We start from the raw sequence: 72089 nt of genomic DNA, 5'->3' as shown, positions 1-72089 counted from the left end.
CAAGTGCAGGTTTTTGACCTGCATTTCCTGCCAGCTCCGAAATTCACCAATTTTAACTTCAAATGCCCATAACTTTTGTTCCGTAGGTCCGTTTTAGGTGATTCTTTTTCCTATACGTCTGTAATTTAATTACCGACGTATCTATTACAACTATCATACCGAAAATTTGTTTACGGGCTGAAAGTCTATAAATCCCTAATATATATTTGTTCGACCCGTCTAGTTTTGCACTAAAACTATCATCAATATTTTTATGACCACTGGGCTTATTTTACCCATCTTCCGGGGCTTACGATCATTGGCGTTTCATTACCAATTCCATGGTTTACGCTCTTATGATCTACAATCGCCAAGGGATTTCTCAATAATTTCTTAGTATCGATTAAACGCATATTTATTTGACCCGTTTGGTCGATTTATGGAGTTCACCATTTTAATAATAACCAAACGTTTTCTAATCTAGTTTTGACCGTTCAATTAAGTAGTGATCATCACCACTTTAACTAATACAAATCCTTATTCTAAAACCCAACTTTGAATAACTACAATATCAAATTATCGTAATGTAACGAAACAAGTTACATACTTACATAATTTATCAACATTGGTTTTTAACCATAATTACCCATTCCCGGGCTTGTCAATCTTAGCGTATCACGTCCATTCCATGGTTTACACTTTTATAACTCAACTTTAATGAGTGACGTTTATGTCACTTCGAACACTACCATTTCGACCATTATTTTAACTTGTTTCTTTATCTAGTGAGTTACATCACTTTATTTATTTTCCATACATGACTAATTAAACAATATTATCAACCAACATTTCTAGTTAACTATTTTGACCCGTTTGGTTTGTCGAGTGAACTTCGTCACTTCTATGACATACCAAACTCGCAATTGACACTACAATTTCATTAACATTTCTAAGACTATTGTTTATGCATAACGTAACGAAACCGAAGTTAGGTACCTTTAGTGCACGCCCTTCAACGCGAATCTCCACCGGCTTGTCCACTCGACGCTCCGGTATCTATTCCTATAGAGTTCAATCACGACTTGTTTAGAACTCCTTTTCAACCATATATCGCATAATTTTGTCAAATCATCACAATCATGCGTCTTACTTTAAATTTCAATTTCGAGCCTTCTTTGAGGCATTTCAACAAACACTTTAAGGGCAGAATTTTACATGATTATATAGCAAATCCCTAGCTTATCATCTAACCCAAATTTCACATCAATCAACCCTTTTTACACAGTTGTTAACTTCTAAAATCCTGAAGTCACTTTACCATTGTCAAATTACACTTGAACAACACCCAATTTCCTAGTGTGTATCAAGTTCTACAAAACCCACTTATCACCTACAATGGTGTTCATGGATTTTACTAAAATTTCACATGATTTCAACTTGTATTTGTCTAGGGTTTGTCCCTAGACTCTATGTTGTTCCTAGTTCATCATAAAACAAACATGCAACCATACAATTCAGATTTTCCCAATTTCATGAGAATTTCGAGTTGAGAGTTTTCATCAAATTTTACATACCTTGTAATCCTCTTGTGATGAGGATAAGTAATCTATGCTCAATTTTTGTTTTTGATCAGATTTGGACCTTCAATTTTGTGAATTAAGTGATGAACTAGGGCTTGGTGATGTCTCCTGGTCGCCCCCTGCGTCCCATGCACGACCAGACACACTTTTGTGTGTTTGGTCCTTAATATATATATATATTTTTTTATCTATTTGAGTTTCAGATTTTACAAGATAAGCCCCTCCACTTTTGTTTAACTTAAATTTTGGTTGTTCTTAACCATGTTATAAGTTATTTCTAGACTTGTAGCTAACTAGGTTAAAACTCCTAGTAAGTAAATTCTTGTTTGTTTTTACTTTATAATTTTAATATAAAGTTTCATATTTTCGGGGTGTTACATTTCTCGAGTTTAGCACATTTCTCATTGTAATGATTAATGCCTGACTGCTTTGACATGAACGCTCCTTGTAGTGTCTTCAAAGTCGTTGCTTGTTCACTGCTTGATACGTTGTATTGATTCATTGTTTTGTTCAAGACATCGTATGATTCTTTTAGCCTGTTCATGTTGTGAACCAACTCATTGTTTTGCTTCTTCATACTTTCACAATTTTCACAATTCACAGACACTTTTTCTGCAATAGCTTCCTTATTGATCTCGAAAGCTGGAACTTCTTTGACTTTAATAACTCGGATTTCTTCTTCATCCTTCTTACCTTTCTTTCTGCATCTCTTTCAGCTAGATATCTTAAATGTTTTTTTCATTCTTACTGCATCATAATCATCATCACTATCCTCTTGTAGTTTAGCCTCCTTTTCCTTTTTCATTCGAGCATTTTCAGCTGCTCTCTCAGCATCTCTCTCTGCTAGATACTTTATATGCTTATTCATTTTTTATGCATAATAATCATCTTCATCATCTTCAACCACTTGAGCAACAAATGCTTTGCTTTTAGAATCTCTTTATCCGGACAATAATTATCCCAGCTAAAATTTTCCCAGCTAAAACCTTCTGGTAACTTTTCATCATCTTGATCTATCAGACATGCTTTACTATCAACTGAATTATATTTTTCCCAACTGAATCCTTTTGACGATCTTTTATCATCTTGATTCACCATACAGGCTCTCTTTGATGACTCTTCGATTGCTTTGTTAGCATGTGCAGTTTGTGGTTCTTGTTGTTGATACGGTTGTTGAGCAACTTGATGATAAATTGCTTTCCGATAGTAATCATTGTTGCTGAACGGGTTTTGAGCTCCACTTGCATCACGGTTAGTGCACTCCCTCTTGAAATGCCCTTTTTCCCTGCAACGAAAACAAATAACTTTAGATTTATCAAATCCTAAAGAAGAAACATGTGCATCATGGAAATCATCTCTTCCTGTGATTTGTTTAAACTTCTCAGCTCTTCTCAACACACTAGCCAAACACCATTTTATATCCATCAACTCCATCTCCTCAGCATCAACCTGGTCGTAATCCTCTTTTGTCAACATCGGATTTCCGATCCTTCCTGCAACTAGACTTCCATAAGACTCTAACACGGTCACCAACAGAGACATATGGCTTTTTGCAACTTCTTCTGAGTAATTTTGATCGTTCTCAAGATTTAGTGCAATATTGCATTGTAGAACTTTACCACTCTTTGTTGCAGAAAAATGTGGATCAAATGATGGATATGAAGAAAAACCAATTTTGCTACTTGATCCCTAAGATGAACTTTCCGACGAACTCTTTGCATTGAAAGCAGTTTAAATCTTTGGTGAAACATTGATCTTGTCACTAGCACCACCTTTGTAATACAAACCAATATCTTGTTCTCCATCATAATTCTTCATTCTTGCTATCTTTCTTTGTTCCATTTCTTGAGCTTCGAGTTGTTCGATAAAATCGCTCAGTGATAGATTATCAAAATCAGGTTTGTTTCTCAACATCATAAGATATGTGCCCCAAACATCATGTGGCAATGCATCAGCCAACTTATCAATCAGTTCATCTTTGTCTTTATTGATTTTCAATCTTTTCATATTCTTCACCAAATTGCAGTATCTTTCTATAGTCTGTTTGGTGCTTTCATTTCTCAAACCACGAAATAGATCAAATTCTTTCTTCATAAGCGACTTTTTGTTCTTGATCATCTCTTTACTACCAACAAACTTTGAGTGTAATTCTTTCCATATTGACTGTGCACCTCCATTGTGTTGTAGTAAAATCAAGATTTCATCCTTAATCGCTTGCTGCAAGAGACTAACCATCAACTTCTCATTTTTGTATTTCTGTTTTTCTTCAGCACTTAAATCCTTAATCTCATTTTTTTCTCCATTGTCCTTAACCGGTCTAACATATCGAAATTCAGTATAATCCCATGCATCAATGTAATAAGCTTGAACCCAATTATCAAAATGTTCAGACCATCTACTATACTCCTCAATACTCATTAGCTTGGGCGGTTTTTGTGTTGTGCCTGTTTCATGTTTTAACATTGTACTCTGAGTGATGGTCAACGGAGTAGCAAAGGCGTTGTAAAACTCGTTTTCCATGATATTGTACTAAAAAATTCTCTAACACAGATTTTCAAACAAAATGAGATCTTCAAGCGAAATAAACTGTTCACGCGAAATGAACTTTTGGTGCGAAATGACACTTTCAAGCGAAATCAATCTTCGTGCGAAATGATAGACTGATTTCGTACGAAATAAAAATCATATTTCGTGCGAGATAAAAGCTGATTTCGTACGAAATGAAACAATGATTTCGTGCGAAATGGTAGCAAGCTTTGTGCGAAATGAATACAATGTTCCAACGAAATGATATCAATTTCGTGCGAAATGAAACTTTCGGACAGTTTTGGAACAATTTGATCATGGTTTACTTTGAATTAGAGTCTGAAACTTTCTAGGGTCTGTTAAAACAGTGTTTCACACATTATATATGAAAATCAATCCATTTTAACCGTGAAATTTTGTTTAATTTCAAAAAGAAGGTGTAGAAATCAGAATTTGCAGCTGAAATGGTAAGAAATATTCCTCCTGAGCTCTGATACCACTTGTAAGATCGTTATCTGACCCAAACGAGTCGATCAGAAGAGGTCTCGTTCAATACGAAAGGCGGAAACAATCGTATCGAAGTTATTTCAGCTGAAACGTATAAGAAATCACTTCAAACTGTCTCTATATTGATATCAGATCATACTACAAAGCTGGAGACACTTCGGCAGAGCTTCGCTACCGGAATCAGAACCGTTCCAAATGACTTGTCACAACTAGTATTTATAGGCAGTGTGATTTCGCATGAAACAACAGAAATGAAATGGTCAGCTCATTTCGTGCGAAATGGCTTCCAATTCATTTCGTGCGAAATGCCATAAACACACTTTTCTCATTTTTTGTGCCCTGATCTATCTAATCTAATACAAGGCTCGATACAAGACGAAGTCGACAGACATATGCACCAACACCGACGGTGCAAACGGTTTCCTGAGATGAGCTATGGATAATCTTCTAAACATGAAACAGTGAAAATTTTCTTACGCAAGCCAAGAAAAATTCCACCCTTTGTCCGAAATGGTCCTAAATCCGAAATGGTTATCCGGAATTGTCAGAATTGGTCCGAAATGAACAAATCTGATCCGAAATGAACTACTTTGTTTCGAAATGACCACTTCCTAATCCGAAATGAAACTTTTTGATCCGAAATCGTCCAAAATCCTTCAGTATTATCCGAAATGCAAGTTAATCTGGTCCGAAATGCAAGTTTTTGATCCGAGATGATCCGAAAAGCAAGATTTCTGGTCCGAAATGCAAGCCTGTATATCTGAAATGATCCGAAATGCTTGGTTTCAGGTCCGAAATGGTCCGAAAAGCAAGATTTCTATCCGAAATGGATCCGAAATACTTGCTGTTTATCCAAAATCAGCAACAGAACCTTAACACAGCCTCAAAAACGTCCAAAACTTCGATTTTTCTGCAGAAAACGATTCTGAACCAAGCCAATCAAGAGCCTAATGCTCTGATACCAATTTTAGGTCCCCTAATCCGTATGGATCGTAACAGATTATAATCAATCAAGATCTCCAATTCGTCCAAGCCTTTGTCTTTCACAAATTCTCTCCAAAAGTGATTAAGGTCATTAGATGATTAACCTAAACCCTAATGCTAAGCTTTGTTTATATAGGACAAAGCTTTGCATATGGGCTAGGTCATGGGCAAGGTCATTTCGCCTACCATCCCCCATATGTGGGTTTGGTTTGGCCCAATCACTCTTAATTAACTATTAAAAAGCTAAACCCGCTAACTGTTTATCGTTTTACTAACTACAAGATATCCAAAGACCAAATCTAAGCTGTTGTCACAAATATGCGCCAACAGTATAGGATTCATGGGCATATCAACCCTTTTAGAAATTCCACCTACTTGTTGACATTTAGAACATTGTTTGGTAAACAAGAAAGTATCACGAAAAATAGTAGGCAAATATAAACCACAAGAAAGAACCCGGTGTCCCGTCTTCTTAGCACTAAAATGGCAACCACATGCATATGTATGTGCATGGGCCAAGACTTCTTGAATCTCCTCATCCGGTATGCACCTTCTTATGATTTGATCCGCTCCAACCTTGTAAAGATTTGGTTCATCCCAAATAATTTTTTTTGCTTGGGATTTGAGATGTTTTACTTGCCTTGTGGACCATGACTCCGGTGTCTTACCTGTGGCCAAAAAGTTAGCAACACTAGCAAACCATGGTAATTTAGAAACAACAAATAAATGCTCATCCGGGAATTCTTCATTGATTTTTCTTGCATCTTCCTCCTTAATTTCAGGTATCCTTGATAAATGATCGGCAATCACATTGTCACAACCGTTCTTGTCTTTAATTTCGAAGTCAAACTCTTGTAATAACAACACCCACCTAAACAATCTTGGTTTGGCATCTTTCTTTTCCATTAGATAACGAACCGCACTATGATCAGAAAATATAAAAATGTACGATCTGAACTTGTCCAACGCATAAACAACTGCTAGTAATTCCTTTTCGATGGTTGCATAATTATGTTGGGCATCAGAAAGGGTTTTACTAGCATAGTAGATTGCAACGGGCTTTTTGTTCACCCTTTGCCCTAGGACAACTCCAATTGCATGGTCACTCGCATCACACATTATTTCAAAGGGCAAGGACCAATTGGGCGATTGCAAAATGGGAGCTTCAACTAAGTGTTGTTTTAATGCATTGAAGGACTTAAGACATGCTTCATCAAAAACAAACGGTGCATCTTTGTGCAATAAATTACACAATGGTTTTGAAATTTCACTAAAGTATTTGATAAATCGTCTATAAAAACCCGCATGTCCTAAGAATGATCGTATACCCTTCACAATTGTTGGTGGGGGAAGAGTAGAGATGACTTTTAATTTGGCCCGGTCCACCTCGATTCCTCTTTGAGATATCACATGGCCTAGCACAATTCCTTCTTGAACCATGAAATGGCTCTTCTCCCAACTCAACACAAGGTTTGTCTTGGTGCATCTTTTTAAAACTTTTTCTATTCAACGAGACAAACCTCAAAAGTATGACTAAATATCGAAAAGACATCCATAAAGATCTCTAAAGACTCGCCCACCATGTCGGAGAATATACTCATCATACATTGTTGAAATGTGGCGGGGGCATTGTACAACCCAAACGGCATTCGCCTAAATGCGAATGTGCCATACGGGCATGTGAATGTAGTCTGTTGTTGATCTTCCGGGTGAATCGCTATTTGGTTATACCCAAAATAACCATCTAAAAAGCAATAGAATTTCTGACCTGATAGCTTCTCAACAATTTGATCAATGAATGTAAATAGGAAATGATCTTTAGATGTTGCTGCATTTAATTTTCTATAATCAATGCAAACTCGCCACCTGGTTATGGGTCGAATAGCGATTTACTCACCATCCTCACTCTTAACAACTTGAATACCTGATTTCTTGGGAATGGTTTGAGTTGGACTAACCCATGTGCTATCCGAGATTGGGTAGATTATGCCCGCATCTAGCCATTTAAGAACTTTCTTTTTAACAACTTCACGCATATTTGGGTTGAGTCGCCTTTGAGTGTCTCTGCTTGGTTTGACATCCGGATCAGTGATGATTTTGTGCATGACAATAAAAGGTGAAATCCCTTTCAAATCAGCTATGGTCCATCCAGTAGCCGATTTGTACCTTGACAAAACTTCCACGAAGGTTTGCTCTTGCTTGGGTTTCAACTTTGAAGCAATAATCACCGGTAATGTTTGCCCTTCCCCCAAAAATGCATACTTCAAGTGTTTAGGCAACTCTTTTAACTCTACCTTAGGTGATTCTTCAAGATATGGCTTAAGCTTTGAATCAGTATAAGACGGTGTTTAAGCATTAGACGGTGTTCTTCTGAATTTTATTGAATATTTTATTTAAAAGAGCATAACGTCATATTGGTATTGGTTTTAAGACGATGTTATTACCTTAACACCGTCTAAAACAGAAGGGGTAAGGTCCCAAAAACCTTGCTTCAGGTACTTGGGACCATACCACAACCCCGTCAAAAAGCTCTCTTTAGACCTTGCGCGGTCGCGCACTGGTCCTACAAAGAGAACTTAGAAAGAAAAACAGTGTTCAACATCTGCGCGCCAAAAGGAAACTAACAAATCCTTGCGCCAGTTTCCACAGACAGATAGGATCAAATCCTAGCAATTCTTCCGCATAAATAATAATCCAGACTTGGATAAAAGTAGTTTCTCTGTTACCATACAATTGACATAAAGAAGAGCCACACAGGATTACAGCTGTATTCTTCTAGAAGGCTCCATCGTGCACCACCCTTCAGTTATAACCAAATGGCCACGTGGCATCATCCCAGGTTCCCTCAAAGTCACAATGATGGCACGGAATTGAGGGGGGATCTACACTTGCCCACTTTCCACGTGGCAACACCCTAACCATTGATCGAGAACACGATCCGTGTGCATACACACTCGTTAGCGATTAACAGAGGGAAAAAATAACCGCTCACGGAAAAAGCACTTTCCGTCAACTTTTCATCAACAGGTTTTCCCGCCCAAACTGCGGCTATAAATAGAAGGATAATTCAGGTATAATTCCTCAAGTTACATTCACTTCACTCTCACTTATTCTTCTTCGTCAAAACCTGTACTTATTCTGACGCCGGAGGGTGGTCATGGAGAGAAACTCCATTCTCCCCGTGGCTAGTCTAACGGCTGTTTGTTTTGCAGAGGTTGTCAGAGGAAGAAGATCATTCACCCCCGAATCGAATGAGAATACCTAACCCTTTTATGCAGATTCAAACCCTCTGGTTCAGTTGATTCTGGTCAATTAAACCAGTGTTTCTTCATTGGCGCCCACCGATTTCTCAGTTTCTATTCATACCTTCTCGTGTCATTTCATTTTCTCTTCATTCTCTATTTCATATGGCAGAGAACTCCACAATTCACCCATCAAGTCCTCGATCTGAGATAAAGGGTAGTGTAACCCAAGGAATTCCGATCGACGGAATCCTAGGCAACGTGAACAGCAACAGAAGTTATCCGGAGGGAAAGGGCTCCGTTGTACAAACGGGAGTTCATAATCGCCCAAATTTCCTTTCGGAGGAAACTCCAGAATACTGGTTCACTAGGTTCCAGAATGCCGTGAACCAAATTTTTGCCCAAAACGATAGATCTGAGTTATTATACAACAGATCCGATACTCAAAAAGAAAACAAAGGGAAATCCGGCACTGCAACGTTGGACCCACAGTCAGCCCATCAGTGGGACATCCAATTCAGCAGCCAAGGAGGTCTGGAACAAAATTCAGAAGATACCAGTCACCAGGAAGCCAAAGCAATACAGATAAATATGATACAAAAAGGTCCTTCACGAAGAACACTCGCGCACTGTCACAGTTAATTTCAGCCCATCAGTGGGACATCCTCTCACTGGCTTATGTAACGAAGTTGTCTTTCCACTAGGACAAATCGCTTTTCCGGTAACTCTTTCAGACGGAGAACACTCGCGCACTGTCACAGTTAATTTCATGGTTATGCCAGCAACATTGCGTCATGATGTATTTCTGGGGAGACGATCTCAGAGAGAGTTCAGTATGATTACCTCCATACCACACGCTGCTTGTGGTTTTCCGACGGAAACCGGGGTAGCTATTTTGTATTCCAACAAAGAAGTTATGTATGTGGACGATGAGCCACCAACAAAAGTTGCCAAACCTTCGACATCAAACGAACCAGAAAAATGGGTCCTCAACGAGGAGCATCCAGAACAAACCATCTTGTTAGGGCATGCCATTTTCCCGGCAATCCGAATAAAGTTGAAAGAACTTCTCTCTAACAACATGGACATCTTTGCCTGGTCCCTAGCGGACATGACTGGAGGTCCACGAGACATAGCACAGCACTGTTTAAATGTCCGACCTTCAGCAGAGCCTGTTGCGCAAGGCAGGCGCAGTCTCAGCGCAGAAAAAGCGGAAGCAATGAACGAACAAGTAACAGAGTTACTTAACGCTGGAATCCTGCGTGAAGTACAGTACCAAACTTGGGTAGCCAACCCAGTAATGGTACAAAAACACAACGACGGGTGGCGTATGTGTGTCGAGTTCAAAGACGTCAACCAAGCCTGCCCAAAGGACTGTTACGCACTCCCGGAAATAGACAAGAAAGTTGATTCTCTAGCATCCTTCCGCTAGAAGTGTTTTCTAGATTGCTATAAAGGCTACCATCAAGTACAAATGAAGGAGGAAGATGAAGACAAAACGGCCTTCCGCAAAAATAAAGGTATCTTTTGCTATACGAAAATGCCTTATGGTCTCCGCAACGCAGGGGCTACTTACCAACGCTTGATGGATAGAGTTTTTGGAGAAGACATTGGCGTAACAGTGGAAGTTTACATGGATGACCTCGTCATCATGAGCCAAGAAGAAGAGTCCATGCTTGCAAACATTCAGCGCACCTTTGACTCCTTGCGCAGTGTCAATTTAAAATCGAATCCAACAAAGTGCTCCTTCGGAATGGAAGAAGGCAAATTTCTAGGGTTCATAGTAACCAGAGATGGCTTCAAGGTAAACCCAAAAAGTAGAGGCCATCCAACTAACGCCGTCACCAGCAACAGTTAAAGAAATGCAACGACTCGCGGGTCGATTAACAGCACTAAACAGATTCTTGGCAAATCACGCCGCGAAATCTTATCCGTTCATTAGCACGTTATGCAACTGCGCCAAGAAGAGCCATTTTCAATGGACGCCAGAAGTGGAGAAAGCCTTCAAACAAATGAAAGAGTGCCTAATCCAGTTACTAACTTTAACAACACCACGAAAGGAGGAATCCTATATCTATCCGCAGCAGAAGTAGCAGTTTGTGCGGTCTTAATGGTAGAAAGAGATGGCGTTCAAACTCCGATATACTACATCAGTAAGATGCTAACCGGCCTAGAGACACACTATTCCATGATAGAAAAACTCGTCCTCACACTGGTTCACGCGTCACGAAGACTACGCAGGTATATCTCTGGCCACGTTATCACCGTACTCACAAATTATCATCTAGGATAGATTCTGTCTAAACCTGATGTCGCGGGGCGTTTGGCCAAATGGGCTACTGAGCTAGGAGGATACAACATCCTGTACATATCCGACCAGCAATTAAAGGGCAAGTCTTAGCAGATTTTGCCACTGAAGTTTCGGTTGACAAAATCCAAGAATGCGAGGCAATCCAAAACCCTGTCACAGTCTTCGATGACAGGGTTTGGACTATACACACAGATGACGCCTCAAATGATGATGGAGCAGGCACGGGCCTTCGACTGGTTAGCCCGGACAACCACGAGCTCACATACGCGATACGCCTAGATTTCAAAAGTACCAACAATGAGGCATAATACGAAGCATTTCTTGTGAGCCTCCTTCTGGCACTCAAAATGGGAGCAAAGAATCTCGAGGCACATGTCGATTCCAAGCTAGTGGCTGAACAAGTCAATGGTCATTACGACGCTAAAGGCGAAGCAATGGCTTTATATTTGGAGCAAGCAAGAATCCTTATAAACCAGTTCCAAACTTTCAAGATAGTTCATATCAACAGAAGTGAAAACAAACATGCAGACGCGCTATATAAACTGGCTGCTACCAGCTTCAAACATCTCGCAAAGGAAGTCCGCATTGAGGTACTATCTAACCCATCTGTTCCCCTAAGACAAGTGAACATCATCGAGGTCGGGAATCTATCCTGGATGTCCCCAATCATTACATACTTGTAACATGGGAAACTTCCAGAAGGAAAGGCGGATGCCAGGAAAATTCAACACAAAGCACTGAACTACGAAATGGCGGACGATATCTTATACCGAAAATCATTCATGGGTCCACTTTTGCGTTGCGTTGATAAGACAGATGCGCAATATTTAGTTAGAGAAATTCACGAAGGGTTATGTGGGATTCACGCAGGACCACGCATGGTAGTTGCGAAGATCATGAATGGAGGCTATTATTGGCCAGGAATGCATGTGGATACAGTAGAACTATTGTGCAAATGTGCAGCATGTCAGCGCCACGCGCCAAAGACTCTCCGTCCGAAAAATCCTCTGGTCCCAGTCACCTCAGCCTGGCCTTTCCAACAATGGGGTTTCGATCTCGTCGATCCTTTCCCCGATGCGCCAGGAGCAGTTAAATTCATCATAGTAGCAATGGACTACTTTACCAAATGGGTGGAGGCTAAGGCTTTAGCATCGACTACAGCAATGGTAATCCGCAAGTTCATATGGGAACATATTATCTGTCGATTCGGTTTACCATTATGCATCATTTCTGATAATGGCACAAACTTTGCGTCAAAAGACCTCCAAAAATGGTTTAAAGAAATGAACATCGAGCACAGCTTCGCCTCTCTGGCACACCCACAAGCGAACGGGCAGGTTGAAAGCGTGAATAAATGTAACATCCCGGAAATACAAATTTTTAAAATTTGCGATTAAGTTGTGAATAAATTAAGTAAAGTAATCTAATTAGAAGTGGTACTAACTTAGTTAGTTTAACACTTATGAGTAGTTAAAGACATCAAAACAAAATAAAAGAAACTAGAGGGACTGAAGTGTCAAACTTGGAAACTAGTTTTAATAAACATTTTATTTAAAACACAAACTCAATAGAAATTGAGTGGTGGGATCGACCAGAAGCCAGGGGAGGGCGACCGTAGCTCTCAAAAACCCTAACATTCACAAAACAACCAAATTGAAGGTCCAAATCTGATCAAAAACGAAATCTGAGCTTAGATTATTGATCCTCATAGCAAGGGGGTTACAAGGTATGTAAAATTTGTTGAAAATCTCCTACTTGAAATTCTCATGAAGTTGGAAATTCTAAAATTTGTGAATGCATGTTGGTTATTTGGTTTGATTAGGGATGATACAGTGTCTAGGAGTAAAAACCTAGACAATAACATGTGAAATTATGGCTAATTCCTGAAATTCTCATGAACACCATGATGGTGATTCATGGGTTTTGTGGAAAACTAGTAAACACTAGGGTTTAGAAGGATTATTCTAGTGTGATTTGGTCATAGAAAGCAATTTCAGAAATTATGATGTTTAAAAGTTACATGAAAGCTTTATTGATGAATAAGTTTAGCTAAATAGCAAACTATGAACTTGAAACATGAATGATATAAAATTCTGCCCGATAGGTGTTCGCATAAATGCCTCAAAGAAGACTCAAATCTGAAAATTTGAGTTAAACCGTATGATTGTGATGTCTAGGCAAAATATGCGAATTGTGAATTAAAAGGAGTTCTAAACGTGTTTTCGTGGAACTCAATAGGCAAAGAATCCGGATCGTCAAGCGGACAAGCCGGAGCGGATACGCGTTTGAAGGGTGTGCTCTAAAGGTACGCGACTTGTCGTCTCGTTACATTTATGTTGATAAGCCTAGTCGTAAATACGTTAATGTTGTTATAGCAAAAATAGTTGCGTTTGGTGAGCCTAGGAAGTGATGGAATTCACTCGACAAACCAAACGGGTCAAAATAAATAGTTGGGTAATTATGGTTAGAAAGCAATGTCGACGAATTATGAAGGTATGTAACTTGACCCGTTACATTTATTAGATTTGATGATTTTAATGTGTAACTGAATCTTTGGATAAGAGTTGTTTTGAAATAAGCGATGAAGTCGTATATTGATTGATTGATTAAATTCGGTTGGTACTCGTTGGTAGTCGTCATAGAGGAGGACTCCTTAGACGAGCCAAACGGGTCAAATAATCAAGTAAAACATGATTAAGGCTCCGGAATATGAGGGAATGTTCTTTGATTTTTCTTAAAATATAACATGTTTGAGTCACTAGAATCTGATGTCATGATTTGTTAGAAAAGTAAATTCCAGGAGTTGGGTTTGAGTGAAATGAACAAAACAAACAAGACATGGAATTTCCAGGTACCACCGTAAATTACGGTAGTACCGTAATTTACGGTAAAGATCATATATGTTACGGTGTGGGTCTCCTGGTTTACGGTGACCAGAAACCTCCAGGTCTCACCGTAAATTACGGTGATACCGTAATTTACGTTGGATCCAGAATAACTTATATATTTTGTTATATTTTTTATGTGATGTCAAACCTTGGAATTATGTTATATCATATCGTTAAAACTAATGATTTTAACGGTTTTGATCATAGGTAACAAGATGGATCTTACGGACGGCGATCAAGCACATGATGAAGAACCGAACACTACATTTTGAAGCTTCCGCAATGTTTTAAATCTTTAGTAGTATTACGTATGGGTTGTAAACATTATCAAACTACTTTTGAAATGTTTTAACTTAGTCACTAGTTGACTAAGGTTGATGTACTTATGAATTCCGTTAACGAATACTTTGTCACTTAGTCAATATTTTAGATAAGATGGTGTATTTTACTATTAAAATCAAGTGAAAAAAAAATTTGAGGGTGTTACAAGTTGGTAATCAGAGCTTAAGGTTGTCAACAAAGTGTTCGGTTCAAGCTTGATCGATCGTCCGGTAAGGATTAATTATTCATGTTAGTAGATCTTATCCTATTTAAATGAAAGAGATGGAAATTAATGTGCATGGGAAGAGTGCGTTAATACACTCAAACCCGGAAAGTGCAATAAATGAGAACGGTCAAAGCAAGTTACGGACTTGGCTAGACCGAAGCAAACAAAGTTATGTTATAAATGAGATGTTTAATAATTGATGTAAACATTTCAGTTTCAAGACATCCGGTAAGAGTTACTTATAATTGAGATTAAACAATATGAAATATGCGAAAAGTGTATGGGAGGAGTGTATCAATACGCTCGAACCTGAGAAATACACTAAGTAAGAAAGGTAAGGCAAGATATGTACTTGACCAAACCGAAGGAAAATAACACTTTACTTATGACTAAGTGAGTGTGATATAAATTCCGTATAATAAGATGGAAATGAATTAAATAAGTATTGATTAACCATTATGGATGTTTCAGTTAAAGAAATGTCTACAGTAACCAGAGATGATTCGACATCTCAATTGACTGAACAAATGAAAGCTAAGATTTCCGAGGCAGTCGGAAAAGCTCTAGAAAATAGTCTATCACATTATATTGATAGATTACAAACCACAATCGTACCGGTGGTGGATGATATGATGGCTGAATTGAAAGACATCATATTATAAGAAATAGAAGAGAGGAGGGTATTGGATATGAATCCAAGTTCCGTAAAGAAGTCCAAGTCTAATAAAACTCCCAAGAGAGGAGTTACAAAAACTGTGTTACATCAGTGCAAATTTTGCGGAAAAAATTCACAAGGGCACGTGTGGTAAGCCAAGACACAAGAAGTCTAAACGTCCAGAAAGGCTTGGAACCAAAGACGCAACTGACACAATGTCTGATGCCCAGAAGTCAAGGACAAGGTCGTTTTATATAACAGCCGCAGAGGCTAAAACTGAACCTGATATCATTTCAGGTATGTTTCTTGTGAATTTAATTTAACACAAATTTATCCGATGCGAGTGCAAATGATAGTTGCATAAAGGCATATAGGAGTAATGAATTGGGAAAATTATGTAAAAGAAATACCTATATGAAGGTATATATATATATGTAGATAAGAAAATAAATAATGGAGAGTATGTGAAACCGAGGTAAAAGTAATCTCGGTAAATATTTCAACGGGAAGGAGTGCATGTACACTCGAACCCGGGAATGCAATGAAAGACAAGTGTCATAACGGGAAGGAGTGTGCGTACACTCGAACCCGAGAAATTAACGAAGTGAATAAATGTTGGGTTGGGAAGGAGTGTAATTACACCCGAACCCGGAAATTGTATTTGTAGTGAATGGCAAGGGCAAGGTTGTACACTTGGTTAAACCAAATAAACGATACATATTATTCGCCACTACGAATAAGAAAGTATCGTCAAATGCTAATTTAGAAAATTGGGTATGGGTAACCATCCAAGTAACATATTATTAACCAAACCCGTATGAGGAAGAACAATAATTACATTGATAAGTGTAGTTGAATAAAAGATTAGTAAAATAAACATATTAGAAGTGTTAGAACGAAAATGGGTAAACCCCAAGAGCTATATAACGATAGCAATGGTTTTACCTAACAAGGCCTAAGAAATGAACCCTCGGGACATTAATAAAAGAGACGATGATGCAGATTAAAAGTTAAAAGACTCAGATTAAGAGTTATGACTAAAGGACGATGGAATTCTGCAAAACAGGAATTTCGATAGTTTTGTTCAACTATTCCAATGTTGGACGGGCTTGAATAAAGTATAGTACTTGATATTTCAAGTAAGTGCTAACCGAATAGTGAAGTGCGAAATATTAGTAAATCTATGTGATAGGTCGTAAAAGATTATAGGAAGGAAAATGAGTGTAGCCTCAGACTAAGGTCAAGGTAAAACTAAACATGGCGTAACGTGATCACGGACACAAAAGTAATATAGAATGTAATCACGTTATAGTGTAAATGACTAGATATGGAAGTACAAACACGCAAAGAGGGCCGATGACGGCAATATTGCATACTCGAATGACGAGGTATGAGGTAAAATGGTGACCAATTAGTTTGGGCAATAAAACAAGTTGCAGCCTAATTAACATTGTGACCTAGGTAGAGCGCTTGTTAATATAAAACTAGCGTCAAGTAAGTATGGCTTATACTAGACTTATATTTTAGAATAATTCTCTATCGTATTGGTTACGAATAAGAGGAATACATAGTTGAGGTATGACGTTTCGGCGTGTAGACGTATGGAACAAGATAGTTGAGCATGACAAGAAACCATGTGGAGGGTTTAAAAGAAGTTAAATCGGTAATTCGATCATTTTACGGCGAATGGAAAATGAATTTTTAAATGAGTACCTTATAGGGTAAACCAAAACAAACAATAATGGCAAAACGGTAAATTGGTCACGCGTCGACCATAGCTGTTGGTTTTAAAAAGACACTTATGAAGTATGCCTTAATAGGCCGAAAAGTGTTAAGAAATGAATTAAAAGTAAAACGACCGCACGATGTAAATCGGAGCGAGTCATATAGTCGAGATGAAAATACATGTCATCTCGCTAATAAAATCGGTCATTTAGACCAAACGGGTCAAAGGGTGAAGATACCACCTTTTGATAATGGCGACTAATGATTCTTGTCAAGTTATATGATTTCAGGAATAAATGTAGAAATGATATTTGCATCGCTATTATTTAGCGAATATTATAGCAAGGCATTAAAACAGGTCAATACATTGACCCGAGCCAAGTATGTGTAATGGAGTAATTACTCATTTAGAACGTAAGGTTCAATGAGCATTAAATGAAGTCTTAGATGGACAATGGGTTACTTAAATGGGTAAACCGAATGTTTTAAAAGAGGGTCGGGCACGTCGAAAAGCATAATGACTTTTTCAAACAAGATCATAACTCAAAAGAAGAATTATGGGTCAAACATGCTCTCAAAGGACCTTGTAGTAATTGAAGGACTAAAAAGGACCAAAACGCCCTTGTTAGCTAATTCGAACAAACGACCTTTAAAGGTTGTTTGGAAACGATTTTTATGATAGGTAAATACTTAGAATAAGTATAGAAGCTGAAAGAGGTATTATATTAGTCAAGTGGCACTATTTGAATTTTTGCCGTAAAATAATGGTTCGAGATGTAAAATTTGGTTTATATGGATCACCACATTAAACCCACCGTAAATACAGTTGTGGTGGGAGATTATAGGATAAGAAATATGGTGATAGAATGCTAGAAGCAATTGCGAAACAAACAAATTGATCAAGTCAAGATCAAGTGGGAGCATAGGAAAGGTTCGGACACTACGTGGGAGTCCGAAGAGGAGATACGACGTCTCCACCCTACATTATTTGGTACGTACCTTGGTTTCGGGGATGAAACCCTTTTAAGGGGGGTGGACTTGTAACATCCCGGAAATACAAATTTTAAAAATTTGCGATTAAGTTGTGAATAAATTAAGTAAAGTAATCTAATTAGAAGTGGTACTAACTTAGTTAGTTTAACACTTATGAGTAGTTAAAGACATCAAAACAAAATAAAAGAAACTAGAGGGACTGAAGTGTCAAACTTGGAAACTAGTTTTAATAAACATTTTATTTAAAACACAAACTCAATAGAAATTGAGTGGTGGGATCGACCAGAAGCCAGGGGAGGGCGACCATAGCTCTCCAAAACCCTAACATTCACAAAACAACCAAATTGAAGGTCCAAATCTGATCAAAAACGAAATCTGAGCTTAGATTATTGATCCTCATAGCAAGGGGGTTACAAGGTATGTAAAATTTGTTGAAAATCTCCTACTTGAAATTCTCATGAAGTTGGAAATTCTAAAATTTGTGAATACATGTTGGTTATTTGGTTTGATTAGGGATGATACAGTGTTTAGGAGTAAAAACCTAGACAATAACATGTGAAATTATGGCTAATTCCTGAAATTCTCATGAACACCATGAAGGTGATTCATGGGTTTTGTGGAAAACTAGTAAACACTAGGGTTTAGAAGGATTATTCTAGTGTGATTTGGTCATAGAAAGCAATTTCAGAAATTATGATGTTTAAAAGTTACATGAAAGCTTTATTGATGAATAAGTTTAGCTAAATAGCAAACTATGAACTTGAAACATGAATGATATAAAATTCTGCCCGATAGGTGTTCGCATAAATGCCTCAAAGAAGACTCAAATCTGAAAATTTGAGTTAAACCGTATGATTGTGATGTCTAGGCAAAATATGCGAATTGTGAATTAAAAGGAGTTCTAAACGTGTTTTCTTGGAACTCAATAGGCAAAGAATCCGGATCGTCAAGCGGACAAGCCGGAGCGGATACGCGTTTGAAGGGTGTGCTCTAAAGGTACGCGACTTGTCGTCTCGTTACATTTATGTTGATAAGCCTAGTCGTAAATACGTTAATGTTGTTATAGCAAAAATAGTTGCGTTTGGTGAGCCTAGGAAGTGATGGAATTCACTCGACAAACCAAACGGGTTAAAATAAATAGTTGGGTAATTATGGTTAGAAAGCAATGTCGACGAATTATGAAGGTATGTAACTTGACCCGTTACATTTATTAGATTTGATGATTTTAATGTGTAACTGAATCTTTGGATAAGAGTTGTTTTGAAATAAGCGATGAAGTCGTATATTGATTGATTGATTAAATTCGGTTGGTACTCGTTGGTAGTCGTCATAGAGGAGGACTCCTTAGACGAGCCAAACGGGTCAAATAATCAAGTAAAACATGATTAAGGCTCCGGAATATGAGGGAATGTTCTTTGATTTTGCTTAAAATATAACATGTTTGAGTCACTAGAATCTGATGTAGTGATTTGTTAGAAAAGTAAATTCCAGGAGTTGGGTTTGAGTGAAATGAACAAAACAAACAAGACATGGAATTTCCAGATACCACCGTAAATTACGGTAGTACCGTAATTTACGGTAAAGATCATATATGTTACGGTGTGGGTCTCCTGGTTTACGGTGACCAGAAACCTCCAGGTCTCACCGTAAACTACGGTGATACCGTAATTTACGGTGGATCCAGAATAACTTATATATTTTGTTATTTTTTTTATGTGATGTCAAACCTTGGAATTATGTTATATCATATCGTTAAAACTAATGATTTTAACGGTTTTGATCATAGGTAACAAGATGGATCTTACGGATGGCGATCAAGCACATGATGAAGAACCGAACACTACATTTTGAAGCTTCCGCAATGTTTTAAATCTTTAGTAGTATTACGTATGGGTTGTAAACATTATTAAACTACTTTTGAAATGTTTTAACTTAGTCACTAGTTGACTAAGGTTGATGTACTTATGAATTCCGTTAACGAATACTTTGTCACTTAGTCAATATTTTAGATAAGATGGTGTATTTTACTATTAAAATCAATTGAAAAAAAAAATTTTAGGGTGTTACAATAAACAAATAGTGGATGGCATCAAGGCAAGGCTAGGGACCGCGCGTAGGGGATGGGTAGACGAACTACCTAGCATCTTATGGGCCCATCAAACCATGCCAAAAACCAGTACAGGCGAAACCCCATTCAGCCTTGTATATGGATCAGAAGCAGTAATACCGGCAGAAATCGGCCTCCCATCACCGCGTATGATCGCCATGGAAAAACAAGATAACGAACGCGAACGAAGAATTGATCTGGAACTTCTCGAAGAAAGGCACGAGAACGCCGCCATTGCAGAAGCCAGGTATAAATCAAAATTAGGGAAATACTATAAAGCGCGCGTACGCGTGTGCACCTTCGTTCCACGAGATTTCGTCCTGCGCGACAACGAAGCGTCCAATACGGAAAAGCCAGGGAAACTAGCACCTAAATGAGAAGGACCATACATCATCCACGAAGTCCTAGGAAAAGGCGCATATACCTTAAAAAGGCTTGATGGAACAGATGTGCCCCGCACCTGGAACGCGCAACAACTGCGCAGGTGCTACATGTAACCAATCAGGCCATCTCACGTAAAAAGCCTGACACATGCGCAGGCAACATAATTATTCTAATTATTCACTTTATATCCATTGGCCCCACGCCTTATCAATACAAAGCTTATCCTTATATGTTTTATGGTTTATTACAAAATGCATGTAATTCCTTTTGGTACGCGCGAAAACTGTGACAACTCGAGTTTCCGACTTTCAATTTCGCATTTATTGCACGTTGACTTTGACTGTTTGGTTGTTTGATTGGTTTAACTTGTAACTGTACGATTGGATTATAAGTGAAATGAATGTTGAATCTCTATGTGATGAATATGTGTGAGTAATTGATCGCATGAACTTGTATCTGTTTAAGAGTTTGAACCAACCCGACAAAACAGATTTCTGTTTCGCCATAAGCGTCTCCACGAAACAAGTGTGTGTTTCGTCACACACTTCTTTGACGAAACAAGAGTGTGTTTCGTCGGCCCGGTTCATTGCAAAGCCCAGTATGGGCCCAAACTTTTATGCGTACGTATATATTAGATTAGGGGAACGGTTATGAAAACTCTAAAACCCTAGACTCCTTCCCTATTGACACCAGCCTTGTGACTTCGTGAACCCCAAAGAACGATCAAGATTTCTTCCTTGATTCATCGTGGTTAGTGCAAGTCTTTATCTGATTTTGTGTTTCAAAAACGATTATTTGAATATTATGCTTGCATGTTGTCTGTGATGAGAATTGATATGATAGTTGTTGGCTGCTATGTTTCCTTTTCGGTCCAATAACATCTCTTGCATTAGTATTGTTATTACAATTGTCCTTTACAATATTCCTTGATAATTATTGTTTGTGTATAGTAGTCAACCCACCGAATTGTTTGGCCCAATAACACCAAGCGGTGGTTATTAAGTGTCGGCCATTATGCTTTGAATGGCATGTGATCTTATGGAATATTGGGTAAAAGTGGCCGGCCATAATTGATTTGATTTGTTATAAAGAGATGGTGGGTATCATGATATCTCATAAAATGGCGGCTTAGTAGACTACAAAACAATTAAACAAAGTCAGTAACAACAGTCCTAGGGATATGTGGCGATCAAGAACTCATTTTTGTCAAAGGAGATGCCAATCTCCGATTGGTGGGGATGGGCGGCCCAATGATGGGCATTGGCGGTTGTAGCGGCCCAATAACAAGTGAATTCTAACCGAATTATTTTAATTATTATTATTGTGGCTGTTGTGTTGGGACGAAACTAATATATCGACGGATCACCGGTTGACAAGACCGACTTGGCGAAACAAAGGTGTTTCGCCAAGACCCATTACGACGAAACAAACTTGGCGAAACAGAAGTGTTTCGTCGGAGTGGGGTCACGACGAAACAGGGGGCGTTTCGCCGACTGGGTAATCTGCACAGTAACTTGGTTAATTTCTTTTAAAAATTAACTGGAATTATTAACAACTGTTAGCTGATATGCATGACTTATATGAACTTGAATACGTGTCTTATGTTATTCGTGATAGCTAGACCAACACTACTGTGATTGTATATGCTTACATGGAATTAGTGAATATGAACAGATTATGTATACGTGCGTACTCTAGGACTTGATTGACTAACTGTGAGCACATAACGCACCTGCAGTTTTCATGGATTTAATGAACAGAGTGTGCAAGCCTTACCTAGACAAGTTCGTCATCGTTTTCATCGACGACATTCTGATCTACTCCAAGAGTCAGGAGGAACACGAGCAGCATCTACGACTTATCTTGGAACTTCTTCGAAAGGAACAACTGTACGCCAAGTTTTATCAATGCGACTTCTGGCTTCGTGAAGTCCACTTTCTAGGCCATGTGGTAAACAAGGATAGGATTCATGTTGATCCCTCCAAGGTAGATTCGATCAGAAACTGGCCTGCACCGCGTACACCAACGGAAATACGCCAATTCTTGGGTTTGGCGGGTTATTACAGACGGTTCATCAAAGACTTCTCAAAGATTGCACAGCCGCTTACGCTACTGACACAGAAGGGTGTCACTTATCGTTGGGGTAATACACAAGAAACGGCTTTTCAACACCTAAAGGATAGGCTCTGCAGCGCACCTATTCTCTCATTGCCAGAGGGCACAGACGATTTCGTGGTCTACTGCGACGCGTCGATTCAGGGTCTTGGTTGTGTATTGATGCAAAGGGATAAAGTTATTGCTTACGCTTCACGCCAACTTAAAGTTCACGAGCGGAACTACACTACGCATGATTTAGAACTTGGAGTTGTTGTTTTCGCGCTTAAGATATGGCGACACTACCTGTACGGTACCAAGTGCACTATTTACACCGATCACAGGAGTCTCGAGCATATTTTCAAGCAGAAGGAATTGAACATGCGACAACGCCGATGGGTCGAGCTACTCAATGATTACAAATGCGCTATCAAATACCATCCAGGCAAAGCCAATGTTGTGGCTGACGCTCTCAGTCGAAAAGACACTACGCCCAGACGCGTACGGGCATTGCAACTCACAATCCAGTCCAGTCTTCCTGCACAGATACGGGATGCTAAAGTAGAAGCATTAAAACCAGAAAATGTCAAGGCTGAAGCCTTACGCGGATCAAGGCAGCGATTAGAACAGAAGGAAGACGACACGTACTACGTAACGGGACGTATCTGGGTTCCACTTTATGGCGGTTTACGAGAACTTGTGATGGATGAAGCACACAAGTCTCGCTACTCGGTACATCCTGGTTCAGATAAAATGTACCACGATCTCAGAACAACGTATTGGTGGCCAAGCATGAAGGCCCTCATCGCAACTTACGTCGGCAAGTGTTTGACTTGTGCGAGAGTCAAAGTCGAGTATCAGAAACCATCAGGCCTACTTCAGCAACCAAAGATACCACAATGGAAATGGGAAGAAATTTCCATGGATTTTGTCACTGGCCTACCTAGATCTCAGCGGGGTAACGATACTATTTGGGTGATCGTGGATCGACTCACCAAGTCTGCTCACTTCTTGGCTATCAAAGAAACAGACAAGTTCTCTACCTTAGCAGACATCTACTTGAAAGAAGTCGTTTCGAGACACGGAGTGCCAACTTCTATTATTTTGGATCGTGATGCACGATTCACCTTAGAACTGTGGCAAGCAATGCACAAATCTTTCGGCTCACGGCTAGACATGAGCACAGCATATCACCCTCAGACGGATGGGCAGTCTGAGCGCACGATTTAAACCTTAGAAGACATGCTTCGGGCATGTGTTATCGATTTCGGCAACAGCTGGGAAAAACATCTCCCGTTAGTGGAGTTTTCGTACAACAACAGTTACCACACTAGTATACAAGCCGCTCCATTCGAGGCATTATACGAACGTAAGTGTCGGTCACCTCTCTGTTGGGCAGAGGTGGGGGATAGTCAAATCACAGGTCCAGAAATGGTAGTTGATGCTACTGAACGGATTGCGCAAATACGACAACGCATGGCGGCGGCTCGTGACCGTCAGAAAAGTTACGCTGATAAGCGCAGGAAACCACTCGAGTTCCAAGTTGGGGATCGAGTGCTACTCAAAGTCTCACCCTGGAAGGGTGTGGTTCGTTTTGGCAAACGAGGCAAACTCAATCCGCGGTATGTCGGACCATTCGAAATCATTGAGAAAGTAGGCAAAGTGGCCTACAAATTGAACCTACCTGCAGAACTCGGTGCAGTTCACAACGTTTTCCATGTGTCGAATCTGAAGAAGTGTTTGTCAGATGAGACCCTCATAGTTCCTTTGAAGGAACTCACTATCGACGAACAGTTGCATTTCGTCGAGGAACCTGTTGAAATCACGGACCGGGATGTTAACGTCCTCAAGAACACTAGAATACCTCTTGTTCGAGTTCGGTGGAACTCCCGTCGTGGCCCAGAGTTTACCTGGGAACGAGAAGACCAAATGAAACTCAAGTATCCCCAGTTATTCGAAAACCATGCAACCACTACTGAGGCTGAAGCTACTACAGAATTTCGGGACGAAATTCCAAATCAACGGGGGGATGATATGACACCCCAGGAAAACCAATAAACGATACAACTTACCTGGCTTCCTCAGTAACCGCATGCCAAATTTTGAGACGAAATTTCTTTCAAGTTGGGGATAATGTGACAACTCGAGTTTCCGACTTTCAATTTCGCATTTATTGCACGTTGACTTTGACTGTTTGGTTGTTTGATTGGTTTAACTTGTAACTGTACGATTGGATTATAAGTGAAATGAATGTTGAATCTCTATGTGATGAATATGTGTGAGTAATTGATCGCATGAACTTGTATCTGTTTAAGAGTTTGAACCAACCCGACAAAACAGATTTCTGTTTCGCCATAAGCGTCTCCACGAAACAAGTGTGTGTTTCGTCACACACTTCTTTGACGAAACAAGAGTGTGTTTCGTCGGCCCGGTTCATTGCAAAGCCCAGTATGGGCCCAAACTTTTATGCGTACGTATATATTAGATTAGGGGAACGGTTATGAAAACTCTAAAACCCTAGACTCCTTCCCTATTGACGGCAGCCTTGTGACTTCGTGAACCCGAAAGAACGATCAAGATTTCTTCCTTGATTCGTCGTGGTTAGTGCAAGTCTTTATCCGATTTTGTGTTTCAAAAACGATTATTTGAATATTATGCTTGCATGTTGTCTGTGATGAGAATTGATATGATAGTTGTTGGCTGCTATGTTTCCTTTTCGGTCCAATAACATCTCTTGCATTAGTATTGTTATTACAATTGTCCTTTACAATATTCCTTGATAATTATTGTTTGTGTGTAGTAGTCAACCCACCGAATTGTTTGGCCCAATAACACCAAGCGGTGGTTATTAAGTGTCGGCCATTATGCTTTGAATGGCATGTGATCTTATGGAATATTGGGTAAAAGTGGCCGGCCATAACTGATTTGATTTGTTATAAAGAGATGGTGGGTATCATGAGATCTCATAAAATGGCGGCTTAGTAGACTACAAAACAATTAAACAAAGTCAGTAACAACAGTCCTAGGGATATGTGGCGATCAAGAACTCATTTTTGTCAAAGGAGATGCCAATCTCTGATTGGTGGGGATGGGCGGCCCAATGATGGGCATTGGCGGTTGTAGCGGCCGAATAACAAGTGAATTCCAACCGAATTATTTTAATTATTATTATTGTGGCTGTTGTGTTGGGACGAAACTAATATATCAACCGACTTGGCGAAACAAAGGTGTTTCGCCAAGACCCATTACGACGAAACAAACTTGGCGAAACAGAAGTGTTTCGTCGGAGTGGGGTCACGGCGAAACAGGGGGCGTTTCGCCGACTGGGTAATCTGCACAGTAACTTGGTTAATTTCTTTTAAAAATTAACTGGAATTATGAACAACTGTTAGCTGATATGCATGACTTATATGAACTTGAATACGTGTCTTATGTTATTCGTGATTGCTAGACCAACACTACTGTTATTGTATATGCTTACATGGAATTAGTGAATATGAACTGATTATGTATACGTGCGTACTCTAGGACTTGATTGACTAACTGTGAGCACATAACTTAGCATACCGAGCAAACCAAGGTAAGTTCACACTCTTACTAAGGCATGGGATTCCCGGGTTAGGGAATGGGATTGTTGATGAATTGAACTTGCATGGTTATGGGAAATACTACTAGACTAGTGATACCTGGGGATACCCCCACTACTCTTCGCACACATGCCTGTAATGGCCGCGATACTGATACTGTTCTTCGCACACATGCCTGCTATGGCCGCGATACTTATACTAATCTTCGCACACATGGCTGGAGGGCCGCGATACAAATAAACTAGTCTACAATACATGGGAAACCCCCACTAATCTTCGCACACATGCCTGGAGGGCCGCGATGTAATTGATAACGAAAGACGGGTTACTAAACAAACAAACGATTTATGAAACAAACATTATTACTAAACAACCCACTGTGAACTCGCTCAACTAGTTGTTGACTCTCTGTTGCATGCCTTGCAGGTCGTTAGGTACACTAGGAGCTTGCACTGGGAGGCGCGGTCGTTGTGGACAGGGATTGTGAATGCTTTGATTTATGACATTACATACTTATGATTATGTTGGGTTTACTTTTATGCTTCCGCTAAACATTAGGATTATACTTGTGTTTTGAAACACCTTTCATATTGGTTTGGTTAAATTACATTTGCGTTTGCTATTTACATTTAATGTTCAATATGATTGGTGGCTTGATCCTGGTCATTCACGCCTCCAAGCGGTGATACTCCGCGTGTGGATTCTGGGGGTGTGACAAAAACACTATGGTAAAACATTGTAAGTCTCATGAACGGTCTAAAGGGTACAAGTCCCGCATACAGTCCAGGCCTACGTTCACACATGAGCTCAATACCATCTTTATTGGCTTTACCTAAACAAAGTAATTATACACATGCAACATATTGTAATTCAAACACAACTTATATTTAATCACTGGCGCACCACGCGCAATAACAAAAAAAAACCCATATGCACAGCAGTGCATCGAAAAGTTACTTGTGCAACAAAGCACATTAACAAAATATACAGAACACGACAGTGTATCAAAACATTAGTGACAAAATAAAAAAACTAAACATCAGGAAACATATCCAACACATCCAATGCGGTGTGCAGTACTTCACCATACCAGGCAAAAGGATGAGGATCAACAATCCAGGGGTTTGCACCTTCCCCATCACCCGTAGCAGAAACAATCATATGCACACCAGTCGGAATCTCGGCCGGAGGGGCTAGGCAAGGACCACGGCGACGCCGTTGGTGCACTATTGAGCAACGAACTCTCTAGTCAACCGGAAAAGCTTGAGTTACAGCATGTGCCGACAGCCCGGTAACCCCTTCGTTATTCTCATCTGCAGAACGAGAGGGAGCATGATTCCTTGAAGACACAGGAAGAACAGTACCATGAACACCTCCGTTCCTGGCAACAGTTTCGATTGACAAGCCCGAAAGGAGAAGCAGAGCTTCAGCAGCATCGAAAGCCTTTAGAATTTCGGAAATCCTCTGAGATCGAAACCTTCGCCTAGCTCTCATTTTTTCCCAAATTTGGAAAAATATCAACACACTCTATATAAATATATAGCTGGGAAGAGCTAATGTCAGCATTGAAAAAGGGAGCTGACAGAAATCGTGATGATTAAGTGTCAAATCACCTCCCTTAGAAACGGCGCTGCCACTGCAACCGCCATATCCCATTAAATACTTTCTGACAATGTCCGCACACATTCCCAAGACTACAGTTCAGTAAGAAGACAAAAGGGTAATACACATATGCATTTTCCATTTATGGGTGACGTAACAACAATAAACTCATGATTAAAAAACTCCTTCGCTCAAGTGAACAGTTCGAAATGAAATAAATAATACAAATATCTTCTCCAAGAAGATTTCCATTTTTTCAAAACGTACGAAAACTCTACAGCAAAAACACCCATCTCTCATAGTCCAGTGCTCCACTTATTTGCATAAGAGCAACATTAGACTAGGGGGACTTGAAGGGGTTAGGTCCAAAAAACCTTGCTTCAGGTACTTGGGACCATACCATAACCCCGTTAAAAAGCCCTCTTTAGACCTTGCGCGGCCGTGCACTGGTCCTACAAAGAGAACTTAGAAAGAAAAACAGTGTTCAACATCTGCGCGCCAAAAGGAAACTAACAAATCCCTGCGCCAGTTTCCACAGACAGATAGGATCAAATCCTAGCAACTCTTCCGCATAAATAATAATCCAGACTTGGATAAAAGTAGTTTCTCTGTTACCATACAATTGACATAAAGAAGAGCCACACAGGATTACAACTGTATTCTTCTAGAAGGCTCCATCGTGCGCCACCATTCGGTTATAACCGAATGGCCATGTGGCATCATCCCAGCTTCCTTCAAAGTCACAATGATGGCACGGAATTGAGGGGAGATCTACACTTGCCCACTTTCCACGTGGCAACACCCTAACTGTTGATCGAGATCACGATCCGTGTGCATACACACTCGTTAGCGATTAACGGAGGGAAAAAATAACCGCTCATGGAAAAAGCACTTTCCGTCAACTTTTCATCAACAGGTTTTCCCTCCCAAACTTCGGCTTTAAATAGAAGGATAATTCAGGTATAATTCTCAAGTTACATTCACTTCACTCTCAATTCTTCTTCTTCGTCAAAACCTGTACTTATTCTCACGCCAGAGGGTGGTCACGAAGAGAACCTCCATTCTCCCTGTGGCGAGTCTAACGGTTGTTTGTTTTGCAGAGGTTGTCAGAGGATGAAGATCATTCACCCCCGAATCGAACGAGAAGACCTAACCCTTTTATGCAGATTCAAACCCTCTGGTTCAGTTGATTCCGGTCAATTAAATCAGTGTTTCTTCAAAAACAAATCCTTGACACCGTCTAATGCTACATTTTGTAGTAGTTTGTGGGAATGCTATTTAAAATAGGTTTTGGGGATATCTTTTTCGGGAGAGAATTCGTATGCACAGCCGATATACGTGAACATTAGAACAAATTAGTATTACTATTTAATCTCTCAAAGTTGTTGAATGATGTCGGAGCGGTGCGGGATGACAATCAATACTGTGAAGACAATCATGAGCGGTTAGGCTCTTCGTGGCTTCCTCCAGGCGGACGATTCAATTAGGTTTTTACGTTTCTCAGTTTATACTCAGGTTTGGATGTATTTTTGACTTAGACAACGTTGTATGAATACATTGATATGTCGATTTATTTTGTCACACCCCCAAAATCCACCTGCGGATAACACCCGCTTCGAGGGCGTGACTGACCAGGATCCAGCCACCAATTATACTGAATAATTAAATTGATAGCAAAAGTGATACTTACTAACCATAAGATTAGCAAATATTAAGTTCAGAGTTTAAGGTTTCAAGTTCAAACAGTAAATAAGTAGCGGAAGCATAAGTAAACAGTTTTAAACAATGTTCATGAGGTAAGCATGATAAATGCCCAACACACGGGCAGACGACCACTACACATCCCCAAGCGGCTGCTCCAGTCACTGGCCACCTGCAAAGCATGCAGTAAGGGGGGGGTCAACAATAATGCTGAGTGAGTTCACTAGTTGTCCAGTTTTAATTACCAAAAACTCGTTTCACCAGTTAATTTATCCGTTTATACATGCCATGGGGAGCTACCCCAAAAGTTAGCGACTAAACTGTTTTTCCAATACCGAACACTAGGTAACCGTTTGCGTCTCCGCAGGATGCCCCGATGTCAATGTTCTATCATCATTGACGGATGCCTGAGTACATTAGTTCACGACCGATCCCATACCATGGCACGGTGTGAGGTTGGTAAAACCTAAATAGCGCTATCAACTAATAACCCGTTCGCCTGGCCCCGGCGACTAATCGGTATTATGTAGTAGGGACTTGAGTGATAGAGTTGCGTTTAGTGCCGTTTGGTTGCATTCCGTATAAACAGTAATTAACTAAAAGGTTTCCCAATGACAAGGGAAGGAAAAGTAAGTTGGTTCCCAATAACTAGGGAAGGAATGTAAATGGTATCCCCTTTACAAGGGGATAGGATTGTTTTAGTCTCGTGTCCCAAACCACCGGGACGCATGCTTTTAAGTTGTGAACTCACCTTGGGTTGCTCGGTAGATATTTTTACCCGGTCAAGTATGTTGGTCACCACGTCCTAGCATGGTTACCAAGGATGGGTCAAGTCGGGTACAAGTAATACATAGCGAACACGTATAGCAAACACATATAGCAAACACGTATAACATGCGAATACACAAACAGTTGGGTTATTGGGTCAGCCCTAACATACAATCACATAGCCCAGTCAACAGAAAGTCCAATCAGTCAAAGCCCAATAACACCAAAGTAGTCCAGTCGAGACAAGGGTGGTTGCGACTCGCAACCGAGATTACGACTCGCAACCGAGGTCTCGGTTCATCACGTTTTGGTTACGAGTCGCAACCAGAGGTTACGACTCGCAACTAGCGGTTCCGACTTAGCAGCAGTGGTTACGACTCGCAACCGGATTCGATACGCGTTGATTGCGACTCGCAACCGGGAGATCTCGACAAGACTTGATGTGGTCTCGAGTCGCAACCGAGGGTTCTGACTCGCAACCGCCGTTGCGTGCACCTGAATCCTTCTAGAACCTGTGCAGTGTACTATCCAATGGTATTGTATTTTCATGTAATTTGTGTACTATTCCCACTAACATGTTTTGTTGTCTGAACATACACCAAAACAGATCAAACAAGCAGAATTTCAAATATTCATCATGTTCATAACATATTCAAATTGTTCATCAAATCACCGAATGTTCATCATGTTTTAGACTATCCTTTAACCGACCCAAAACAAGTATTTTCCACCTTTCATTTGCAATAACACTGGCATTTCTAGCAGCCCTACGTTACACACATCCAAAACATTCGAAGCATGCCAAGTTACCCAACTAGATTTCATACTTGATCCTATTTCTAGCATGTATGACACAAGAACATATAAACACATAATATTCACCCTAGCTTATATCTATATCATTTAGTTATTTCAAGTCATGCATTTAGCTCACACAACACATTGTTTGATTTGTCATAACAATCTATCACCCTTCAAACAAAATAAACCAACATCCAACTACTCAAAATAGTTTAAGCATCAAGAACCATCATTTTGAGGCAAACAACTATAGTATACTAACCGGTTAGATGTAAGGGTGTGAAGATCCGATGAACCGACTTTCGGGTGGTGATCTTGAGCTCGATCCGGGGGTCTTGGTGTCTCCGGTTGGTTCCGAGTAGGAAGAGGAGATGAAAGGAGGTTGATGATCTTAGGGTTTTAGGGTTTAGTGAGAGGAGATGAGGGTGAAAAATGGAAAAAGGGTGTGAGGGTTGGGTTATATAGGATCTCGAGTTGGGGTTAGGGGGTTCCGGGTTGGGTTCTCGGTCACAAGGCCCTAACCGGCCCAACTGCTACTGTTCACTCGAGACCGAGCATGGTCTCGAGTCGGGTTTCGGCTCCTATATATATATAACACACACACATATATATATATATATATATATATATATATATATCTATACATACACATATGCACCCAACACGTAATAACAAGCAATTCATAATTTTTCACTTAATAGTTTACGTACACACATGTTACATCGAAAGGTTGTCCGGGAAAATCCGAAGTGTCACATTATCCCCAAGTTTTAGGAACTTTCGTCCCGAAAGTTAAGGCAGCCACTGTCAAGCTAGCGTAAGTGAAAGCGTTTCAACGGGGTGTCACATCATCCCCCCGTTAGTTTGGAATTTCGTCCCGAAATTCGGCTGTAGCTTCAGTGCTGGGGTTTTCGTTTGGAAACAGCTGGGGATACTTGTGCTTCATCTGGTCTTCCCGCTCCCAGGTATACTCTGGGCCACGTCGCGAGTTCCAACGGACTCGTACAAGAGGTATCTGGCTACGTTTGAGGATTTTGATCTCTCGATCCGTGATCTCAATCGGTTCCTCAGTAAAGTGTAGCTGTTCATCAATAGTCAGTTCCTTGAAAGGAATTACGAGCGTTTCATCTGACAGACACTTCTTCAGATTTGATACGTGAAATACGTTATGTACCGCACTCAGTTCTTCAGGCAGGTTCAATCTATAAGCAACCTTACCGATTTTCCCGGTAATTTCGAATGGTCCGATGTATCGCGGATTAAGCTTGCCCCGTTTACCAAAGCGAACCACACCCTTCCAGGGTGAGACTTTAAGTAGAACCCGGTCACCGACCTGGAATTCCAATGGTTTCCTACGCTTATCAGCGTAACTCTTCTGACGGTCACGAGCTGCCGCCATGCGTTGTCTGATCTGGGCAATCTTTTCCGTTGTATCAACCACCATCTCTGGGCCCGTGATTTGACTATCACCGATTTCCGTCCAGCAGAGAGGTGACCGGCATTTACGACCGTACAATGCCTCAAAAGGTGCTGCCTGAATACTAGTGTGGTAGCTGTTGTTGTAGGAGAACTCTACTAGCGGTAGATGCTTCTCCCAATTCTTGCCAAAATCGATCACACATGCTCTAAGCATGTCTTCTAGGGTTTGGATGGTGCGTTCAGACTGTCCATCCGTTTGCGGGTGATAGGCGGTGCTCATGTCCAAACGTGAGCCAAAGGATTTGTGCATAGCTTGCCACAATTCCGAAGTAAAACGAGCGTCTCGGTCGGAAATAATTGAGGTTGGCACCCCGTGCCTCGAAACTACTTCCTTTAAGTAAATCTCCGCCAAGGTAGAAAACTTGTCTGTTTCCTTAATAGCCAGAAAGTGCGCGGACTTGGTCAATCGATCTACTGTTACCCAAATAGTATCATTTCCGCGTTGAGACCTAGGTAGCCCTGTAACAAAATCCATGGAAATTTGCTCCCATTTCCATTTCGGGATTTCCGGTTGTTGGAGTAGACCTGCTGGCTTCTGGTACTCTGTCTTGACTCTTGCGCAAGTCAAACATTTGCTGACGTATGTTGCTATGTGGGCCTTCATGCCAGGCCACCAATATGTAGTCTTCAAGTCGTGGTACATCTTGTCCGAACCAGGATGTACTGAGTAGCGGGACTTGTGGGCTTCGTCCATCACGAGTTCACGTAAATCTCCATAGAGAGGGACCCAAATGCGCCCTGTCACATAGTAAGCGCCATCTTCCTTCTGTTCTAGTCGCTGTCTCGATCCTCGCAAAGATTCAGCCCTGATGTTTTCCAGTTTCAATGCTTCAACTTGAGCATTTCGGATCTGGGTAGGGAGGTTAGACTGGATGGTAAGTTGCAACGCTCGCACGCGCTTCGGTACAGTGTCCTTTCGGCTGAGGGCGTCTGCCACGACATTGGCCTTGCCCGGATGGTACTTGATGGCGCATTCGTAGTCATTCAAGAGTTCGACCCATCGACGTTGTTGCATGTTCAATTCCTTTTGCCTAAAGATATGCTCGAGACTCCTGTGATCGGTGTAAATGGTGCACTGGGTACCGTACAGGTAATGTCTCCATATCTTAAGAGCAAAAACCACTGCTCCTAGTTCCAAGTCATGCGTAGTGTAGTTTCTTTCATGCGTCTTGAGTTGTCGAGAGGCGTAGGCAATAACTTTCTCGCGCTGCATTAACACGCAACCGAGCCCATGAATAGACGCGTCGCAGTAAACCACAAAGTCGTCAGTGCCTTCAGGCAACGAGAGAATAGGAGCGCTACAGAGGTTATCCTTAAGCCTCTGAAAAGCAGATTCCTGGGCTTCATTCCACTTGTAGGCGATGCCTTTCTGAGTAAGAGTCGTGAGGGGTTGTGCAATCTTTGAGAATCCCTAAATGAATCTGCGGTAGTAACCTGCTAATCCCAAGAATTGGCGAACTTCAGTGGGAGTCTTAGGCGTAGGCCAGTTCTTTATTGATTCGATCTTAGCGGGGTCGACGTGAATTCCATCCTTGTTAACTACATGGCCGAGGAAATGGACTTCTCGAAGCCAGAAGTCACATTTAGAGAATTTGGCATACAGTTGCTCATTGCGAAGGAGTTCCAGAATAAGGCGTAGGTGTTGTTCATGCTCCTCTTGACTTTTTGAATAAATCAGGATGTCGTCGATAAACACAATCACGAATTTGTCGAGGTAAGGCTTACATACGCGGTTCATAAGATCCATGAACACCGCTGGCGCGTTGGTCATTCCGAAAGGCATAACGAGAAATTCATAGTGACCATAACGGGTCCTAAACGCAGTCTTGGAAATATCTTCGTCACGTACTCTCAGCTGATGATAACCTGACCGTAGGTCGATCTTAGAATAGTAGCTCGATCCTTGCAGCTGATCGAATAGGTCGTCGATGCGCGGGAGAGGGTAACGATTCTTGATGGTAACCTTGTTCAGCTCACGATAGTCGATGCACATTCGGAATGTGCCATCCTTCTTCTTGACAAAGAGTACTGGGGCTCCCCAGGGTGATGAACTAGGACGGATAAATCCTTTATCCAAAAGTTCCTGTAGTTGCGTAGAGAGTTCTTTCAGTTCTGCAGGGGCTAGACGGTATGGTGCACGAGCTATGGGTGCTGCTCCGGGAGCTAGCTCGATTTGAAATTCGACCTGACGGTGGGGAGGGAGTCCAGGTAGTTCCTCAGGAAATACCTCGGGATAGTCTCGTACTATAGGAAAATCTTCAATCCTCTTTTCCTTTTCGTGAGTATTGGTGACAAGTGCTAGGATTGCGGTGTGCCCTTTTTGTAAACACTTCTGGGCTTTCAGGAGCGAGATAATGCCTGTGACTTCTCCACCTTTGTTGCCTTGGACGATGAGGGATTGACCAGAACGACGAGGTATACGAACTGCTTTCTCTTGACAGAGGATCTCAGCGCGATGTTTGGATAACCAATCCATACCAATGACGACATCGAAGCTTCCAAGTTTGACGGGGAAAAGATCGATACTAAACGTGTGGCCAGACAATTCTAGTGTGCAGTCGTGGATCATGTGCGTGGCCTCGATGTTCTTACCATTAGCTATCTCGACGATGTGCTTAGAACTTAATAATGCGGGCGGGTGCTTAAGTTTCTTACTAATGCGACGGGACACATAACTGGCATCGGCACCGGAATCAAATAACACAGAAACATAACGATCATCAAGTAGGAACTTACCCGCCACGACGTTGGGGTCGTTCCTTGCTTCTCCAGCTCCAATCACGAAAGCTCTTCCCCTTGCATTCCCAGCATTGTTGTTTTGCTCATTGTTCCCAGCTCCCTGATTATTGTTGCGGTTCTGATTCAGTTCAGGGCAATCCTTTCGCATGTGCCCTGTTGCCCCACATTTAAAACACGCCCGGTTGTTTCGCTGCTGCTGTTGATGTTGGGGTTGTTGCTGATTCTGTCTTGCTGGGAACTGACTTCTACAATCCTTGGCTTCGTGCCCCATCTTGTGGCATCGCTGACACTGGCCCTTGTTACATGCCCCATTGTGGTGCCTGTTACACTTGTTGCACTTAGGGTAGCTTCCCCGGTAGCCACCCTGTTGCTGAGTGCCCTTGTTGTTGTCAGTTTTCCTTTGCTGAGCTGGGGCTTGAGTAGGGTTAGCATCCTTGCCCTGATTTCCATCCCACTTTCGTTTGCCATCACTGGAAGTTCCTTCCGCAGCACTGATCCTTTTGGGCAACCTGCCCTCCTCCACAGCCTGGTTGGTGAGTTTGTGGGCAAGACGAACCACGGGCTGTATGGCAGTGAGGTTGGCCGAGGTTACATGGCTCCTGATTTCCGGGACTAAACCCTTGATGTACAATTCGATCCTTCGGTACATGGGTCGGGACATGTTTGGACAAAGAGCAGCATAGTCGTTGGACAGCTTGGTGTAGGTCTCAATCTCTGACCCAACCATCTTGAGTTCATAGTACTCGTCCTCGAGTTTGTGGATGTCATCCCTGTGACAGTACTCTTCCTTGATCATATCCTTGAAATCTTCCCATGCAGTAGCGTTAGCAGTTTCCAAACCAAGCATTTGAATTTGCGCCTTCCACCATGAAAGTGCGCTTCCCTCTAGAGTACCAGTAGCAAACTTCACCCAATTAGCAGGGGGACACTCGCAGACAGCGAAGACAGCTTCGACCTTCTCGATCCAGTGCAGGAGACCTATGGCACCCTCAGTGCCACTGAATGGAAGAGGCTTGCAATCCATGAAGGTCTTGAAGGTACAGACACGTGGTTGCACAGGCGCAGGCTGACCTGTTGTGAGGAGTGAAGCGAAACAGGTTTAGAGGCGAAAAGACGATGTGGCGGTAGGATCTTAACATCCTAAAACAACGAGCTTACCTATAGGGTGAGCTGCGAAAGCTGCAGCCACTGTGTTGAGCAGGTTAGTGAACTGAGCCTGAGTCATGTTGACGTTTCCTCGTCCGCGTCCACTCATTGTCTTCATAACCAGAAAACATAGTATGAGTGTGGTGTCGTAACATAGCGAGAAAGAGATAGAAGAGAGAGGGCGTATCTATCTAATCAGGCAAACTAGTACGTATAGCAAAGCAGAAAGCATAAGACAAATAAGCAAATAAATATGGGTCCGAGCTATGAGGTCAGAGAAGTCGAGCCTTGCACTTGGAGTGTAGTGTCGTCACGAGTCACGGGTTATAGTCTGGTTTTTCTCAAAAAGATTTTCCCCTTTTTAAAACCAAGTTCACTATAACCAATGGCTCTGATACCAATCTGTCACACCCCCAAAATCCAACTGCGGATAACACCCGCTTCGAGGGCGTGACTGACCAGGATCCAGCCACCAATTATACTGAATAATTAAATTGATAGCAAAAGTGATACTTACTAACCATAAGATTAGCAAATATTAAGTTCAGAGTTTAAGGTTTCAAGTTCAAACAGAAAATAAGTAGCGGAAGCATAAGTAAACAGTTTTAAACAATGTTCATGAGGTAAGCATGATAAATGCCCAACACACGGGCAGACGACCACTACACATCCCCAAGCGGCTGCTCCAGTCACTGGCCACCTGCAAATCATGCAGTAAGGGGGGGGGGGGTCAACAATAATGCTGAGTGAGTTCACTAGTTGTCCAGTTTTAATTACCAAAAACTCGTTTCACCAGTTAATTTATCCGTTTATACATGCCATGGGGAGCTACCCCAAAAGTTAGCGACTAAACTGTTTTTCCAATACCGAACACTAGGTAACCGTTTGCGTTTCCGCAGGATGCCCCGATGTCAATGTTCTATCATCATTGACGGATGCCTGAGTACATTAGTTCACGACCGATCCCATACCATGGCACGGTGTGAGGTTGGTAAAACCTAAATAGCGCTATCAACTAATAACCCGTTCGCCTGGCCCCGGCGACTAATCGGTATTATGTAGTAGGGACTTGAGTGATAGAGTTGCGTTTAGTGCCGTTTGGTTGCATTCCGTATAAACAGTAATTAACTAAAAGGTTTCCCAATGGCAAGGGAAGGAAAAGTAAGTTGGTTCCCAATAACTAGGGAAGGAATGTAAATGGTATCCCCTTTACAAGGGGATAGGATTGTTTTAGTCTCGTGTCCCAAACCACCGGGACGCATGCTTTTAAGTTGTGAACTCACCTTGGGTTGCTCGGTAGATATTTTTACCCGGTCAAGTATGTTGGTCACCACGTCCTAGCATGGTTACCAAGGATGGGTCAAGTCGGGTACAAGTAATACATAGCGAACACGTATAGCAAACACATATAGCAAACACGTATAACATGCGAATACACAAACAGTTGGGTTATTGGGTCAGCCCTAACATACAATCACATAGCCCAGTCAACAGAAAGTCCAATCAGTCAAAGCCCAATAACACCAAAGTAGTCCAGTCGAGACAAGGGTGGTTGCGACTCGCAACCGAGATTACGACTCGCAACCGAGGTCTCGGTTCATCACGTTTTGGTTACGAGTCGCAACCAGAGGTTACGACTCGCAACTAGCGGTTCCGACTTAGCAGCAGTGGTTACGACTCGCAACCGGATTCGATACGCGTTGATTGCGACTCGCAACCGGGAGATCTCGACAAGACTTGATGTGGTCTCGAGTCGCAACCGAGGGTTCCGACTCGCAACCGCCGTTGCGTGCACCTGAATCCTTCTAGAACCTGTGCAGTGTACTATCCAATGGTATTGTATTTTCATGTAATTTGTGTACTATTCCCACTAACATGTTTTGTTGTCTGAACATACACCAAAACAGATCAAACAAGCAGAATTTCAAATATTCATCATGTTCATAACATATTCAAATTGTTCATCAAATCACCGAATGTTCATCATGTTTTAGACTATCCTTTAACCGACCCAAAACAAGTATTTTCCACCTTTCATTTGCAATAACACTGGCATTTCTAGCAGCCCTACGTTACACACATCCAAAACATTCGAAGCATGCCAAGTTACCCAACTAGATTTCATACTTGATCCTATTTCTAGCATGTATGACACAAGAACATATAAACACATAATATTCACCCTAGCTTATATCTATATCATTTAGTTATTTCAAGTCATGCATTTAGCTCACACAACACATTGTTTGATTTGTCATAACAATCTATCACCCTTCAAACAAAATAAACCAACATCCAACTACTCAAAATAGTTTAAGCATCAAGAACCATCATTTTGAGGCAAACAACTATAGTATACTAACCGGTTAGATGTAAGGGTGTGAAGATCCGATGAACCGACTTTCGGGTGGTGATCTTGAGCTCGATCCGGGGGTCTTGGTGTCTCCGGTTGGTTCCGAGTAGGAAGAGGAGATGAAAGGAGGTTGATGATCTTAGGGTTTTAGGGTTTAGTGAGAGGAGATGAGGGTGAAAAATGGAAAAAGGGTGTGAGGGTTGGGTTATATAGGATCTCGAGTTGGGGTTAGGGGGTTCCGGGTTGGGTTCTCGGTCACAAGGCCCTAACCGGCCCAACTGCTACTGTTCACTCGAGACCGAGCATGGTCTCGAGTCGGGTTTCGGCTCCTATATATATATAACACACACATATATATATATATATATATATATATATATATATATATATATATATATATATATCTATACATACACATATGCACCCAACATGTAATAACAAGCAATTCATAATTTTTCACTTAATAGTTTACGTACACACATGTTACATCGAAAGGTTGTCCGGGAAAATCCGAAGTGTCACATATTTGAACTATTTGCATGTGTTTTGAGTTCTTGCTTTACAACTTGTTCCGTTGATGACACAACCAACTTGTTGAGTGACAAAGAGTAGGTTGACTCACACTAGTAAATAGGGTTAATCAAATTATAAAAGATCTGATGACAAAGACCTATTTTTGATTACCATATTAAATTAACCAAATTTCCAGCATCATGTCTATGTGGTGTCCAATTAATGATTAAACTGAGTTTGGTGTGAACCTAGAATCTGAAACTTGGAGGATGTTATCTTTATCTCTTGTGACTTTCATTGGATGATTGATTTCTAGATTTTCAATTAAACTTTGTTTTTATGATTTTTATTAACCGGTAAATCTTGACCACTTGTGTTGATTTTGTGAAACATTTATTATATTTGAATTGTTTGTCGTTTATCAAGCGTATTGGTGATTTCCTTGCATCGCTAGCGGTTTGGTAAATTGGTGGGTAATTGGTATAATCAAACGTGTTATTAGGTTATATGGTGAGTCTTAAAAACTATCCCTAATAATTCCAAGGCCATGTCTATGTGGGAGTTGCTTTTCTTTAATATATAATAATTCTCTAGTTTAACACTAACCACAAATTCTCCGTTAATACGATAACCTACTTACGCTATCTACTTAGTTTAATTAGGTTTTTGCATGACCCTTACGACAGTCATCAGGACTCTGATAAGCAAACGGGTCAAAAGCGTTTTGGGCTTCCGTAGGATATTCGTATACACCTGGTGCAACCATCGTGGGAGCTTGTGGCAATGAAAAAAATTGTGGTGGATAGTCGGGTTGGGGTTGGGTGTTGTAAAAACCCGTTTGCGGAAAAAATTAAGGTGGGAAGTTGGGTTGGTACACATTTGATCCGCCTCGCCTACTTTGCGAGCCACACCTTCTCGTATTCGAACCCGAACTCGATACTTTTTTCTTGTCATCGCTCTTGTTTTATCTATCCATAGTGTGCTTGCGAATTTTTTAAATTAGGTGAGAACTTTTTAGAATTGGGTGAGAAATTTTTAGAATGGAATAATATTTATAATGGTGTTTATTGGTTTTTTTTTTTTTATAAACAAACTTTCATATAGCCCTTCACACCCCCCAATCTTCAAAAAAATTCTCCAAACGGTCAAATCATCCCTTCCCCCAAGCGGCAACAACTCCCCATTCCACTACTCCCCGCGCGGCATAGAACGTTGGCGCGGAGTTTGCCGATCGGCAAAGGGTTGCCGAATCCCCTTGTCGCGACCACCCATACACCCTAATGATACACAGATGGGAGGGGAGAGAAGTTAGATAAAATGTTGTAAACTGTAATAGTTCGGTTGGCATTAACTATTCATCGAAATAAATTGCAAACGAATATAAACAACAGCAGCTTTTCTAATGTATGTTGTGCCGAGACATAATTTATTCAGTAAAAAAAGAAGCTAGCATGCTATTAGTGACTTTTAATTATATTTTAAATGAAGCTTCTGGAGATAACGGCGCCATAGCACCTAGACATGGTGGTCTATGGGGGCCAAATGTTATCAAGGTTAACCACTATTCATAAATCATTTGTAACAATATTAAATTTGAAGTGTGTTGATTATCATAAATCATTTGTTACAATATTAAATTTTAAGTGTGTTGATTATGAGTAAATCATTTTTAATTTCTTTAGTCTGTATATCTTTAAAAAATTCTATTGGTTTGTTCTTATTTTCTTTTTACACTAATCTGTTTAGTAGCCAAAGGTACACTACCGATTAACGTAATTCAAACAAATTTGAAGGCTAAAACTAATAGAATTTATTTGAGTATATATTGTCATATTGGGTTTAGGAAATTGAACGTCTTGAACTTGAAACATTTTGGCTAAAAGAAAATTCAAGGTGGAACTTGGTGTTTCAAAAGCCTGATGTTTATGGGATTTGATCCATCTGATTTCTTTTTAAACGCAAATATCAGTTCCGCTATACTTTACACCAAAATAATTGTGATACTCGAACCAAAATCTCTTCTCTATGAGGTTTGTGCCTCTACCAAGTAGACTAGCCCCATATTACACATTAAAGTTCAATGAGTTTAACGAGCAATTTTGGAGTTTCATGTCATTTGGGTTCTAACCTCGTCACGATATTAACACCACGTTCGTATGTATGCATGTATGGTTTAATATTATATATTATGGTCAAGTTTGGTTAGTATTTAAGGGGATAACTATAGTCAGTTATGCGCCCTTCATTAATAACCACTTTGGCATGCAACAAACATCATCACTCAATAAATACCACTTTTCTTCATCATTTTGTCATACGATTCAGAAAGTTATCCCTCAAGATGGAAGCAAGTGGAGCAGGGTTTGGTGTGGCAGTAATAGTGATAATATTGGGGTGGTGTTCATGGAGAATGTATAACTTTCTTTGGTTAAAACCGAAGAGGACCGAGATGTTTTTAAGAAATCAAGGCCTCAAGGGAAACTCATATAAATTCTTTTTGGGTGACTTCAGAGAGATGGTGAAGATGGTTAATGACGCCAAGACCAAACCCATAAATCAAAAGAGCGATGCAATTCCCCGAGTCTTGCCCTTCGAGCATAAGTATCTTAGTGCATATGGTAGACTTTCTCCACCCTTATATACTATGTTCATACTTTTGTACTAATCTAGATTTTTATCTATAAACATACCATTTGTTTAATGTGTAGGCAAAAACTTCTTCACTTGGTTGGGGCCTGTACCTGTGGTGCATGTAACTGAACCGGCTTTGGTAAAGGAGGTCTTGACTAATAGCTATGAATTTCAAAAGCCAAGGGGAGGAGACCCTTTGTTTAAGTTGCTAATCACAGGTATAGCATCCTTTGATACTGATGAATGGAGCAAACACAGGAGAATCATCAATCCTGCTTTTCATGCTGAGAAGCTCAAGGTTTGTAGTTATTGTCTGATTAATTATGTCTCTCTTTTCATTACAAAAAAGTCACTCAAAACTTATTTTTATTCATTAAGGTTACGTGTAGAACTTAATTCAAATTGGTGAAAAATAATCACGAAATAATTTCAATATTCATATATGTTAGTGATGCTACATTTAAATAACTTTATTATAATACACATAAGAAGCATAAGAGAGTAATTTTACAAAATTAATTGAAAGTTTTAAAACATATATTGACTTTTAAACCAACTTTCCCTATTATTTTTAAACAGACATTACTTTTACATACATTAATACTTTTTTCAAAAGTATTACACCATAAACCGAGCATTCTATTCTCTTTAATTTGTGTATGATAACACTGTATTTTGTTCTCAAGATAACTTTCTCTATGTGTATATAACTCCTAATAAAGGTTGTGTGACTTGAGACATACAAAAAAATCTTGGTATGACTTGAAAGAACACATATAACACTTTATTACTATTAGGTGAAAGTTTCCCTTTTAACCCTTACATAAAGAAATTTGAATAAATCATTAAATGATAACAATATTGTTTTCAGAGTATGGTGCCTGCATTTTATAAGTGTTGTGCTGAGATGATCAACAAATGGGATGATATATTAAAGAGCAAAAGCTCTGGTGAAGTTGATATTGTGCCTTATATCAAAAGAATGTCATGTGATGTAATTTCTAATAATGCATTTGGTAGTAGCTTTAACGATGGTCAAACTCAAAGAATATTTGATCTGCTAGCCGAACTAGTAGATTTTGTTGTCAAGTCTAAGCAAACAGTCTACATTCCTGGATCAAGGTGAGTATGTTTTTTGAAACATAAATTCTAAACTTGTTTCCAGTTCTAAATCTTTATATATACTTTATGTTCCTGTTGTAGTTTGTTACCAACAAAAAGAAATTTGAGGATGAAGGAAATTAAGCGTGAATTAACTGGTATGATAAGGAATGTCGTTGAAGAACGACTCACCGCAGTGAAACAAGGGGAACCTAATAAAGAAGACTTGTTGGGCATACTACTAGAATCTAATAGTGAAACAATAAAAGAACATGGGAACGAAAAATCTGGATTAAGTATTGATGAAATTATCGAAGAGTGTCAACTTTTCTACGTTATAGGGCATGAGACCACGGAAAATTTTATTATTTGGACTATGGTGTTGTTGGCTCAACACCCAGAATGGCAAACCCGAGCTAGAGATGAAGTTGTACAAGCTTTTGGGAAGAAAACACCAGACAGCAGAGATGCGTTGAATCGATTAAAAACCGTAAATGTTTTCTGACTGGAAAACAGATTCTTTTATACAGGGTTGTGATAAACGTACCCAACTCCCGACCCTCCCCATCTTTACTTGTTATACTTGATTCAAGTTTCCAAATCACTAATGTTCCCCATTTTCACATTTAAAAGACAATCCCCTTGATATGTTCACAGGGGAGTATGATATTAAATATAATGGGTCGGGTACGTTTAGCCTAACTCCTTTCTTATATACTAATAACAAAGCTTTATTGTGTTTGTAGGAATCTGATAATTCCATGATTGTCTACTTTTTCAGCATATGTGATGAATTTAGTTCTTAATAGTATTTACTTTTTGTGTTTTGCAGCTTAACATGATTTTGAATGAGGCGCTAAGACTTTACCCACCGGCACCAATAATGCCACGCATGATATATCAAGACACGAAATTAGGGGACATGACATTACCTGCTGGAACTATCATAAACTTGCATATAATGCTTATGCACCATGATCGTGACTTATGGGGTGACGATGTGAAGGAATTCAAGCCTGAAAGATTTTCCGAAGGTGTTTCAAAGGTGACCAAGGGTCAAACATCTTTCATTCCTTTCAGTACAGGTCCACGTATATGTCTTGCACTAAATTCTACTATGTTGGAAGCAAAAATGGTACTCGCAATGACTCTACAACACTTTCGCTTTGAGCTCTCGCCATCATATTCGCATGCCCCCTACGTCTACGTCGCTCTTGAACCTCAGTTTGGGGTTCCTATGATATTACATAAACTTTAAATGATCTGAACCAAATCAGATGCGCTTGTTTCTATTTTGTTTTGTTTATGCTACGCGTTAAGTATAATAAGTTGTCTTCTTAAATAAAAGTTAATTTTGTGTAAGTTCAAATTATATTTATGTTCATGGTTTTCTCACAATGTGGTCAAGACTAAATAGCGGCATGTGGTTTGCCTAGTTATTAAAAGATCTTTAATAAAATTAAGTTACAACTGTCATTAATAGGATAATTAATTCTACCATAAAATAAGATGAATTGACTAGTATGTAGTTTTAATTATTAACTACTGGTATCTCCTCGCGCTCTGCGACGGGAGTTTCGCCGGTATTGGTTCGGCATGTATCATTACTGGAATTTAGTCGGTATCGGTTTGATTCGTTACAATACCAGCACCCGTAGCAATGGAGATAAAATGAAACCCAAATGCTCAACACGTGTGTTTCTTATAGCTAGGATATGTTTGGGATCTAATAAAACAAGAAAAAAGAATTTCGCAGGTTTTCAGTTGGCATCGCTTCGTAGAGTTACAGTATCAGTATAATACCTGCACTTGATCAATTTGAAAAATATCACTACTTTTGGACCCATTTTCCTTTCCATTTGACTAAGTTGACTTGCTAACTCTCATCTGGGTAAAGTATATATTGGATCCACCAACACAACTTAGAGCAATTTGTTCCCAATTCTAGACTTTAAAAGAAAAAATGAATGGCAGCAAGTATAAATTGGATCCACAAAATAAACTGTTTATTACACCCCTGCATTTTTCATCCATTTCAGCATAGCAATGAGATTCCTACATACTATTTAAGTTTTTTTTAACCGCAAATTATCAACATTGACTCATTGCACCCCCTATTGGAGGCTCGGTCCCACTAAGGCCAGACGGTCGTTCATTACAACATGACCCACGCTGGCACAAAGAATGACACAACGTTCAACGTTGAACTAGATAAAACCCCTGAAAGACTACCAGGCCAATTGAGTGTCCCCATCCAAAGTGCAATGGGTAGGACTCGAATCCGAGATTCAGGGTAAAATCAGGATGCCTCAACCATGTTACCATGGCATCATTGGCACTATTTTCCATAGTAACATAACAACTTTTTTTTATCACTCGTTCTATACGGCTACTTTATGATAGAAGTTGGTTCTAATTTATATGATTGTAACTCTTCAATAGGCGCATCCAAGAACACACACCGTCACACCAAATACAAAATTTTGAAAACAGAGAGGAATTGAAAAGTTATTCAAAGACATAGTCAATGCCCCAAATCAGAAGTAAAACCAAAGCTTACATTTCATAAAACACTTAGCCGGCATTAACGACCCAGCATGCTATTAATAACTGTTTAGAACAAACAACTAAGAAACCAAAGAGGTATTACCTACCTTATGTCCTATTTCCCCAGCTAATTTGACAGATTATTATAGTAAAGTTGTAATGAATCCATATTTACCTTCAAAGCAGTTTTCACTAGTTGTTGGTGACGATACATATATGCAAACTTTTAATATAAAAGAACATATGTAGAACCATTGTAAGGTCGTCTTCCTTCAACGAACACATGAACCGGACCGATCGAACACACACGCGATGTGCGGAAACCACCGCGTGCCTCGTACCGCAACGTAGATCGTACAGAAGGTGAAGGTGTAGAAGATGAGAAAATCTTGAATACACTGAGTATTCACAAACAACAATCACTGAATGAAGAACACAAAGCTAGGGTTTGTTTGCACAAGAAGTTTTCTCCAAAATTTCACTGTTTCATTGAATGTCTAATGATTGCATATAACACAAAGCTTACATACAACCATATGTTCGCCCATAGACCTTACAATGAAACCCTCAGTACTTAACAATAAGTACTCACCACTATTTAAGTACTCACCACTAAATAAGTAATCACCACTATTTAAGTACTCACCACTAAATAAGTACTCACCATGTAAAACCATAAGTTCTCATGAATAAGTCCACAAGTTCTCATGAGAGATAAATCTACAAGTTCTCATGAATAAGAACCCTTATCCAAACTTGTGACACTTTCACATAATTACTCGATTAGTCCCTCATTGTTGAAACTTCAGCAGTATCCATCATTTATCTACCTTTAGTGCACTTACAGACTCCCACTTGATATATGTGGGATCTTGTTGGTACACTTTATATGGACGTGACTCAGTTCAGTTCGAATCGGTTCGTTTCGACTCGGTTAGGTTCGGCTCAAGCCCGATGTCACGACATTCTTCCGTCGTGCGCCCCAGAGTTCGACACGCGAAGCACGAATCGCCGCGAACTGGTTCCCGACGCCACATCACCATGACATCATCATGATGATGTCATATGAAGACTTTTGCATGTTCTAACCAATTAAGTTGTTTGTTGTGTACGTCTTTTTACACATGCTCCTGTCGAAGATTCCAAGCAATTCATGAATGACAAAAGACATGCTATGCATACTTGACGAAACTCCTGCATGCCTCCTTTGAAGAAACTCCCCATGTTTCGTCATCTATGGTTGTTTCGTCGAGACTTTCGTCGTCTGCATATGTTTCATCGACTCATTGATGTTTCGTCGAGACTTTCGTCACCCTGGTCCCTATATAAGCAGGAGTCCGAAGACAGAAAAGAGTTAGACACAGAACTGAGAGACATAAAGAGAACTGAGAGAGTTTGTGAGAATATAATCTTGTATAATCGTTATAAACAAACTCTTCTGGTTATAACATTTGAATTGTTAAACGTTATATCTTGCTTGTTGTTTTTGTGTCTCGATCTCGGTTTGCTCTCCCGGTTGGATTCCGCACAACCGGGTTTGTTCGTATACAAGGATTAGGCGACTAGATCCTCCACTAGTTGGACCTACAAGTGGTATCAGAGCCAAGGCTCTCATCCAAGGCTCTCATCCTTGTTAAAACCGAGCCATGTGTCGGGTTTTTCAAAGTTTGCATTTTGACAGTTTTCTAGTTTTATCCTTGAAAATCATGTCTTTTTGCTAAAAGTTCATATAAAAACCTTGTTTACCTCATATTTACATGGCAATATATGGGTTTTTAGTGAAGTTTCGGGCAAAAATTTGTGTTCGAAATTTCTCCGGTGAACGTTTGGTCGGAAAATTCATAGAGTTCATCATCATCTTCATATGTTCTGGGTTTAAAAGTCTCTGTTTGTGTTGTTTTTAATTGTTAAATTATTGTTTTATTTAAAAAGGTTGGAAATAAGAGGATAAGATTTGCTGAAACAAGAAAATTTCATATGTTTGTTTTCTAACTTAGTTTGGTTATACACCTACCTCCTTTCGTAATATCAGAAAAAGTGAGTTTCCAAAAAGAGGAGAATCTCACCAACTCTGCTTAGAGGACCCGGGGTGGGAGCAAAAAGTTCCGTGATGAACTTGACAACGCCGTTATACACGGCCGCCGGTCACCACCATCACGCGTGAATAAGAAAACGCGTTAAACACATCACGCGTTGAAGTTTGATCAAATGAATGTGTATTACTTGTACATTGGGTATTAATACTTGTACATTGGAATCCCATCACTAGTGATACCACCCCCCTACATTTCTATCACTAGTGATAGAATATTGGTTGTGCACATGGCATGACTTGATTGGATAGTGGGAGTGATAGATTCTATCACTAGTGAACCACCCCTAGTCCCCTTAACATTTCTTTTCCATTATCCATTCACAAGATTTTTTTTTTTTTTTAAAACAATAGTGGACCATTTGTGTTTAGCTTTGCATCATTTAGTCTTAGTGGGTCAATATTGTTTGAGCCAATTACAACATCTATTTTTGGGGGCTTTAAGTCTTCGTTGAATTATTATTGGACTTCATAAAATTTTCAGTGGACTCCAAAGTGTTTAGATTTCATGGGCCATTTCTTAAAAGTTTACGTATTTGGGTCTTTTGACTAGTCTTCGTTGTTTTAATATTTAATTTGGCCTTTTCCTTTTTGTTGAGTTTAAAATTAAACTTTAAGAAAAATATCTTTGGACTTAAAGGTTTGAGCTTAGACAATTGAGTCTGTCATTGTTCGTGAATATCGTTTGGTTCAAAATTGGTGTTAAGTTGCGTATTTTCTTCACATCATGACGTCAGACTGGTGGGGTTGGAAACCTGACCCTAATGCGGATATGTATACGGGTAAAGGTTTAGTACCTTCATGGGCTCAGTCTCCCACAACCTCGTCATCAGCACAAACGACTCCTATTACGGCAAACCAGTGGGCACTTGTTACTAACCAAAATCAAAGTATACAAAGTCTTCTTCTGAGCGAAAATGAAACCGGTAGTAACAATCGTCCACCGAAACCAATGCATATGAACGAGTATCCCGGTTGGGAAGAAAGATTTCATACGTATGTTCTTGGGCAAAACACGGAGTTATGGTTATCTTTTACCACGGAATTTGATCAAGCACTTGAAGAAGCCGGTTCAAATGTTTCAACGTTTGGAGATCTTTCTGCCGAAGATAAAAAGGCATATGATTTAGAAAAGAAAGCATATTCAATTCTAACTCAAGCCTTAAACAAAGATATTTATCATCAGTTTGTGAGATTCAAAACGACAAAAGGTCTATGGGATGCATTGAAGGCGAGAGGTCACAGAAATGCATCGTCACGCAAACTGAGACATGATCTGCTCAAAAAGGAATTCGACGGCTTCATGTGTATGGAAAGGGAGTCACTGGGAGATCTTACAAGTCGATATTATCATCTGCTGAGTGAAATGGGTAATTTTGGGGTATTGGTAACTCCGGAAGAGGTTGTCACAAAGTTTGCCGATGCATTGCCAGTTTATGGAATGGTTTCTTGGAGATTCTGAAGTATAATGGTACGCTGGATACAACCAATATCCATGATTTCATTCAACTCTTAGAGAACAAAGATCAAGAGGAAATCAGGAAGGCAAAAAGAGTGCCGGTTCCAAAAAATCCCGAGATGTACTATGGAAACTGTGGAAGGACCAGCACAGTTGCAAAACCTGCTCAACATGCTCAGCTTCAAACGGCTTTCGTCTCGAGCACCGATATGTATGGAACACCAAAACCAGCTCCCGTAGAGCAAAGGTATTAGTCTACTTGAGTACCATCATTTCTTGATCCAAACTACAAAGGTCAACAATAAGCCTGTTATGGAAACACTTCATCAACAGTCAACGCTGGTCAACCAACTAATTCAAACACAGTTCGGCTAGACACTTCAAGTTTCTCGAAAGTGAGTGTTGAGGTGGCAAAGGAACGTATGGAGCTGTTAAACACTTTGGTGAGCGCCTACTGTGGGTTGGTAGTAGGGCAAATTGGGAATATCAATTTAACTCAGGAAGATTATCAGCAGATAGATTAGGATGAAATGGATTTGATGGATATCAAGTGGGCATTTGCTAGTGCTGTGAGGCGAGCAAAAGATTTTATGGAAAGAACCGGTAGAACCAGCTTGGAAAGCAAGAAAGATACCAAGTATGGGTTCGATAAGCAGGCGGTCAAGTGTTTCAAATTTGGTGAACGGGGTCACTTCAAACGTGAATGTACGAAGGCAGCTCGGCATGGAAATCAGAATCCATTCAGAAATCAAGGCAATCAACAGAATCAGAATCAGACCAGGAATATTGAGCGTGCCTTCATGCCTGCAAACAATACTCATCAAGCAGGTCCATCAAACAACAATCGAGCTCTCGTGGTGCAAGTTGATGAAGGTTGTGACTGGTTGATTCAGTTGGGTAACGGTGATCAGGGTGGAACAACTTGTTTTGCTGAGGTTGTCAAGGATCAAAACATGCATGTGGAGGAGAATCTTCTGATGAAGACAGTTCTGGTTATAGTGGAAGCTCAGATGAGGAAACCGCAAGTTCAGGAGAAGATGGTTTGGATGAAGTGTCACATGAGTCCATTGATGCAGATATTGAGGAACTCTTAAGGGAAGCTAAAGTAGGAAATGACAGAAGATCTATTCTTGTGGATCAAGCTGCTTATTCTTCTTCTTTGTCTTCTCATCATTCAGGCTAATGTTGGCAATTCGTCAAGTCAGGTATGTGTCGATGAATCTAAGTCTGATAAATGTGATAATTGTGTTGATTTGGGTGGGAAATTGTCTGACTTGCAAAGCAAATATGATGATTTGCAAAGCAAGTATGGCGTGACATTTATCCACAATCAAAGTTTGATTGTGGATCTCGCAAAATGCACATAGGTCAACCTGTTCCATAAAAATCATAAAAAGAATTTAAGAAAGTAATTGACACATTAAGGGAAGATAAAACCGAGCTAGTAAAAACAGTTTCAAGAAAACAAACTGCTATAAATAATTACATCACTAGGCTCGAGGAAGCACAAAAGGAGTTGGCCTGTGTCAAGTGTGAAAATGAGGCGATCCTGCTTAGGTTAAATAGTTACTCAAACTCTAGGTATGTGCTGGATCACATCATTGACATACAGAAGGAGAAAAGGGATGTCATGTGCATTGGCTATAAGAAGTGTCCTCCACCTGTTAGACACAATTACACTGCCATGCCTGATGAGGAAGATAAACCCCAATTTGAGCCATTTGTTCCTTTAAATGTTGAGGAATTCGCAGCGGGACTTGGTTACAAAAAGGAAGCATCATCAGATTCGGATGTGTCAGCAGATACGAAAGTATCAACTGCTGAACAAAATCAGGATCCTCCAGTCATTGTTGAGGATGCTTATTCTTCAGATGATGAATCCGATGTTACTGACTCTGCACAGTCTGAAGCAGTTATCAAAGAAGAGGACATACCTCTCGAGAATCACATTCTATGTGATCCTCCTGCTAAACCGGCTAAGACTGTTCAGGTTAAGTCCACTTCTGCAGAAGAGTCTGAGAGTGTGAAGTTGTTGTACACTCTGGTTGGTGATGATAAAGTTTATTCAAACAAAGATTTTCCGATTAAAAATGTCAATCAATCTTTAATCTGTAAAGTTTTTGAGGATTCGACAAGTAAGTTTTTCGGAGAGTCAAGTTCACGAGTTGTGGTAACACAATGTCCTCCGATTCCAAAAGCTGAAATTCGAAAACAATATAGCAATCAAAAATTACCAACAGAGAAATTTCAGTAAAATCACACCAAACCAAAGGGAAAATCGACAACTCAGGGTCGGAAGGAACAAAACCAAAGAAAGAACAAGAAGGTGAACTTTGTGAAGTCGAAGGGAACTGATAAAATTGAAACATTTGAAAACAAATCTAACACGGATTATGTTAAGCAAGTTAAAATTTTGCAAAGAGATGGTCAAAACAATTCAGGACCAAGTACTTCGAAATCACCAAGTTCATCAACGAGACATCAACATGATACTTCGGGGTTTGTTGAACGAAGATCATGTTTCGAGTGTGGTGAAATTGGACATATAATTCGAAATTGTCCGTATCTTCATAAGTTAAAAGCAAAAGTTGATGTTCCCCATGAACAAAATTACCAAAAGCGATCTGTTTCTCTAAAACAAGATTCCCGTCTTGTGAAAGAAAGGGAAAAGAAACAGAAACGCAAGCAAATCAAGGTAATTGAAAAAGCTCTTAAAACCGATGTGGTACAAAAACAATTTGTTTCAGTTAAACCAAAAATTTCAAAACTTTCAAAAACTTCAAACAATCACGAAGTTAAAATTTCAAACAATCAAACTGGTAAAACTCAACAGACATTGAAACCTAAATTGGCCACAAACTCAGGGGGAGCATCACCATTTCCAAATCATCCCCGAAGTCGAAATAACTTTTGTCGATGAAAATGGAAGACCCAAGTCCACGAAGGCTTGGGTCCCCATCTCCAACTGATCATTTGAGTTCATGTGCAAGGTGTTCTAGGAGGAACTATCAGTAGTCTTTGGATTGTTGATAGTGGGGCATCCAGGCACATGACAAGGCACATGACAGGCGACATGAGACTTCTATATGACGTTAAATCTATTAGAGGAGGTTATGTTGCTTTTGCTGGAGATAAAGGCGGATATATTACCGGTGAAGGAATGGTTTCCAACAGGGCTGTCAGCTTTGACAAGATCAATTTTGTGCAACAACTTGATCACAATCTTCTAAGTGTTTCTCAAATCTGTGATAAGAAGTTTTCAGTGCATTTTGATGCTAATGGATGCTATGTGCTGAAGCCCGGTTTCAAGATCCCGAAAGACTGGAATCTCTTATCTGCACCAAGGGTTAATGATTTGTATGTCCTCGATATGAGCCAAGCAATCACAACGTCTGCACAAGTAACATGTTTTGTTTCTAAAGCCACGGAAAAGGAAACAATCTATTGCCACAGACGGATGGGACACATTCACCTAAGGAAAATGAATCATCTGGTGAAGAATGAGTTAGTAAATGGTGTTCCCGTCAAAAACTTTCACTTGCAAGACGTCTGTGTTTTGTGCCAGAAAGGAAAACAAAGTAAGAAATTGCACCCGATAAAGAAGATCAACACAGTCGCAGTGCCGCTTGAACGCTTGCACATGGATTTATTCGGTCCTGTCAATCGCAAAAGCATCAGTAATGACTCGTACTGCCTCGTTGTGACGGATGATTATTCAAGATTTTCTTGGGTGGCATTTATGGCACACAAGAGTGAAACTTTCGAAATTATCAAAAACCTGATCACAACGATTGAGAATTTGTATACTTTGAAAGTTAGACGCATACGCATCGACAATGGAACCGAGTTTAAAATTCATGCCATGGAGGAGTTCTGTAGATCCAAAGGCATTCTTCACGAATTCAGTGCTAGATATACACCCCTCAACAAAATGGCGTCGCTGAGCGTAAGAACCGGACATTGATCGAAACAGCGAGGACTACGTTGGTAGAGTCACAGTTGTCTATTCCCTTCTGGAGTGAAGCTGTGGCCTCTGCATGCTACACGTTGAACCGAGATTACTCCGGACTTGAAGGGTGAAAGCGTTAACTCTTCATTCTATCGCGCAATGATCGGATCTCTTATGTATCTCACAGCCTCGAGGCCCGATATAATGTATCCTACATGCCTGCTCGCCCGATATCAAGCCAATCCGAAGGCCTCACATCTAGCACCTGTAAAAAGGATTTGTCGTTATTTGAAGGGTTGCCCGGACACCGGTCTCTGGTACCCTAGGGATAATAGCTTCGACTTGATCGCGTTCAGTGATTCTGATTTTGGTGGCTGCAAAATCGACGGTAAATCCACAACGGCTGGATGTCAGTTTTTAGGAAATCGCCTGGTCACATGGCAGTGTAAGAAGCAGACTTGTGTCGCTACATCAACCTGTGAAGCTGAATACATTGCTGCCTCAAGTTGTTGCTCCCAAGTCCTGTGGATTCAACAACAAATGCGCGACTACGGTTTTGAATTCCTATCTACTCCTATTTTCGTTGATAATTGTGTTGCCTTACAGATCACTAGAAATCATGTGCAGCATTCAAAGCCAAAACAATCGAGATTAAATATCACTTCATACGTGATTGCTTTGATAAAAGGCTTATCGATGTTGTTAAGGTCCACACCGATGACCAACGTGCCGACCTTTTTACCAAAGCTTTTGACAAATCAAGATTTGACTTTTTATTAATGGTAAACGGCATTAAGGTCAAACCAGAGTAAAACCAACATCGGAAAATCATTTGTAAATATTTGTTTGTGTTTTCTTAATTTCTCGTACTTTTTGCATTTTAGGGGGAGTAAAAACGAAAAATACAAAAACATTGAAATTTTTTTTAAAAATACAAAAACATCGAAAAATTTCAAAAACACAAAAACAATAGAAAAACAAAAATGAGTTTCCTGGCGAGAAAAAGAGAAAATGATAGTACATCAGTGGTCTGTTCAATCCTCTTTGAACCTAAAATGAAAAACGATAAGCAGCTCTATATAAGATGTACCGGTAGGCTCACAATCATTTTAAAGTGTGCAGGGCGATATAAACCTAAATAGACTGAAGACTGTGTGGGAACCGCTCATTGGCATATGGTCTTAGTACCGAAATTTCGTTTGATAGATTGCCAAGGTTCTGAGATATGTGGTCTTTATGATGTTTATCATCTGGGTATCATGGTTGTTTCTTTTACCAAAAAACAACGGGGACGCAATTCTAGATTTTCCATGATACCATACATACGTGTAAATATCATACAAACATGTATATAATACATGATGCATCTGACCTCAATAAGTGATAAACAATCACATGTCCCAATCAATAAGTGATAATATATCACATTTATCCAGGAGTCAAGTTCGTCTCTTTGCTGTACGTTAGTACTGACTTGTTCACGGACTTCCTCCTGTGCGCTCATGCATTGAATATCAAGTTCCTCATCAATAAGTGATTTTATCACATAGGGCTTGTATTCATCCAAAAATAAGTGAGTATCTCACATCATATACGTTGCAAACAGATGATAAATGGTATACTCACCAGTAAGATGAACCCTCGTGCATACCTTGATACGTGAATGTGTCGTGTGTGGATGAATAATGGTCGGTAAGTATAAATCATACACTAATCATATCCCCTCTCCATGATTACATCTGATAAGTTAAGCTTATGTGGACAACAATACCGATAATCGTTATAGGATGCTTATCTAAATGTTAACTAATTGAACAACAAGAGCATTTTGGCGTGACCATACACTGATATGATTCTCTTACCCTCGAAACTCGCAAAAAGATTGTCTGTAATATTTATTTACTGCTTTCAGTTTCTGCATCTCTGTATATATTTATTTACTGCTTTCCGTCTTTACATTTGAAATAGTAAAAAAAAAAAAAAAAACCAAAAAGATTTTAGGTGTGTTTTAATATAAACTTTCTAAAAGCCAAAAAGATTTTATTTCTATCTTATTTTTTGATTGTACGATGTTGGAACTCGAGTCTTCGACATTTGAAATCTGATTGAAAACCAAATCGACTAAATCTTCGTAAATGGTCGAAATTTGCAAATTTTGAAAGTTAAAACCAAAAATGGAACAATTTGTTAACCTTTCAAACTGTCGGACGGTAGTTGATTGAAAACTGGTCACATGTGTGTCGTTTGTTTATGTTAACTATATTCCAAGCGGTTGTTCTCATTGCGCGACAAGCTTCGGAATGAAGAGACGACATGGAGACACTCGAAAGATAAAGATGATCGAGTTTCCGCTGACCTATCATAAACACCTCAAGGATCTAAAGAATTGAAGATCAACAGATTCACGAGCATAACTCAAGGGAGAGCTTATGTTAAGGGGGAGTTTGTTAACACACTTCCTAAATGAAATGGGGAGTTTGTTGATACACTTTCTACTTACGACACGTGAAAACTTTGAAGATCCTCCGACATGGAAGACATGGAAGATGAACCTTACGAGTAGCGTCCAAGGGGGAGTTTGTTGGCACACTTTATATGGACGCGACTCGGTTCAGTTCGTATCGGTTCGTTTCGACTCGGTTAGGTTCGGCTCAAGCCCGATGTCACGACATTCCTCCGTCGCGCGCCCCAGAGTTTGACACGCGAAGCACGAAGCGCTGCGAACTGGTTCCCGACGCCACATCACCATGACATCATGATGATGATGTCATATGAAGACTTTTGCATGTTCTAACCAATTAAGTTGTTTGCTGTGTACGTCTTTTTACACATGCTCCTGTCGAAGATTCCAAGCAATTCATGAATGACAAAAGACATGCTATGCATACTTGACGAAACTCCTGCATGCCTCCTTTGAAGAAACTCCCCATGTTTCGTCATCTATGGTTGTTTCGTCGAGACTTTCGTCGTCTGCAGATGTTTCGTCGACTCATTGATGTTTCGTCGAGACTTTCGTCGCCCTGGTCCCTATATAAGGAGGAGTCCGAAGACAGAAAAGAATTAGACACAGAACTGAGAGACATAAGAGAACTGAGAGAGTTTGTGAGAATATAATCTTGTATAATCGTTGTAAACAAACTCTTCTGTTATAACATTTGAATCGTTAAACGTTATATCTTGCTTGTTGTTTTTGTGTCTCAATCTCGGTTTGCTCTCCCGTTTGGATTCCGCACAACCGGGTTTGTTCGTATACAAGGATTAGGCGACTAGATCCTCCACTAGTTGGACCTACAGATCTGCAAATCTTCAACGAATCTTCGAGAAGCCTCTTCTCGCATTTATCATCCTGAAGTGCATTTACATCCGTATTCAACATCCACCACAAAGTGTTTCAAAATTAAATTTTGTCTCATTTAAGCCTGTAAAATCAAATTACGTCTATATAGTTATATGGTGCGTAAAAAATAAATATGTATATTGTTAGTGCAGTTTTGTGTCTGTAACTTGTCTTGTTTCGTTGTATGTTAAACAGTCTTTTTGTTATCGAGTCTGTACGTTCCGTTGTGTCTACCTAGTCGGATATCCTCCTATCCTACTTGGTATGACGTTTTGTCTTTGTATTTGTATCTTAACTTAATGCTAGTGTGCATCATGTTTAGAGGTTGTGTAATCTTGCTTTACTGTCCATGCCTTAGTAGAATCTGTCCTTGTTTTGGTTTTGACGAAAACACATGTGTTTTCGTTAGAGATCATGGCGAAATCACTTTAGTTTTCGTGGATACATGTGTGGCGAAATCACTGATTTCGTCACACATGATTTCGTCCAAAGGGTTTTCGTCCAAGGGTCAGTATATATACCAAGCATGTTTCACAGTTTAGTTTATGAGAGCATAGAGAGAAACTGAGAGTTTATCGTCAAACATTGTGTGTATGTGTTTGCAGTTTGTTCTCATCCTGTTAATCTAAGTGAATCTTTAATTATCTGTTCGTGTTGTTTGCTTTACATTGTTTGCTTTGCACTGTTACGGGGATTCCGCACCCGCGATTGTGTTTGTTATAAACAAGGATAGGTTACGTATCAGATCCTCCGAGAAAAAACGGACCTACATATACACAATCTGAAACAATAATCCCAGGTCCTATGATAAATGAACAAAACCATGAATGAAATAATTAAGATATAAACAATGAGATTAATAGATTGTGGAAATTTATACCTTCAACCTTTTCAAATGAAACATATTACATAGTAGATTCAAACAAGATAAATTACAATTTTGTTTTCGGGTAGTTGATCTTATTAGTCGACTTCATGTAATTAATTAAGAATGAAATATGACAACACCAAAAGGATTACAGATAAAAGGGAAAAGTAGTAGAATTTGAACGTATACAATTCACATAAAACACCTATTATTAGAACCTGCTTGGCTTGTTTCATATTAACCTAACTATGATATCTTACCCGTGTAACGTGTCGTAAACAAATACGGCATAAGTTGACAACTGCATCAACTTCTTTTAATAATTTTAGAAAAAGGAAACATAATGCATTGTTTTCAAAAGAAGATGGCTACAAGAGATTGAGAATGAAATATACAGAGTCAAAAGTACTTACATGCAAACTTTGGGAGAAATGATAATTCAGTGGACACATGGATATGTTTATGTAGTGACCAGTCATCAAAAAGTTTAATTACAATTTAGAGAAACAAATAATAATACACTAACATGTATATTACATCTTGCAAATACCAAAAAAGAAATGTGTAATAATTTTTGAAGAATAAACGAGAAGAATATTTTTCCTTAAATCAATATATAGAGTAAAAACAATGATATACCAGTCATTGGTTGCTTCATGGACCACAACATCAATTTCATTTGTCGTCATACCAGGGCGCACATAACGTCCAACCAAATCCAAAACTTTTCTTGCTATCTGCAAAAAATGATTTGTTACTAATAATAAAATGATATAAAGTATTGCAACAATATACATATTTCAAAAGATACAATGAAATGCAAAAAAAAAAAAATAATAATAATAATAATAAAAAAAAAAACCTTACTTAAATACATTCCGACCCAATCGCTATGGCTGCTGAAGAAGCCAGTAAACTCCCATCTCCAACAGTCCAGCTCTTGTTTCGATTTTTATGCAGTAAAACTCATGTTTTTGGTTTTCCTCTTAATCATATCTTCTTTAACATTTAGACTGTCATCGAAAACATGAAAACAATATTGTCTTTAATATCATTTGAAAATCAAGTATTTAGATTAGGTAGGTAAAGTACAAAAAGTGTCGGTGGTTGTACCCGACCCATTTAGCATGTACCAAAAATATTTATTTTTAACCCGAATTTATAATGCACCCATTTGCAACCTATAATGTGGATACAAGGGTGTTTAACTTTGAGTTCAGGGTGGCTGTTCCTTAGCTATCTGTATCACTACTTTGATAATCGACCCAACACCCAAAATGATTATCATCAATTTGGAAAAGCGATAACCAAATTCTCAATTTGAAAATACAATCCCAAACACTCCTTGAGAAGATCTTTCAGGTGGACACCGAACCGAAAGTTATTCTGTGACCTTACTTTGCAATCTATGACATTATGATCTCTGAATAGTATGTACTTCTATTTTACCCTTGCTTTAATTAACTCTTATTACAAAAAATAAAAATAAAATAACAATCATAAATATCAACTAACACATCATCAACTGACCATCAAATTTTTATCATGATTCTACAGGTGTAAGGTCTTAACAAGTGGGAGTATACCTTCAGCTTTATACTTTCCATGAAGCTCAGCCAAGTTAAAACATCCGGTAAGGTTAAAGCAAGAAATTTCAGTGAGGCATACACCCACCCTTCAATCCAAGTGAGAAGGAACAAAATCAAAACGCCAAGACTGGCTTTGGTGCGAAAGACATTTCGTCACTCAGATTAGAACAAAATGATTTCACTATTTGTTATACCTAAACACATATCATTTGAAGTCAAAATAAAAAAACCGAATATAATTTCACCGTCTAACCACCAGAGGCCTTCGCCCAAAGCCCTAACCTGCCATCATCGGAAAACCTTTGAAGTCAAAATCAATCCAAACCTAGAAGGCTTACACCTCATGAAGTTTTCCATAAGTCTTACACCTCATACATATTCACCTTTTTCCTGTATGCTTTATTCCTACTGTCTTTCTAGTGCAGAGGCTTCGGCGTTTCATAGCCACATTTCATCGGCTATGATGGCACCGGCTTCGACTGTTTTTGAACATGTCTTGGGGGATTTGGATTTGATAAATGCCCTCATTTTGAAGGTCAAACCCCGAATGAACTTATTGATCGACGGGTTTTTGGAATGTGAATTATATGTGTTAAACTTTAGGTTTTATGAGTGTTTAAGTTTTTAAATATGTGGAACAAAGTAACTATGGGAGATTGATGTTTTGTAGGATAACTATAAAGATTAGATGCGTTTCTGGAGGCACAAATGAGTTGCATAAGAAGATAATGGAAGATCATAAGATTAAAAGGTTAAACACAAAGATTGGAAGCATTAGGAAGGTGCAAGAGGCTTGGAACAGAAGAAAGACAAAGGAAATTATGAGAAAGTAGAAACTAATCGGCATGTGCGTAAGCTACGCCGGTTCCTCTAATCAGCATAGGCGTAAGCTACGCCGGTTCCTGATGATACCTAGACAGTTTTCAGCTGGCGTAAGCTACGTCGGCAGCATACGTCGGGCCTCGGATGCAAAATCGTATTTATGGCCGAAAATAGGGTTTTAGATGCCATCTATCATTCTAATCAACAATTAGTGATTGTGGACCATCTTAGGGGCGAATTTGAGGTTTCTCCTACCATTCCAAACCATCTAATCAAGTTTCAATCATCAAACATGTAAATCCTCACCAAGATTGAAGATCAAATCAAGGACATGTGTAGCGATACCATTCGTGATGATCTCTGGGGCTAGGGTTTGTGTTAGGAAGTGGATCAACTATTATATACATACTTTTGGATTTAGCTTTATCTAATCATTTGATTAGTTTATCTTTATGTCTATTTGTTTTGATTAAACGGTATTTGGATTATCATAGACACGCATTTTCACTGGTTACTTGTTTTGTCATCAACAACTAGGATTAAATTCTAAGTTAACTAGGCTACTATTTAGTTGCATCAGTCTTTTAGCAATCAAATATTATCTTTTAGTTATTTATCACACTGCTACAAAATTAAGCAACTGTCACCAAAATTTGCTACCGAAAAACACTATAGCAAATTGAGCAACTGATTTTTTTACCAGAAACGTGCTTGCTATAATTTGGAGAGTGATATGTTTGAAGATCTCGTGCTTGCTATAATTTGGAGAGTGATATGTTTGAATATCTGATGGGTTTGTGAAGATGTTAGATATTGGCTTTTTTAAGCTAATAAAAGCACTTTTCAGATCTTTTATTTAAAAAAAAAACAAACAGTCTTCAAGGCCTTATGTCTGCCTGCCTGCAGACATATGCTCCTTGCAGACGTTTTAAGCAAAAACAAACAGCATCTAAATCTACTTTGTTGCCTACAATTTGCCCTAACACATCATCGAACATCCATCATCGCTTTTCCAATTCCCCTGTCGCACCATCTCCACCGCCGCACACAGTGGCGGACCCAGGATTTTTTTTCGATGGGGTCCACTTTTTTGGGTATTCAGATTTTTCACAGCCATACATTCAAATATCCTTGTCGGTTGTCATTCGGGTCGGGTCGATGAAAGAAACATAAAAAAATACAATATCATAACAATAATATATAATCATTACAAATTAGAATACGCACAATAGAAATAGAAATACGATGTCATTCAACAAAACGTACAAATTTTTAATCATCTTTTAAAAAAGTTCGATTGCATCTTCGACTGGAACATTGGCAAGAAGATCTTTTTCGATACAACACATGCAAAAAATCATTCATATAGTTTTTACATGTTAATCTAATTTCTAAATGCAAATTCATAGTAAAAAAAATACTAAAACAACAAAAAGAATAAATTAACAAAATTCAAGTTATAAAACTAAAAAAAAAATTAGGTTTACCTTTTGGGGGAGGAGGTTAGAGTTGGGCTTTGTTGTTTCTGTGCATGTGTGCTAATATGTTGAATCATGAACGTGCTAACTAATCAATTTACATTTTAATAAAACGAAAAGTTAAAAAAGATGACTTGGTAGACTCAAACTTGGGTCCTGCTTGATAACATACAAAATGAATTACCACTCTACCAGCTCATGTTACTACTATGGGGTCCTTCAGAAAATTAATATACCGGTTCTACTACAATTTTTAAAAACATTGGGGTCCGGGGATCCGACCCATTCTATGTGGGTCCGTCCATAGCCGCACAACCTCCACCGTAGCACAACCTTCACCGTCGCACCACACTTCTGGATTATTGTAGAAAGCCAACGATCTTTTTACCAATTCTCACTCTATTTTTCTAATTTTTTCCCTAATTTGTTCGTAATTTCTGTTAATTTGAGTTCGATTGTGTTTGTAAAGTTCATCTTATGATATTTTGACCTAATTTGTTCGTAATTTCGGTTAGATTTAGTTTGATTGTGTTGGTATAGTTCATCGTATGATATTTACCTAATTTTTTGTCGTCATTTCAGAGCACTCAGAGTACATCAGCTAGTTTACTCGATCGATGTGAACCAAAAGCCTAATTGATCACCATTACTGTGTATATATAATTGTTTGATGTGATGCCGCCATGGATTAAGGATATCCTGAAGAATTTTATTCCTAACTGAAAGTGTTCATGACTTCATGTTCTTATTTATTAAATTGATTTTAGTGTTGTGTTTGGTTTCATTTATCAAATACATGGTTCTTGATAGGTGACTCAATGTGTGAGGTTACATAGTTATGGGTCATCTTAGAGCTTAAAGTTCACCAATAGTCAGAGCAAGCTGTTATTGTTCTAAGAAATAATTTATACAAAATATGAAGTTTGAGTATTGCAACATTGATAGAAATGTTTGAGCAACTAAAAATAGAATGAAGACACTTGGATAGATAAAACGTTAGTGTTCTAGGAAGGGAGTGTGCCACTATTATGCAACCAAATCAGTTACGTGTCCTATAAGACAATAGTTTCTATAAAGTTTAGAAAATCATAATGTGGAAAGTGAGTTGAATATGTAATTTATTACATAGGTTCCATGACTATGTTGGACTGGTTTTGATGCCACTAGAGGGAGATGAAACTGGGATCTAGACTAATAAATAGTGTATTTATTTTGACAAGATAGCTACGATGATATATGATGATTTTGGAATTCGAATGCTAGACCTCTTGCTTTAGTTTGTAGGTTTTTTTTCTAGCTTAGTTGGTTCATAGTGTCTTAGTATGTTTTAGTTCTATTAGTACAATTATAGAAAAAGAAATTGGAACCTTTTTGCATATGAGGCTATTACTTATATGATACCAAAATCCGAGCAATAGTATCATACATATCGTATCGTATCGTAAGTGAGTAAATGACCTTTTAATTTATTACTTTCGTAAATGAGTAAAGCACTACACATAGTATGCCGGTCCCCATCAGCGTATTTTTTTGTTTTACGCCCCCGTAACTATTTCTCAGCCAGTATAGGGGTTAGTTGCTACAAATTATTGACAAATAAAATTAAATCATTTTTATAATTAATAATTAATAAATAAAATATTATTTTTGTAGGTAATATGTAGCAAAAAGTGTCACAACAAAAATAAAAAAAATAAAAGAAAAGAAACAAGCTGCCATCAACGAATGGACAGCCTTCAATGGCATTTTTAGTTGTATCTTTGTATTTGTTGTAGCCTTCCAACCAACCTCATGGTGTTAAATAATTAGTTATATTTTAACTACCTTAAACATAATATAAGATGAGCAAAGTTGTCACAACAAAACAATAAAAAAAAAATAAGGAACACAACTGCCAACAGCAGCGTTCGGAGCTGCCAAACTTATTAAAGTTGTTTTAATTATTTAACCACCAAACCCATTATGTTCTATATGTAGGTTATATGCTTTAACATAATATGTAAAACACTTTATTTATATGCAAAATAGGACAAAAAAAAAAGATACTAATGGCTATAAACAGCCTTTACGGTCTCAAGTCCAAGGCAACAACTTCCTTGGCTTTTTTTATTGTTTCAACCAACAACTTCTATTAAATGCTAACCAACTTAACCCTAAATCATTCCTTATAAATACCATCTTATATCCAGCCCCTTTACCACTTTTACAACCCTTAAACACTCTCAAAAACCTCTCTAAACTTAATTCCAGCAACAAAATCAGAAAGTTTCAGCCATTAAAAGTGAGTTTTAACTCACTTCTACTTCGATTTTTCTCTCACTTCTTTCTTCTTAACACTTGGATAACCTCTAGGAAGGTTTTCACATGTTTTCTTGGGCAAACCAAGGTGAAACCTCACCATTTTTTAGGCCCAAAATGCAACAAACATTCTGCCTGTTTTTTATTTCTTCGTATGATTCATTTTTATGTTGATACCTTAATGGAATCTTCTTCTCATCAAGCTCACAATCTAGTCTATGATTGTGGGTTTTTACTATGGTGATTACCATCAAAGTTATGAGTTCAAACACTCACATATTTTCTATTTTTACTTGACAATCGAATGATGTAAACAAGCACAAATCATCATCTTCCTTCCATATGATGAACTTGTGCCTTGTGAAGTGTGAACAAATGGAAGCCTTGGCTTTCCAAACTAAGTTCCACTCCTTCATTTGAATATTTTTATAACTTGTTAGATTGGATTTACATTCTTGTTATTCATGACCCTCCCACCATCTTCATGATGGTGTGTGTAGTGGTGAATTATATAATGAGGCTTCAAACCTCCATCCTTGACAATACATGATATTACATGACAATACTTGATTGGACATAGTTTAGAATATATTATTACCGTATAAATATACCTATTATTATATAAAAACATGGCTGAGTTTGTGGTGTTAATCAAGCTATGATTAATCACCATAAACCTAAGCTAACTTATCCAAGATTCTATAGTACTTGTTGATTCCAATGGGCAATTTGGGACCCATGAAACCACTTGATATGGTGTAATAAACAAACTCTTAGAACTTATATATATTACTTTCATATATACATACTTTTATTACTTTAAATTTCTAATTCCGCTTCTAAACACCCCACTTAAATTCCAACACCAAACACATTCGTTCTCTTAATCTCATTAACTCGTCAATACATGGATAATCGGAAGACTTAGCAATTGTGTGAGTATACTTGACTCATTTTACTGTTTTCACACTTTTGGGTGTAACATGTTTTTATATACAAAACACACTTAGTATACATACTCTTATGCAAATACATAAACAAACAATCCAATACAAGCTTACTATTTGTTATGCTTGATTCGTGTTTTCTGGGTGATTCTTATGTGATGAACTTGTCATTAGCTTCGTACAAGCCTCCACTTAACATGTGTAGCGCTATAGGAGTAACGCACCACCCGTGAACGAGAGGTCATGTTAGGTTTATTCATTCATACTTCCATAAACAGAGGGTTGACTTGTAAATCGCATGCCAGTTTATACGTTAATCTTGATAACTAGGTTTGCCATGCGGATTGTTCCTTATCGTTTTTATACTTATATGCTACGCACCAAACTTGTATGCTCGCCAATACCTTTGCATTGAACTACACTTTTAAAACATGTTGCAGGTTTAGCGATGACGTTGGTGATGCATGGAATCTAGTAGGATGCTTAGATACAGACTGTAAATTTGTATTCTTATTGTATTGTATTTCATTATTCATGTTGTAATTGTTTCAAATCCTTGTAATTGACTCTTTAGACATGAAATGAAAATTTATTCTTTAAATACTTGTCACAAATAGCGTTATGAAGTCTCTTGCAATCTATTTCGTCTCACTCCGATGTTTCCGCCATCGGTTGGGGTGTGACAGATTGGTATCAGAGCCATAACTATAGGGAATTAGGAAAATTGCCATGCTTTTGACCTAGTCTATTGTTAAGCACCAAATTCGACCACACTTGCTTCACATGCTACTTTTTTTGAAACATCTTTACGTGCTATTCTTAAAATGTCTCTTACGTGTTAATTTCTTGAAATGCTTTATGAGCTGATACTTGTTATTATTATTTCGAACATTCGTCTTTCCTAAGACATTTTACTCGTTTATATTAAAATCGAAACCACTCGTAATACACAAACGAGACGACTTTACCAAAATAGGCGTGAAACCCACAATTTGGTGAACGACTCTCAATCCATCTATTCTTTTTACACAAAATTCGCCACCAAGTTAGGAGTGAAATCCTCACCTTGATGGAGAATTTCCATTGCAAACTCTAGTGGACCCTCGTCAAGGTGTCGAAATTTAATTTTGACCCGACGAGTACCAACCACACTTAGGGTATGAAATCGTCAAGTTAGGGGTGAAACCCGCACCTTGTCAACTAGTCCCGCTCCTTGATTTTCAAACATCCCACCAAGTGTCGAATTTTCGATTGATTTGGAACATGTAGTAACTGGAAGGGTGAATACCGTTAACCGAAATTTCGGTGAGAGTATTCCACCTATTAGGCCTAAGCATGTTTCTCAAATTCAAAAGAATTTTCGACCACTTTGGTTTAGTCAAAGTTCCGTTTTGGAACAATCCAAGTTTTAATCAAACCTATGTTTTACTATTATCAATCTTATACAACGTGATTCTCTCTTTTCAAATTCAAATTGTTTTCGAGATTATTTTACACACACATCATACTAAACCTTTTCATACACTTATATGTTGTTCACATGCATGATTTCAAAAACGTCACCAACTAGATTTACATTCCTCGAAATCCCAAAATGGAGACATATCATCGAGATAGGAGTGATTTCCTTACCTTGACGATTAACTCTGCTTCTTCCCTTCTCAAGAAACGACTTCACCAACGGGTTAGGGGTGATTCCCTTACCTAGGTGATCGTTACCAAAATTTTCCTTCAAAGAGACTTTACTATGCAAATACAATCAAGTTTTATACCCAAATCGTTTATCATTTGTCAAAATCCCTACTTATGCAAATTTCAAAAAAAAAAATTATGGTCTTATCAAACGTATTTCTTACCTTACAATCTACTTTGCATAGATCCCATACACGAACTTCCTAATCGTTCCTTAAACGTTTTATCTCCCGATTTCCAAAATTTCACAAAATGCTACCTATCAAGTTTATCGGTCTAATAAATCACTTGCCCACGAACTTCATACTCGACGTAATCACTAAAACACGCTCACAATATATCATTATACTAAAAACTTTCATTCTCAATCGGAAATCAAATCAACCTTTCTCACATGCTTACAAGATCTTATAGATACTATTAGATTGTTTTACAAAAACTCTTTTTAAAAAAAAATCAATAAATCATTTTGCTAAAGCACTTTTCAATGATCACTAAACACATTATGCTAAATTTCTTTTAATGGTCAACGTTTTCACGAGAACCTCCAAATTTTGAATTTCTTATTTTAATACAAGATCCTTTAAAACGATGCAGATTTACTATCTTCTAGAACATTTTCATACATCACACAATACGTCATTTAGATTTTAAAAATGTGGACAAGAAAACTCCAATGGGACCGACAATCTTCAACTTACGTAAATTTTTCTAAAATAGGAGTAAGATTTTCGTTCTTTACAAAATACGTCACGGATAATCAAAAAATACTTTATATTCTTTTTACATTCACAAACTAGATTCTACATTCCAAGACGAACCCAATCTAATTTGATTCGATAAACTCAACGTTTTGCTCAAACAACAATACGTGCATATCATTGTACATGTTTAGCCAATATCTTACAACAACCACACACGTACCATTCGTTCTTACATATCATTGTACATGTTTAGCCAATATCTTACAATATCTGAATGGACGAATATGGGTTCCAGTTTATGGAGGACTTCGGGATGTTATCCTCCAGGAAGCCCACAGCTCCAAATATTCCGTTCATCCTGGAGCTGATAAGATGTACCAGGATTTAAAGTCAAACTACTGGTGGATTGGTTTGAAGAAGTCTGTAGCTGAGCATGTAGCTAAATGTCTGACTTGTGCGCAAGTCAAAGCTGAGCATCAGAAGCCGTCAGGTTTGCTTCAGCAACCTGAAATTCCCACATGGAAGTGGGAGATGGTGACAATGGATTTTATCACCAAATTACCCAAGACAAGGAAGGGAAACGATACTATGTGGGTTATAGTAGATAGGCTAACCAAGTCAGCACATTTTCTTCCCATTAAGGAAACTTACAGCTCTGACATGTTAGCTCAATTGTATGTTGATAAGATTGTAGCGCTGCATGGTATACCTGTATCTATTATCTCCGATAGAGATACTAGATATATGTCTCATTTTTGGAAGAGTTTCCAACAATCTTTGGGCACTCGTTTAAATTTTAGTACGGCCTATCATCCACAGACTGATGGTCAAAGCGAGCGTACTATTCAAACTTTGGAAGACATGCTACGTGCATGTGCGATCGACTTGGGTGGTAGTTGGGATAAGAACCTACCACTGATTGAATTCTCCTACAACAATAGCTACCACACTAGCATAAAAGCTGCGCCTTTTGAGGCCTTATATGGTAGAAAGTGTAGATCGCCTATTTGTTGGGCAGAAGTTGGAGATGTCCAACTATCAGGACCAGAAATCGTCTTTGAGACGACGGACAAGATCGTTCAGATTCGCGATCGTTTGAAAGCTGCCAGGGATAGGCAGAGGAGTTATGCGGATCCTAAGCGCAAAGATTTTCACTTCGATGTAGGTGATAAAGTGTTGCTTAAAGTATCGCCCTGGAAGGGGGTGATGCGATTTGGTAAGAAAGGCAAGCTAAGCCCGAGATATATAGGACCTTTCGAGATTTTCGAACGTGTCGGGTCAGTTGCTTATAAGTTAAACTTGCCTGAAGAACTTAGCGCTATTCATAATGTGTTCCACATCTGTAATCTGAAGAAGTGTTTCGCTGACGAAACACTGGTCATACCGCATACGGATATACACATAGATGAGAGTTTGAAGTTTGTGGAAAAACCATTGTCGATTGAGGATCGACAGGTTAAGAAGCTCCGAAGAAAGTACATACCTATTGTTAAGGTCAAGTGGGATGCCCGTAGAGGTCCCGAATACACCTGGGAGGTAGAATCCACGATGAAAGAAAAATACCCTCATTTGTTCCAGTAAATATCGAGGTCGAGATTTCTTTTAAGGGGGTGAGGATGTAACACCTCGGAAATTTACGTCCAATAATGCATTGACACGTGTCATAGACTTTGAATATGTGAAAACATACTTTAGAGGGACTAAAGTTGACAAAAAGTGAAAACTATGGAATATAAGGGTCCGAAGTGTCAACAATGGATAAATAGACTCTATAATAACCCTACATGGTGTTTATAACTCTAAACGGATAGATCATGGATCATACGAAGCGGAAAATGCACGAAAGTGAGGAATTACAAACTATAGGGACTAAAAGTGTCAACATGTTGAATTTATACCTCTAAGTGATCTTTTGGCAGCCCCGAAGCTTTGTAATGATAAAATATACTCACTAGAATATGTGGTAAAAATTTCATGAAGTTTCGTTATCGTATGAGAAAGTTATGGCCAAAACCGTACTTGAAGGGTTAAAAGCGTCAACGTCGAATTTCATGACTTTTCGGGTGAGCGCAAAGTTAACCGAGGACATTACCATGTTGGTAAATGTTCCAAGGTACTTAAAAACCAAGTTTGAGGGTCTTAGGGTCAAAATAAGTGGCCAAAACATCGTATGCAAAGACCAGGGACCAAACCGCAACATTTAACAAAGTTTTGTGGATCAGATAAAGCCAGGCGGCCCGCCTGGCACCCTTAAGCGGGCCGCATGGCCTGCCCAGCATCAGAAATTCGCGAATATTAGCTTTTGGGTCGGTTTTGTGAGTTGTTTACAGCTGTGGCCACCTCCCAAACTCACCAATTGAACTTCATGCATGCTAGGACACCTGTGGCCTTCTCCCAACACCTGCAACACCTTAAATTAGATCAAAATTCTTCATTTGAGGGCACTTGTGATAGTAACCAAGAACACTTACAACTTTCAAGAATTCACAAGAGCTATTCTGGAGCTTTCTGGACGACAAGGCTACTTCATAGTGATCTCTAAGCTTCATTAGGACTCTTGTAAGCATTCATAACCTTCTCTAATTCGTTCTAGCTTAGATTATTAGCCGAAAGTCAATCCGTCGTAACTATAGTTTGACTTTTCGATTAAACGAAAATGGCTCAGTCATTTCTCAAATTGAAAGTACCTACAAGTTGGTATTTAGGTGGGAAACAAACCCTCAAAAGGGTATTCTCTAATTCTCACTCTAAGCATGATTATTGTCGAGTCAAAGATGTTCTTAAAAAGTCAACAGATTGTGTTTTTGCAAAATCTAACATAAATAGTAATGTAGATTACATGCAATCAGTTTGATCATCAAAAATAACCTTGTAATGAATATAAGAATATGTTTTATCATGATCAACTCGACAATTTTTAGTATAAACCCGGATTGGAACCGAAAGTCTTATAAAATGACTTTTTCTTTGACTCTCGATTCGGATCCGTGCATGCATGTTTGAGATCTGCATTAGAGCTTATTTTGGACCATTTATATTTAAGTTTAACTCTCTGGAATTTTTACAACTTGAGTCCATGCTTAACCGATTCATATGCATGTTTCCGAGTTATGCTTAAAGTTGACTATTTTGCCCTTTTTGCTAAAAAAACGTGATTTTTGGAAAATTGAAAGAGTAGAAACCTTTATTACTAATTTATAAACTTGCACCGAAAATTTGATATCAGTTGGAGGTCCAGATTTAGAGTTATGCTCGATATCGTAAAACTAAAGCTTTATGTTAAATAAACGGCGTAATTAGCGTATAACCTATTTAAGCCAACTTTTTGATATAAAACTTTTTACCCACTGATGTTATATAATATTTTGGGATTTTTGAAGATTTTTATTTAATTTTTGGCTGATCGTATCATAGGTCTCTAAGCTTGATTCGGTTAATACCGGTTTTGACCTTTTAAGCCATAGAATGAGTTTTATAAATCTTTTTGACCCCGAACCTTTTTCTACTGATTTTATTTGTTAAATAAATTATTTTGAGCATTCTGGAAATATAAAAATATCAGCTTTCTTTTTAAAACCCGAAAACGGCTCTAAAATCGCCTTTCTAAGCGTTTTTAACGCATAGTATGTACTATAACCATATTAAACATATAAGGATTATACCTACTGATATATTTAGCATATTTTTATAAAATAACAGTAAGTATAAGTTTTTGAACTCAGGTTTCCAGTTTTGACATTTTTAGCCCTTGTGAAATTACTAAAATACCCCTACGGTGCATAGTTTGATTTTAAATGATAAGTTTTGTATAGGGGTCATACCCTACTGTTATAATAAGTCAAATTAAGTATATTTACTGTATAACTCAGACCTGTAACTCAGATTTCCAATTTAACTCTTTTATAATCTTTTAAATGACCAAAATGCCCTTATAAGGCATAAATTGAGTTTAAATTCATTCGGGGCATAATAGAACATAACTTGCTGATATTATAACATATTTAAAGCATATTATCTCAGGGAACTTGCATATGACTCTTTTGGTTACCCGTAAACGCTCTTTTAGCGTTCGGTTCGGTTTATGTAACTAGTTTGCATAAATTGACCGAAACGGTCAAACGTTATTATTTTTGTCTCAAAATCCAGAATGTATTTAGCATACCCAAATTATACAAGTATTCAAACTTGTCGGGTCTAAATCACATTCTATCCGGTCTTCGCTTAATCGTGCGCTTGAACCGTATCGTCCTTAAAACTAACCGGTCTAAGCTTAGGCTTAAATAAAAGCCCGTTAGAAATCTAATAGGTTATTATAAACCTTTGTTCTAGAATAGGAGGCCCAGTAAAAGCTACCTTCACTTGCCAATTGTGATTCATACTTACTAAGGTAAATACTTTTAACTTATTTTCCCTATACGGGCTTGGGGTAAGGTATATAAAATACCGCTTGGTCCGGCATCGAATTCTTTAATCGTATAGTGGTTAAATTCATTGAGATGACCTTGTTTTGAATGTGTTTTATTACTTGAAGCCTTTGGGGGGTTAATGACCATGTCCCGGATATCCTTGGCATCATCTTACGAGATGGCCACGACCTGAGCACGGGGTGTAGGCGTACACCCGTCAGTGTATAACTCTATATTGTGGTGTGTCTATTAATCTTTAACCCGGTCTACGGATCGGGCTACTCAACGCGGAGTAACATGTAAATCCATTACAAGATTATATTGCATAATTATCCCAAGTTATAAAAATATTTTATGCCATGTGCATTTAAATCAATTTTCAATCATTTTCAAAATGAGTCAGTTAATTTGTATTTACCAGTGTAAACTGACGTATTTTCCCAAAAGGTTAAGTGCAGGTACTACACGTACTAGGCTGGCTGTCTTCTAGAGCGTCCACAATAAGTCTCGCAAGCTTGGACGACAATAAAACTGTTGAACAATATCATATTTTATTTTGATCCGCCTGTGGATCCGTTTCAACTACTAGTGATATTTAATATTACATTTATGAAAGTTGAAATGAATCTATCTTTGCTTCCGCTGTGCATTTATATATTGTGTTGTTTGTCTATGATGATGCCAACTACGTCACTATACTCCCCACCGGGCCCACCGGTGACACGTGGAAATGAAAGTTGAAATGAATCTATCTTTGCTTCCGCTGTGCATTTATATATTGTGTTGTTTGTCTATGATGATGCCAACTACGTCACTATACTCCCCACCGGGCCCACCGGTGACACGTGGAAATTAGGGGTGTCACAGGTTGGTATCAGAGCCAACGCTGAGGGAATTAAACACTAGCCTTCTGTGTTTAATCTCAGTTACACAATTGCACATTCCTCGATTCTCGAGT

The 72089-nt window shown here is 39.0% G+C and overlaps 2 protein-coding genes across 2 annotated transcripts; both read left to right on the top strand.

Moving 5' to 3' along the window:
- The first annotated feature begins 19102 nt into the window (after positions 1–19102).
- Positions 19103–20421, top strand: LOC110892759. The gene is made up of 2 exons (XM_022139909.1): positions 19103–19121; positions 19997–20421. Exons 1-2 carry the CDS (start codon positions 19103–19105, stop codon positions 20419–20421), a joined length of 444 nt encoding a protein of 147 aa, XP_021995601.1.
- A 21110-nt stretch (positions 20422–41531) lies between these two features.
- LOC110894724 (cytochrome P450 CYP72A219) lies at positions 41532–44312 on the top strand. Its single transcript, XM_022141957.2, has 5 exons — positions 41532–41829; positions 41920–42140; positions 42714–42964; positions 43046–43433; positions 43776–44312. The coding sequence occupies exons 1-5, from the start codon at positions 41553–41555 to the stop codon at positions 44199–44201; spliced, it is 1563 nt and encodes a 520-aa protein (XP_021997649.1). The 5' UTR covers positions 41532–41552; the 3' UTR covers positions 44202–44312.
- Positions 44313–72089: the final 27777 nt, after the last annotated feature.

The sequence above is a fragment of the Helianthus annuus genome, chromosome 12 (assembly GCF_002127325.2).
Source record: "Helianthus annuus cultivar XRQ/B chromosome 12, HanXRQr2.0-SUNRISE, whole genome shotgun sequence".
NCBI lineage: Eukaryota > Viridiplantae > Streptophyta > Magnoliopsida > Asterales > Asteraceae > Helianthus > Helianthus annuus.
Note: the sequence above shows the minus strand (reverse complement) of the source record. Positions and strands in the feature narration are given on the sequence as shown.

What these genes read in the sequence shown, in the direction of transcription:
- LOC110894724 (XM_022141957.2), top strand. Translation starts at nt 41,553, where the DNA reads ATGGAAGCAAGTGGAGCAGGGTTTGGTGTGGCAGTAATAGTGATAATA. An exon ending in TTCATGCTGAGAAGCTCAAG is followed by an intron (nt 42,141 to 42,713) that starts GTTTGTAGTTAT and finishes TATTGTTTTCAG; the next exon opens with AGTATGGTGCCTGCATTTTA. An exon ending in GTCTACATTCCTGGATCAAG is followed by an intron (nt 42,965 to 43,045) that starts GTGAGTATGTTT and finishes TTCCTGTTGTAG; the next exon opens with TTTGTTACCAACAAAAAGAA.